General features: G+C 34.1%; 4 protein-coding genes across 5 annotated transcripts in view; 3 read left to right on the top strand and 1 right to left on the bottom strand.

Moving 5' to 3' along the window:
* Positions 1 to 5,325, bottom strand: part of LOC109051066 (patatin-like phospholipase domain-containing protein 2) — an 8,954-nt gene extending 3,629 nt beyond the window's left edge. The window contains exons 1-5 of the mRNA XM_042753046.1: positions 4,830 to 5,325; positions 3,261 to 3,493; positions 2,995 to 3,060; positions 534 to 746; positions 372 to 432 (exon numbers count right to left, since the gene is read on the bottom strand). Coding sequence (XP_042608980.1) covers positions 372 to 432; positions 534 to 746; positions 2,995 to 3,060; positions 3,261 to 3,493; positions 4,830 to 5,016 — 760 coding nt within the window. The 5' untranslated portion in view covers positions 5,017 to 5,325. The remainder of the gene's footprint in view (positions 1 to 371; positions 433 to 533; positions 747 to 2,994; positions 3,061 to 3,260; positions 3,494 to 4,829) is intronic.
* A 4,317-nt stretch (positions 5,326 to 9,642) lies between these two features.
* Positions 9,643 to 22,533, top strand: LOC109051242 (p53-induced death domain-containing protein 1-like). The gene is given in 14 exon segments (XM_042752801.1): positions 9,643 to 10,411; positions 10,508 to 10,921; positions 11,172 to 11,173; positions 11,258 to 11,407; positions 11,500 to 11,673; positions 12,652 to 12,799; positions 14,444 to 14,579; positions 15,755 to 15,896; positions 16,525 to 16,648; positions 16,766 to 16,881; positions 16,978 to 17,079; positions 19,767 to 19,945; positions 21,785 to 21,838; positions 21,840 to 22,533. Coding segments are annotated over 14 exon segments (2,580 nt in total). The 5' UTR covers positions 9,643 to 9,921; the 3' UTR covers positions 22,189 to 22,533.
* Positions 22,534 to 23,102: 569 nt separating this feature from the next.
* LOC109051547 (mitochondrial glutamate carrier 1-like) lies at positions 23,103 to 41,666 on the top strand. Its single transcript, XM_042753034.1, has 11 exons — positions 23,103 to 23,453; positions 32,707 to 32,835; positions 32,941 to 33,066; positions 33,142 to 33,197; positions 33,279 to 33,369; positions 34,262 to 34,319; positions 36,604 to 36,664; positions 38,212 to 38,359; positions 38,451 to 38,605; positions 40,121 to 40,196; positions 40,304 to 41,666. The coding sequence occupies exons 2-11, from the start codon at positions 32,816 to 32,818 to the stop codon at positions 40,455 to 40,457; spliced, it is 945 nt and encodes a 314-aa protein (XP_042608968.1). The 5' UTR covers positions 23,103 to 23,453; positions 32,707 to 32,815; the 3' UTR covers positions 40,458 to 41,666.
* A 14,055-nt stretch (positions 41,667 to 55,721) lies between these two features.
* syt7a (synaptotagmin VIIa) overlaps positions 55,722 to 69,969 on the top strand; it is a 145,096-nt gene continuing 130,848 nt past the window's right edge. For both annotated transcript variants that reach the window (XM_042753315.1, XM_042753314.1), the window contains exon 1: positions 55,722 to 55,847. In XM_042753315.1, coding sequence (XP_042609249.1) covers positions 55,814 to 55,847 — 34 coding nt within the window. In that variant the 5' untranslated portion in view covers positions 55,722 to 55,813. The remainder of the gene's footprint in view (positions 55,848 to 69,969) is intronic.

Below are 69,969 nucleotides of genomic sequence, written 5' to 3'. Positions count from 1 at the left end.
ATATTTTTAAAATTATGCGTATAAATTAAATTTATAAGTATTTAATTGAAAATATCTAAAAATACACACGTCTTTAATAAAATCTTTAATATCAGTATTGGTCACTAGAGGTCTCTCTAACACCAGTGAAACTCTTCAGCATCAGCCCAACTATCTGCTTCACTACAGCAGTGATAAAAAATCATCTTCAGCAGCACAGCTGTGAGCCAGCAGACGGATAATAAACACCATTCCATAAACATCCCTTAATAACTGCAATACCTGCCCATATCCGGGAGTAAAGGAAACGTTTTGGTTTAGTGAAATATGCTGACATAAAAAAAAAAAAACAAACACAAATCTGATCACTGAAACATTTACGAATGACTCACCGTTCTTCTTCAGGAAGTGTAAAGCATCTCTGTATCCCTGCTTGCACATGTTCTTCATCACCTGAGGAGAAGAAGAGCAGCCAGTCTGGTTATTTTCAGGTTGTTTGAACAGGGGCAGTGTTAACTGAGGTGTGTGTGTGTGTGTGTGTGTGTGTGTGTTACCAGCGGGTCAGGTGGGAACAGCGCTCTGGACACTCTGTAGAGGTTGGCCAGTGTGAACTGAATGGAGGTGTTGGTGAAGCGCAGCTCGTGAATGTTGGTGGAGCTGATGTCTCGCGGGCAGATGTCGCTTTCTCCTGAGAACGGAGACACCGTGATGGTGTTCTTCAGCTCGTACTGAGGCAAATTATCACTGATGCCACCGTCCACGTACCGCTGAGAGACAACACACAGAGACAGTCTGATTTTCATCTTTATACTTTTAAACAAATTATTTCATTAATGCTATTTTCCTCAATGTGTTTCTTGAGACTCACTTAGTTTTTTTTTTAATATTACTTGTTCACTCTAGGTGCCTAGCAAACTATATACTGTATAGAAACATATTTATAAAATGCTATGCACATATTTTGCAGATTGCAGCTGACTAATCTATTTAACAAATTTTTTTTTTTAATTTTTAAAAATTTATTTAACAATAAATTAAGTAGATAATTAAATGCTATTAATTTAATTTGTGGATTTTTGCTAATATTACTTGTTTATTATTGTTTATTCGTTTTTAAATACTTTGCTTAGTTTAATCTGTAATTTAATTGCTGTGTAGCTGATTAAACAAAACAATCTATTTAACAAAAATGAATCAATTAAGAAGATAATTAAACAGTAATATTTTCATTTAATGTGTATTTTTGTTAATATTACTTTCCTTACAATTCTCATTTCTGCAATGCAAGAAAAAAAAATTATACATTATTTAAATTGAAAAAATTTTTTTTAAATTAAAATAATGTAATTATTTTCTTGATAATTAACCACATTTCCCTCAAATTCTCATTACTGCAATGTGAGAAAAAAATATTGATGCCTTATTTAAATTGTAAAGTATTTAATTTTATTGAATATAAAGTCGTGACATTATTTTTACTTATAATTAACCACATTTCCCCACAAATTCTCATCAACATACATTATGATAAATAATGCCACAATGCCAAAAAAATCTAATGGTTCTAAAAAATAGGCTTAATTTTCCAAAAGCATTTTTTTTTTCATTATTATTATTATTTATAAATGAATAGAAAGTGGAAAAACTAAACACTAAGAAAAAGAGAAAGTGCTGCTCAAAAATACACAAACAATACAAAAGTCAAGGAAAATCCCAAGAACTAGAGCAAAGATCAGAAACCTGGCAGCGGTCACTGAACCCACTAGTGGGTAATCACATTAAAAACAACAAAAAAACCCTTTCTCCTGGCACAACATCTGAATCCACATCAAAACAACATCTTTCTCTACAAAAGCATCAATGAATACAGAAGCTCCGCATTTCCCAACAACACGCAACTTTTAAAAAACAGAACAGAAGAATGCTTGCGCAAGCTTTCACAGCATTTTTGCAACCTCCTGGAGTTGCGCTCTAATTTAGTGCTGTTTACTCACTCTTACTGAGCGAGTGAGTTAAACAAACACTAACGGAACACTTCACAATGCTTCCATTAGTTCACGTACTATTAAACAACATGAATGAACAACGAACCATACAAACACAACTTCAGATTTTAATAATGCATTAGTAAATGTTGGAATAAACATGAACTAAGATTAATAAATGTAAGTGTTGTTCGTTCTTAGATCATGTTAACTACAGTATGAACCTTATTGTAAAGTGTTATCATTCAAACTCCTAACAATGAATAATAATCTCATCCTACATCACACAATATTTTAAAAATTAATTAAATCTGGATTCTACATACACTACTGTATCAAAATTTGGCTTCTCTTCTGCTCAAGAAGGCTGCAACAAATACAACAAAAACAGCAATATATATATATATATATATATATATATATATATATATATATATATATATATATATATATATAATAACTGTTTTCTATTGGACACATATTACAAAATATAATTTATTCCTTTGATCAAAGCTGAATTTTCAGCATCATTACTCCATGCTTCAGTCATTCTGAATCATTCTGAAATACATTTATGATTATTATCGGTGTTAATGATAACTGCTTTATATTTTTCTGGAAACCACGATACTTCATTTTTCTTTGGCTGAATATATATTTCACAGCATTTATTTGAAATAGAATTTTTTTGTAATATTATAAATGTCTTTACTGCCAATTTAATGCATCCTTGCTGAATTACAGTATTCATTTCTTTTTAAAAATCTTACGCTTCTATCATAATATAAATAAATAATTCAGAGTCTGTGCTGGTGCTTCAAAAAGATTAACATATATAATATCAAATGCAAATTTTATTTTAATGAGTGATTTAAATTGCGGCATTTTTGTTTAGTCGACCAGCAGCACCAAATTTGGTGAGATCTGTAACAAGCACATGACTTGACAAGAATGAAAGTGTGTACAGAAGGACAGTTATATTGCAGCTGTAAATGAATTATGAGTAATTATATCGTGACTGGATACTTACCACTCCCTGCAGGGTTGGAGGTATCAGGCCACAGTACACGGGGATGTAAGCACTGCATACACACGCCTGTACACACACACACACAAGGGATTTGGTCATGAAACCATAACACCATGTGATCTAAATCATGTGCATTTACTGTAAATATCATGAATTGGGTATTAGAAGGTCATGTGAGGTGATTCTCACTAAATCTACTGCATTTTTATAATGCATTTATAGCTTTAATGAATATGTGTGTGTTGTGTTGGAGTGTAAGTACGCACTTGCACGAGTTCCTCATTGCTGTTGAAGTGTGTCACCAGCACGTTTTCTCCGTCTGTCACGCGGGTCAGAGAGATGCCCAGGCGGCCGGTGGCCCGGCTGTGGCTGTCGGGCGGCAGCACGCGGTGCATCACAGTCCGCATGATCTTCACCAGGTTGAAGGAGGGGTGCATGGGGCCTAGGAAGCGCTTTCGGGCTTCTTTAGCCACGTCAATGATGCCGGCACCCGCCTCTCCTGTCACAGGACCAGAAAGAGAGCAGTTAGTGATCGCACACTGGCAATAAACAACAGGTGGATGTTGTGCCACTGCACACTAGAAGTGTAATCTTTGACATAGATCCTAAATATAGATGGACACAGACAAGAAACTGATGATAATACCATGGTGTTGAGGGACTAGTGTATTCATATGCACATGGTACGCTTAAAAAATACCTTGCTATCAGTGTTATTTTACTTTAACTGAGATATTATTATAGCTTTTACTGTTATATTTTTTGTTTTCATTTTAATTTTCTTTAAAGTTTTAGCCATTTTGTTGTGACTCATTATTAGTTTTTTTCATTTAGTTTTTGTTTGGTGAGTCATTCGGGGGGTTTTTTTTTTTTTTTTTTAATGGGTCTATATAGTTTTCATTCATTTTTTATATATTTTTTGGTTATTTTAAATAAAAATTAAATGTTGTCTTTGCAACTAGCTGAAATAAAATTAATTTATAGTATATTTTAAGCATAATTTTTAGATTTGATTTTATTTCACATAAAGTTTATTTTATTTAGTAATGAAAAGACAGTTTTATACCTCGTTTTTAGCATGGTAAATATCCATAAACATGCCATTATACATTGCAAAAAAAATTCTGTTGTTGTTGTTTTAATTAAAACAAAGATTTTTGGAGTATGATTTACAAGACAATACAATGTGAGTCTTTCTACTTCAATATTTCATGCTTAATTCAATGTGTTACTTGATGTCTCCCTGTAATTATTTGTCAAATTAACCAGCCATTTCTGTGTGAAAACTGTGTTTCCATTGTACCACAAAACACTGTGTAGGTACTATGGTAGAGAGATATTATAACACGGTGATACTATGGTATTTTAAAATACATCATGGCACTGAAATTCATGTACCATGATATTTAAATGGCAAGGCAATCTTCCAAAAACACTATATTACCATGGTGTCTTAATTCACTGGGGTATATTTATAGAAATAGCCAACAAAACATTGTATGGGTCAAAATTATAAATTTTTCTTTTATGCCAAAAATCATTATGATATTAAATAAAGATAATGTTCCATGAAGATACTTTGTAAATTTCCTACTGTAAATGAATCAAAACTTCACTTTTGATTAGTAATATGCATTGCTAAGAATTCATTTGGACAACTTTAAAGGAGATTTTCTCAATATTTAGATTTTTTTGGCACCCTCTGATTCCAGATTTTCAAATAGTTGTATCTCAGCCACATGTTGCCCTATCCTAACAAACCATACATCAATGTAAATCTTATTTATTCAGCTTTCAGGTGATGAAATCTGAATAACAAGTGTATCTGAGTTTACCCAGACAGGCGCCGCTGACCAGCGCGGAGGCCGTGAGCGCGCCCGCGGACGCGCCGTAAATGTGACGCGCGTTCTCCACCAGAAACGGCGCGTGCTCCTGCAGACAGCTGGCCACTCCGATGTGATAAATACCCAGAAAACCACAGCCTGCGAAAGAGATATTCCACGGAGAGTCGAGGGGAAACATGTCGATTTCTTCTTGAAAGTCTTTAGATAGCGTCAATAGATCCTTCTGGATATACAGTTACTTTCGTTTACTTTCGCCTTTCACGCACCTGATGCATTTGCGGAAGATACACACAAAGAACTTCTAACGTTTATAACGACCGGAACACTAACGTCATGCGATTTAAAGGTTTCTAATGTGATGAACAATCACTGGCGCAAGCATCTTGAAGCTCTGTTTTCTCCGCTAGATGGTTAAGTAACTTTACGTACGGTGACCGGTGTTTTGACTTGTGGTGCTCGTCTCCGTCACAGACGTCAATGGGGGCGGGGCTTGTTGACATTGGGCGTGGCTGAGGAGATATTCGCCAATCAGAGGCTGTGCTCATGGACCCCATCCACTTCAGCTGTCAGTGAAGTCACGCGCGCTTATCAGCTGTGTTTTGTTATTGAACTTTTTTTTTGTTTCATTATGACGTACTTCTGTGAAGCTTGTAATGACAAGGTCATTTAGATTTTTAAATATCAAAATATTTTAAATATATAATATGTGAGCATGGACCACAAACCCAGTCATAAGGTTCAAACTTTTTAAACTGAGGTTTGTACATCATCTGAAAGCTGAAGTAAGCTTTCCATTGATATATTGTTTGTTATGATAAAACAATATTTGGCTGAGATACAGCTATTTGAAAATTTGGAATCTGTGAGTGCAAAAAAAATAAGAAATTGAGAAAATCACCTTTAAAGTTGTCCAAATGAAGTACTTAGCAATGCATACTACTAATCAAAAATGAAGTTTTGATATATTTATGCTAGGAAATTTACAAAATATCTTCATGGGGAACATGATCTTTACTTACTATCCTAATGATTTTTGGCATTAAAGAAAAATCAATAATTTTGACCCATGCAATGTATTGTTCGCTATTTCTATAAATATAGGCTATCCGTGCTACTTATGACTGGTTTTGTGGTCCAGGGTCACATATAACATTTAAATATCTATATTTTTGCATGATTGTTAGAATTTTGCTATTAAATACTGGATAATAAATTAAGTACAGATATGTATTTTTTTCTTTCAATGGAATTTAATATATCAAAAATGTATCAATGTCAATAAACAGCAGGTTTCCTGCAGTTTGACCACTAGTCCCTATACTGTATGTTATTTGAATTGTTTTCCACCTTTGTACAGTGTTTTACAACATATCTTACCAGGGATCCTCCCAAATGACATGGTTTTAAAAATATGTCCTCTCTGGGGACTGTAGAGGACAGAATACTCTGCAGTGTACTGTTTTGTTTGCAATGTTCTTCTGGTTTATTTAAGTGCAGTTGTGTCAAGATTGATTGTGTGCATGCACTCATGGGACACGGGAACAAGTTTTGAGTTTTGGGATGTTGAAGAGTTCAGAGTTCACAGGGCCAACCCTACAAATGAACAAAATAATGTTTTCATCCCATGCAAGAGGTGGAACCACCACAATCCCACAAATCGATTTTCTGGGCATCTTTCCTTAAATTCTTTCCATGCCTGTCAGTGCACGCTCCAGTTTGTACAAAAACACATTTGTCAAGGTTATGTATGAAAGCTGTTTATAAAGTTATGTAACAAATGATTTACAAATATTTACAAACTGAATGTCAGTGATATAATTTATTTTAGGTTGCACTGTGAACTTTTGCTATTAAAAACGACTTAATTAATTCATGCATGTTGTGAGTATATGTCTATAAGTGACATGAACAGCATTAAAACTTAATATATTTCATTAATTATGTCCTGTGACTGGTCACCATTTATTTTTGGTTTCTCACAATTTATTATTTTATTTTTGCCTCCACTTCTTCAGTTTTTCAAAAATTTTTTTTTTTTTTTGCCTCCACTTCTTCAATTTAAATGGTCCTGCTGTGTGAAAAATACATTTCTCTTAAAAATATGAACATATGTTATTCCAGTAACATTAGTAGCATTTATTTTTCTCAAAATATAAAAGAAAACCTTAAAATGATAGCATAACAACTTACATTGTAACATTACATTATTTAACCATCATGGAACGTTTTTCTGAAAGGTTTTAGCTGGACATTTGTCCAGGACCGGATCATCAGTGGTGCCCCGTGCACAGACCTGTTTAAAGGCCCCTGAAACCACAGATTTGGGCCCCCCTCACTTGAAATGACGGTCCGGGGAAGCAGTATTTGAGATGAGCCCTCCTTCTGGTCTGGTGCCCGGTAATACAGCCCTGCATTTCTCTATCATTTCTTAAAATGTTACTACTTGTTCCAGAATGTTCAGAAAATATTCAAAAGTACTGTTCTCATGACATTCGCAAAATGATTCTTTTTAAAAAAGCCTGGACATTTAGAATGTCCAGAGAACATTCAGAAATAGTATTTTAGCAAAACGTTCTTAGAACATATTTTTCTTTGCTGGAAGTCTCTCAATTAATATGAGATAACAGATACTGCATGCATGTATAATAAATGTATTAGAACTGGATAATTTTTGCTCAAAAGAGTAAAATAAAATACTACATGATTCACTGAAGAAGGCTTGCTGCCGAAACGTCTGATTGTTGATTGCTCTGTTTCAAAATTTAAATACATTTCAAGTCATTAAGAAGATACAGCGTGTGCGGATCCCTTACTTTGAAAATATATAGCTATATATAGCTACAGTATATATATAGCTACATGTATGTTTGTAATTATGAAATATTTCATTTATAATTGTACATCACTGCTGAAATTATCTGCATGGAAACATATTTTCAGTCTGGAGATGTAGAGTCTTGGGTTTGTTGCTGTGGATATTTTTAGATCTCATTGAATGGACTATTCTGTTCGCTCTGTTCCTAAAAATCTATGTTGTGAAATGACAACATCAACCATATCCTTTAACCCACATTTGGACAGCACTAAACAGAATCTTGAGGAAAACATTTTCCTGGACACTTCTGAGAGGTCATTTACTGGGCATTTGTTTTGAAGACCAATCTGGCATATGATTTAGCATAAAACGTATTTTTAAAAAGAATAAATACTTTAATAATAGATTTTATGCCTGCCTTTCACCTTTTTTTCACCAAGTCCTTTTAATAAAAAAACAAAAACACTTATATCTTCAGTCAGGCACACCCAGTTCATGATTTTTCCATCAAAATAAAATTCTTCAAATGCTTAGATGTTCATCTCATCCCTCGCTTTTGCCCTTCTCCTCATGAGAAGGAAATGTATCCTGGATTCTCCCTTTATTCCTAGTGGGATAAACCAATGCCACACTTCAGCAGGTGGTGGAGCAGAACATGTTGAGACATGCATAAAAACACAACAACAGCAGAGGAAGAAACTCATGAAATGATGCTTCATTTGATTCTCTCATCCACAACCAGACCCCTAGATAAGATAGATGACATGTGTACTTCTTTGCAGTCACTGTGTCTTTAAGAAATCTCCTCCCTCCTTTTGCTCAAAGTTCAGTGTATCTATGGTGTCAACACGAAACATGTGTGTGAAACACGGACGTAAACTTATTATATTTAACACATGTAAACGCATCAAATAAACATGACACTTTGCTTCTGTAAATGATAGTTTTATAGAATGCTCGAGACCGGATATTGTCAGACTCCAGCATCAAACTCCAGCATTGTAAGTGTTTATCACCGAGTTAAGTGATCATTCAGTCAGTTTGTTACTTGTTAACATGATATATAACTTATTGTTTTCAGTGAAGTCTTTTCCCAGCGCTCGTAAACGTTGTTACACACTTGAAAGCAGCTGTGATTTGGTGTCAACCACAGCAGAATGAATGAGTATGGTGCCTTTACAGTGATTTACCCTGGTATCTGTCTGTAGTTACCTCTAAAACAGCGTAGATGATGCAGTTATTGTTACTAAATACAATAAGTTGGTATTACCCACCACTAGTCATTAAGTGATAAATTAAAATTTGACAAAAAACTAAAATTAGTAAAGGCAGTAAAATAAACCACATACTAACACACCTGTATATACTGTATCTAGTATATATATTACTGCCACTTAAATATATTTAATTTAAATATATTATTTATATATGTATGTATACACTGAAATTAAATATGCAATAATATGCTGTCATTTAATTATGCGCACACACAATAATATACAGTAAACATGCATAAGTAGATAACATTTAAATGGAATTTTCTTTGGAAGTATTAGATGTTAGAAATATAATTTTATATTATATATTTATATAAATATATTTAATTATAGTTAAATATATAATATATATAATTTCTCTCTCTCTCTCTCTATATATATAATATTAAATAAGAATGATATATATATATATATATATATATATATATATATATATATATATATATAATATTAAATAAGAATTGAATATAAATATATATATATATATATATATATATATATATATATAATATTAAATAAGAATTAAATATATATATATATATATATATATATATATATATATATATATATATATAAAATATTATATAAGAATTAATATAAATATATATATAAATATAATATTAAATAAGAATTAAAATATATATATATATATATATATATATATATATATATTTATTTATTTATTTTTAATTCTTATTTAATATTATATTTGTGATGCTCATGTGCTGATCTTCAGTTTTACTCGCTGTGCAGTTCATTGTTACGCTTTTATTGATTGTGAGCTTTTCCAATTAACACCTTTCTTTCTCTCTGAAGGATGTTTTGTGTCTCCAGTGCAGAGGCTTGTCTGAACACGGCCGCCCAGTCTAGAGATATGACCCTACTGTGGTGATGGAAAGATGAAGACGGAGGTGCCAGATTCATCTCTCCTTCATTTTTTCTCACTGTATGTTGTTTGTCGGAGGAGCTGAAGAAAAGAAAAAAGTAATAGATGGAGAGAGAGGAGAATAAACAGGCTGGGGAGAAAGTGTGGCTAGCCACATCTGATAGAGAAAGAGAAGAAGAAGGACGTATTGATGTTTTTTCAGCTGAAAGAGGAGCGATGATGGGGACGGAAGTGGGTCTGGTTTTACCAGCTTTCTCACAGTTGGAGGAAAGTCCACCATTAGGACTCTCTCTTTCCTCTGACCATACGGACACCTGGGCTCCGTCCATCTGCTTGTCCTCTTCCTCCTCTCTGCCCTGTCTCTCTCCTCCTCTTCCTCCGTCGGTGAGGCTGGATGGCGTGCTGGCAGAGGAGTGGCTGGTTCTGGACGTGTATCAGGGCGGAGGAGAGGTTCTCCCTGTGTTCTGGGAGTGTGTTCAGGAGCGGATGAGAGGCCTGCAGTACCTCACACTGGGATCAGAGGACGAGGGGGCGCTAGAGAGAGCACTGAGTGTCCTGCCCCGACTCACACAACTGCGCTCTCTGACCATCAGAGGTACACACACTAACTAATGAATAATAATAATAATATTAATCTGTCTAACCTTTTTCATCAGTTTACATTGTCTCTCTATTTTGTTTCTGTCTAAAGGACACTGTTTCCATGACCCTCAGGGTGACCCTCTCCCCGGGCTGCTCTCCTCTCTGCCTGACTCTGTCTCCTCTCTGTCTCTCCTGGTTCACCTTGATCTCTCCTTCAACCGTCTCTCCTCTCTTCCTCCCGGTCTCCTGTCTCTCTTTCATCTCTCTGAGCTGCTGCTGTGTCATAATCGTCTGACGGATCTGCCGGAGGGTCTGGGAGCGCTGGAATCCCTGCGGCGGGTGAGTCTGCTGGGGAACAGGCTGGTGGATCTGCCCCGGGGTGTGGGCCTCCTCTGCAGGCTGGAGGAGCTGGACGTGTCCTTCAACCAGCTGGAGAGACTTCCAGATGAACTCAGCCAACTACAGGACTTACAAAAACTAGAGCTGTCAAATAACAGGCTCAGATCGCTGCTAGAGACTCTGGGTGAGGAACACACACACACACACACCACTATAATAAAATACACCATTATTTTAATAATATATGAACAATTATAAAGAAAAAAAAATATTTGAAAATTTATTTTAATATAATTTAATTTAATAGTAATATAATTTTAAATTATAAAATAGATTTTTTATTTATTTATGTATTTTTAACTTTATAATTCTAATTAATACAATATAATTATAATTTAGTTAATAACTATACATTAATAAAATGCAATTTTTAGTGGTTGATTGATACATAATTAAATAATAATTACTGTATTTTCCTGTAATAGTTATAATAATATTTTTTCCTGTGTCACTCTTTTAGCCGGTAGAGGTGTGTATTCCATATCACAAAGCACGGAAAGGTGATGCTGCAGTTCGCAGGTTTGATGGTCGGTTTTGGACGACACTACCCACCCTGACCAGAAGGGGAAGTGAGAAACACAGCTGCAGGCCAGTGGGATGCCCAGCGCGGGTGAGCCAATCAGATCCCTCTCTGCCCAAAACCTGTAAGACATCTTGAGAGCATTAATGCACACATGTATATTATTATCTGTGTGTTTGCAGTTGGCCTGCTCCAGTGTGTCACAGTTCTCATGGTTTGTGGCCATCTCGCGTCCTTTCCTGGACAGTTGCTCTGTGTCTCCAGACTGGGCGCTGCTGGTGTCTCAATCTGACCCGGGGATTAAACTTACTTTCCCTCCAGAGTGCACAACAGAGACACGTACGGTCACAATGCAGGTCTGTACAGGAATGTACTACGCCGCTTTGGATAAAAACGTCTGCTAAATGACTAAATGTAAATGTAATCTATACTAATATATAATCTATAGATTAGCTTTTAATAATGAAAAAGTTAATTTTGATAATAAGATTTCTTTTCACGTTTTGATAGTGATAAAATATGATAATAACTTTTATGTTATGGCCAAAAAACTTTTCCAATAAAAATAATAAAAACTTATTTAGTAAAATTAATCTAAATGTTGAAATGTACAGTAGAATGAATGAATAACTGTTTAATATTTTTAAAACCTATATTGTTATAAAGTGATTTTTTTTAGTGTCATTGATATACCATTATAGTTTTTTATATTTTATTTTATTTCAGCTAATGTTTTTTTTTAGCACTGTCAAATGATTAATCACGATTAGTCACATCCAAAATAAGTTTGTTTACATAATATATGCACGTGTACTGTGTATATTTATTATGTATATATAAACACACACACATACCGTATATATTTTTAACATATTTACATGTATATACATTTATATATTTATATTCTTATATTTTATATTATGTATAAATATATTTGATATATAAAGAACATATTTTTCTTAAATATATACATGCATGTGTTTGTATTTATATACAGTATACATAATAAATATACACAGTATACACATACATATTATATAAACAAAAACTTTTATTTTGGATGCGATTAATCACAATTAATAATTTGACAGCACTAGTTTTTTAAACTCAAGTAATACAGTTTTTATGGTTTTGGTTTTAGTTAAATATAATAACCCTGGTTTGAAGTACAAAAATGACCCCTACCTCTAATAATGAACTTCTGATCAGACTATAATAAAAAAACAAAACCGATATAGCCGATATTAGCTGATACTGTTACAATCACAAATCGTTCAATGTTCTATGTTTATGTATTCTATTCTATTTCTATTCTAATTCTGTTTTTACCTTAGGTCCTGCAGGTGGCGCTGTCTGAAGTGCAGGAACCGACCGGAGACCCTCATGCCAGTGCCAGCCCAATGTTATGCCTCTCTCAAACTCCCAGCATGCACTTCCTTCAGCCAATCAGAGTGCAGATTCCTCTTCCACCTGGAGTGACTGGTATTGCATCACATTCACTCTTCACCTCTTTCCAGCAAACGGTTTAATTATTAAACCGAGCAGATCGTAGGCTTATTAGAGTCTCGTTCATGCCTGAAAGATTCAAGTTCACAGACATTAATGCTGTTCAAAACAAATGAGGAATGTGTACAATGATGTCTTCATCTTCAACACTCTTGGTTTAGCATTTAAAAAACCCAAGAAACTTATTTTTGTCAGATGTTGAACTTTGTTATTTTTATGTAATGCAGGGATTCCCAAACTTTTTTATCAGCTGAACCCCTTAGATGTACAGTTTTTGTTTAAATTACCCCAAGATTTTAAGTTAATTTTTTAATATTTTAACAGCACGTTTGCATGTTCTCTGATGTTGATTTATGGTCACATGAAGTGAAAGTAAATAGAAAAAATATCAAATCTTTTTTATTTTGATTTTGTCGCAGGATTAAAGTGGACTCAAACCTCTTTTTAATCATAACAGTGTTTCAGTTCACATTGTATTCGCACTAGGATTTTAAGAAACCAAACTGAATAATAATCATAATATTATTAGTAATAATAATTATGTTTAACTCTTATTATAAAAATGAATATTTGATCATAATTGTAATCATTTCAATTGTACACTGCAAAGCTTTTATTTTGGCAAAATACTAGTGTACTGCATATTGCACAGTATATACTTTTTACTGCCATTTTTAAAATTAAAAAAAAAAATTGTATGTGAAACTGTATATTTTTTAAATACTTTAAATAATGTAATGTAGCAATTTAAAATCATCATACATCATATGCTTAATTTAGCAAACGGTGTCCAATTTAAAAAACGCAGTTGATATTGTTTGACATAATTTATTGTCTAAGAGCCTGATTACACCTGGTCATGCATTTTCACTGATCGGATATCTATCTGATATGTTAAAAGAATTCTGTTTACTCTTAGCCACATACATGTGTCTCCGCAAAACGGATAGAAATCTGATGTTCAATTCCCCTGCTATATGCAAATTTAGGTTCCCATCAACTAAAGCAACAGATATGCACTGCATTTTATTCATCATCAGCTAATTTAAAGATCAAAGACCGCAATAGGAGAGAGATCAGCATCAGCACTGGAAAGAACCTCAGATACTCATCAGCTACTCATCGGTGGCATTGCAAGCTGCATTAGTGCTGTCATATCTGACTATAACACATCATATGGCCTATAACACGCTCTATCGTGTTTATCATTTTAACATTTTGGGAGAAGTCAAATTTACATATGTGGTTTCAACAACCAGATGCATTTACACTTGTTCAGTTTTGTCCTGATGTGGTTTGAGCGATCGGATCAGTCTGGAAAGCGTTTCTGAGGGCATTTACACCTGGTCTTTTCACGATCGGATAGCTAAACAGGCCCTAAAAATAAAAGGTCAAGTCATGGGATACAGTGTCATTTGCTGTTATATTGCACAGTTTTCAAAACTAGAATGATTAGTATGTAGTGTGCTATTTGCTGCCTCTGTAATGTAACAAACAAAACAGTGTGTATTGCAGATGCATGTTTTAGGTTTGTGTGTGTGTGTGTGTGTGTGTGTGTGTGTGTGTGTGTGTGTGTGTGTGTGTGTGTGTGTGTGTGTGTGTGTGTGTGTGTGTGTTTAGGACACATGGTGGACATGTCCCGTTTGCACCTAATGCACGGTGACCCCACGGCCCACACCTGGACTGACATCACTGCTCAGGTGTCGCTTTACGTCACGCACATCTACGCCGTTTTCTCCATCACAAACTTCTCATGGTGAGCACCTATAAACACACATAAACATAAAGTGAACCCATACAGTCTGTCATGTATAAGTGCTGTTAATTGATTAAAAAAATTAACTAATGAATCACATTTTATCTGAAATTAATCGTGATTAATCCCACCTAACATTAAAGTTTGTAAATATATTGCTTATATTGCAATAATTTCACATTCTTCAAATTAATGTAGAAACATCAAAGACAGTATAATTTCAATAATTTGTTTAATGCCATCTATTTTTATGACTGAAGGTGAGTATCACTGCTATTACTTTAAGAGCTGCCACTGCTGAATGTGACTCGGATCTGACGCGCATCGTATATCGTATTTTCTCACACCTCTTTCGGTGCATCCTCCGGAGGTCGCCTTTGTAGGCTGCATATGTCATCAAGGATGTCTTATATATATACACACACACACACACACACACACACACACACACATATATATATATATATATATATATATATATATATATATATATATATATATATATATATATATACACACACACACCGCACACACACACACTGTCAAACCATATATTATATATATATTATTCTATAATTTTTTATATTTTTTTACTAGTGGGTGCAGGACACTATACAGTAGTTCATTTATGTAAGTGAGGATAGCAACATAAAGTGAACTGTGTCATATTATACCCCAAAATTCTTCATACAGTGGACTATCAGTAAAATTGATAAAAATTTGGGACCAAAAATTATTCAGACACTTTGACCTGACCATATTTTGCTTAAGTGTTTTTTCTTTAATTGCTAATGCAACCTTTTTACACCACAGACTGAACAAAATTAAGCATTGCTTGGTAAGTGGTTGATCTAAATTGGTATTATCTAATAGTGTTATTAAATTTAACAGCTGACAGCTATTCAACCAAATTCGTTTGTGAGACAGTCTAACAGAAGGATGGCATTATCAAGATGAATTTGTTCTGACACAGTTTAACTCTGAGATCTTGTCATATTTTATTACCATTTTCTAAAATATAGCGAATATACTGTGATAATGTGAGAAATTTTGAAGGTGTCTGAATAAAATTTTGGTTTGACTGTATATATATATATATATATATATATATATATATATATATATGTGTGTGTGTGTGTGTGTGTGTGTGTGTGTGTGTGTGTGTGTGTGTTCAGGTACTGGTTGTGGTACAGGTGTGTTAGTGGGGTCGTCAGGAAGATGTATCACCGCTTGAAACAGTTCCGGGTTCGATTTCTGGCACTACAGAGAAAAAACGACCCAGAGCAAGTTCTGCTGCAGTGCCTGCCATTGGACAGGGTGAGAGTACTTTATGAAAAAGTCATGTTAGGGCTTCCATGCTATTTTGTATTTAAGGTGCTCTGGGGGAAGCATACTAAGTCAAAAGTCTCTGTGCTTACAAGGTGTTTAAACTAGTGCTGGGCAACGATTAATCACATCCAAAATAAAAGTTTTTGTGTACATAATATGTGTGTGTGTACTGCGTATATTTATTATGTATATATAAATACGCACACATGCATGTTTACATTTAAGAAAAATATATTGTATATATATTAAATAAGTTTGTATATAATATAAATGAAATTAATATAAATAAATACATGTAAATATTTTCTAAATATATACTGAAAGCATTCTATATATATATATATATATATATATATATATATATATATATATATATATATATATATATATATATATATATATATATAAATGTGTTGTTATATAAACATTGTAAATATATACAGTACACACAAACTTTTATTTTGGATGCGATTAATCTAGTTTAAACTCTTACAGGAAGTCAACCTATGAACTTGTTCATAGTTATAGGCTATGTACATTAAATTAGGATACATATTTTTTTCCTTTAAAATTACATACTATTCCTTTATCAGTCACGGTTCTTGTCTCTTTTTAGGCTGAAAGCAGGTTGGTGTCTCTGTCGGAGCAGTATGAAGGTCCTCAGCCGTCTGAGTTGTGTGTCCTGCTTAAGGGAGAGCAGTTTTTTGCCGGTTTTGAGAGAGGCATTGACATCAATGCAGGTGGACACACACACACACATAAAACAGAAAACACTACAGCCTACTATCAAACATACTAAAATCACAATAATAGCTCAAGTTTATTTAGGGGATTGTAATTGGAATGTGTTTCCTCAGACCGTCCCGACTGTAAAGATGGCAGACTCTCATTCACCTTTTACTCTCACCTGAAGCACATTAAAGAGGTGCACGTATGCCCGACCCACCCACAGCAGGGCACAGTGAGAGGACAGGTGAGACCGGACTTGGGGTCATTCAGGGGTCATAGTTGTTGGATCAGCCCAGCATTTCAAGTCAAAAGTAATGTAATAAGATGTGTGTCCTTCTAGGTGTCATTTTACCGCGGTGAAGTGCCCAGTGATGAGGAAGCGGCGAGTAAAAGAAAAGGTCATGACAACCAGTGGATGGCGACGCTTCCTCTCCGGATTTCTGTGAGCGATCTAGAAGATCTACTGTACAACATTATGACTATGTCCCAAAGCACACAATGCTATATTGTGTTTTATAAGATATCTCTCTTAAGTTTTGATCCAAAATGTAATACCCAGTGAAAATAAATACTTATTTATTTATATTTAATAATAAAATATTTGGCACTGATAGCCTTGTGGCGCAACTATATACATATAGCTCAACTGCGTTTAAGAGCTGCGGGTGACGCGGTTATTTTAAAGGGATAGTACACCCAAAAATTAAAATTCTGTCATTAATTACTCTCTCTCATGTCGTTTCAAACCCGTAAGACCTTCGTTCATCTTCTGAACACAAATTAAGATATTTTTGATGAAATCTGAGAGTTCTCTGACCCTCCATAGACAGCAATGTAATTAACACGATCAACACACAGAAACCTAGTAAGGACATCTGTAAAATACAGGTGCTGGTCATATAATTAGAATATCATCAAAAAGTTGCTTTATTTCACTAATTCCATTCAAAAAGTGAAAATTTTATATTATATTCATTCATAACACACAGACTGATATATTTCAAATGTTTATTTCTTTTCATTTTGATGATTATAACTGAAAACTAAGGAAAATCCCAAATTCAGTATCTCAGAAAATTAGAATATTGTGAAAAGGTTCAATATTGAAGACAGCTGGTGCCACACTCTAATCAGTTAATTAACTCAAAACACATGCAAAGGCCTTTAAATGGTCTCTCAGTCTAGTTCTGTAGGCTACACAATCATGGGGAAGACTGCTGACTTGACAGTTCTCCAAAAGACGACCATTGACACCTTACACAAGGAGGGCAGGACACAAAAGGTCATTGCAAAAGAGGCTGGCTGTTCACAGAGCTCTGTGTCCAAGCACATTAATAGAGAGGCAAAGGGAAGGAAAAGATGTGGTAGAAAAAAGTGTACAAGCAATAGGGATAACTGCATCCTGGAGAGGATTGTGAAACAAAACCCACTGAAAAATGTGGGGGAGATTCACAAAGAGTGGACTGCAGCTGGAGTCAGTGCTTCAAGAACCACTACGCACAGACGTATGCAAGACATGGGCCACTCTTGAACAACAGACAGCGTCAGAAGCATCTCGCTTCAAAAAGGACTGGACTGCTGCTGAGTAGTCCAAAGTTATGTTCTCTGATGAATGTAAATTTTGCATTTCCTTTGGAAATCAGGGTCCCAGAGTCAGGAGGAAGAGAGGAGAGGCACACAATTCACGTTTCTTGAGGTCCAGTCTAAAGTTTCCACAGTCAGTGATGGTTTGGGGTGCCATGTCATCCGCTGGTGTTGGTCCACTGTGTTTTCTGAGGTCCAAAGTCAACGCAGCCATATACTAGGAAGTTTTAGAGCACTTCATGCTTCCTGCTGCTGACCAACTTTATGGAGATGGCAGATTTCATTTTCCAACAGGACTTGGCACCTTCACACAGTGCCAAAGCTACCAGTACCTGGTTTAAGGACCATGGTATCCCTGTTCTTAATTGGCCAGCAAACTCGCCTGACCTTAACCCCATAGAAAATCTATGAGGTATTGTGAAGAGGAAGATGCGATATGCCAGACCCAAGAATGCAGAAGAGCTGAAGGCCACTATCAGATCAACCTGGGCTCTCATAACACCTGAGCAGTGCCACAGACTGATCGTCTCCATGCCACGCTGCATTGCTGCAGTAATTCAGGCAAAAGGAGCCCCAACTAAGTATTGAGTTATGTACATGCTCATACTTTTCATGTACATACTTTTCAGTTGGCCAAGATTTCTAAAAATCCTTTCTTTGTATTGGTCTTAAGTTATATTCTAATTTTCTGAGATACTGAATTTGGGATTTTCCTTAGTTGTCAGTTATAATCATCAAAATGAAAAGAAATAAACATTTGAAATATATCAGTCTGTGTGTAATGAATGAATATCATATACAAGTTTCACTATTTGAATGGAATTAATGAAATAAATCAACTTTTTGATGATATTCTAATTATATGACCAGCACCTGTAGTCCATGTGACTAGTCCATTTTGTCAATTCAGTAGTCCATTTTTGTGTGCAAAGAAAACATAATAACATAATTTATTCAGCAATTCTTCTCCCTGAGTTAATAGAGAGTACCCCAGAACGTAATCGACGTAATCAGCATTGTTTACGTTCAGTAGACAGTGCGTGCATGCTGAACGTAAACAATGCTCATTTTTTATATTATATTATTAAATTAATTTTTTATACATAACAGTATAATTCATATAATATTATTATAATATAGATGTTTATTTTGAAATATTATATAAGCATAAGAAAGTGTATTTGTATTGTTATGTTATTGTTACTTTAATATACTTTATTAAGCACTGTATGTTTACAATTAAAGAAAATTGTTCCAATTAAAATGCACAATTTAAAGTGTTTATTAGCAGCCTGCTAATGTATTAGAATCATCCTTGAGCGATTGTCAAGATTCTTGTGTACAGGCTGTGTGTGCTGTAAGTGATTATTATCTAATGTTTAAAATCAGACACTTATTACAGTAGGTTCTCTTTTGGTTAGGATGCTGCCTGTGTATCCTATGATATACAATAAAAATAAAAAATATTTCAAGTTTGAATCACATATTTCGGTCTATAATGTACCCTGACAGATGAATGAGTATTGTTTTATTATGTACACACAGAACGCAGACTGTGATGGGAGCATCTCCGGCGAGCTGAACCTGGGTGACCCTGAGAGCGGCTACCTGACACTGACCAACCTGCTGCCCATCTCCTTACGCATCAACCAAGAGTGGCAGAACATCGGCATCAACCTGGGCATCAGCTACGACCAGCTGGAACGCATCCGGAACCAACACAGGTGGGCATCAGATCAGAGCCAGCAGAGGGCGCTGTGAATCAGGACCAAACGTTCAGGCTTTATTACAGGACTGATTTACTCCAGATTTTACAACGCATGTGATCTCCAGATCCACTTAACAATTTCTGTGGCATTCAGTGATGCAGTCATTTCAGTAATAACAGGTTAGACATAAATTGTACTACCAAATAGGTTGTTTTTCACATTTATTGCAGGATTTATCATTAAGCCAGAGCAGTATGTCCTCATTAATATTCATGAGATTTTAATATCTTAAGTTCAGTTTTCCCATCACAGACGTGTTTGCGCTGGTGTATAATCACTCATAATGATGAGAGAGAGAGAGAAGCAGTGTGAAAATGAGTGCTGGAGGAAAGGAATGAAGACAGCAGTGGTTTTATGAGGGGAATGTGAGTGTTTTGTGTTGATGGCTCAGCCATCTGGGACACTGCAGGAGACGGTACACACTCACACTCATGCATGCACGCTCAGTCTGTTCTGTAGTCTGTTCGGCTTTTTGTCTTTAATGTCTCTCAATTCAAGTGACATACTTTATTATAGAACAATAAGCAAAATAAAGCAAAAGCATTAAATAAAAGTACAAAGCAATGCCAGTCACAAAATAAGGCACAAAATGCATTTATTTCAAGGCGTATGTCATGACATTTCTTCTCATTTTTCATTTCAAGGCATATTTAATGCCATATTTTATGTCAGTATTCATTATAAATGAATACTTTTATTCCTTATTTATTTACATGCCTTATTAACTTTTTAAAAGTTTTTATTTATTTATTTATTTAAGACACTCCTAATTCTCATTACTCTAATACTGCCAGAAGATTCTCTTTTACGACTCCCATTATTTTTTAATGGGAATAGTAGTAATAATAATAAAATAATAATAATAATAATAATAATTATGTGTGTGTGTGTGTGAAGTTTTAACATATATATTATTTTGTGTGTATATGTTTAGTATTTTTGAGATGCCATTACTTTTTATTAATATTTAGTTTTGTCATATTTTCCATTTTCTTTTTCATTTTAGTTAAGTTTTAATTGTTCTGTTTTTGTTGTTAATTATATATATATTATATATATATATATATATATATATATATTATATATATATATATATATATATATAATTAACAACAAAAACAGAACAATTAAAACTTAACTAAAATGAAAAAGAAAATGGAAAATATGACAAAACTAAATATTAATAAAAATTATATATATATATATATATATATATAATTTTTTCTTGAAACATTGAAAATTAGAAACTTTCTGAAATAAAATAAGATTTTTAATACTTTATTTCATTTCTGTTATCATTTTTTATTTGAAGTAACAAAAACCTTTTTATTTTTTTTTATTTTTTTTTATGATAATGACCTTGATGCAGGGTTGTTGTTGTTGTTGTGTTTTTTTCAGATTACGTCAATAATCAAAGTCAATAATTTAGGAGTTAAAAGTAATAAGAAATCAATGCAAAAAATCTGTTATTTAGACTCGTGTTTAATTTTAGTTTTACTTATTTATTGTAAAATTACATATATTTAATTATTTATTATAAATAAGAATAGAAATTATTATAATATTCTATTATTTATAAATTACTTTTGTTATATAATCACAATTGATCATATCATTTATAATCATATTATCTTTAATTATATAGTATATTTAATTTAGTAAATTATGTCTGCTTTATACTTTAATTGACAAAATTCGTACATGTTAGATCATTTTAGCAACAGTAATAGTAGCAGAAGTAGTTACAGTTATAGTAATAAAAATGAAATCTCCTTGTGTTTGTTGTTTTCTCAGGGACTTTGGGGCCCAGGTTTTGGCGATGCTGTTTCATTGGGCGAGAGGGCAGCAGGGGGCGGGGCCCTGGGGGCAGACTCTTGCAGCGGCTGATGAAAGCGCTGGTGGACAGTGGTAGGCGGGACTTGGCTGAGGAAGTAGAGGACATAGTGACTCTGGGGAAGAGGAAGTATGAAGAATCACTAAAGAGAGTGGGACTAGAGACAGCAGCCAGCTCTGCAGACCCTCAGCTGACACATTCACATTGTGCTGCCAACATCATGACATATAAACTCCCAGCACCAGCACTGGACTCGTCTCACAGGATGGTCACTGGGTCTCAGAGCAGCTGTCTGAATGACGTCTGTCTCTCTCTCCTGCACCTCTGCAGCTCACAGTGTCCAGCAGATGTATTTTATTTGTAGTGAGACACGATGCTGCAAATTTACACTGTGACAAATGAGCCATCCGTACTTGTTACATGTTCTTAAGTGTTTAACCAAGAAACAATCAAAAATATTTTTTATGTATGTGGGTGAATCCCACGCAGCCTCTCAAAAAAGGTCATATTTCACCCTAAAATCAAAAAAAAATGTGATTAATTTAACATTAACTTATATTTAAGAAATAGTTATACATTTTTTCATAAAGAAAATGAAGCTATTTTGGGACAAGCACATTTTATCCCCCCTTTCTTATTACTGAAATGCTTCCAGGTGTTTCTTTCTTTTTATTTTAATCTTTTATTAAAGGCTGTGTGTGTGTGTATATGTACCTAAGCATTTCCTATATTTTTATATATATATATATATATATATATATATATATACACACACATATATTTAATTATTAAATGTAAATATATTACACATTAAATTATTGTATTGGGCTTATATAACAACAATACTGTGGTACTTTTAAATTAAAATGATAAATTAAAGGCAGTATATCAAATACCACCATAATGTACACGTGAAATTTTAGAAATAAGAATAAAATCAATTCACATTAAAATATTAAAATGTTCAAAAATTAAAATAATAAATCATAGGAAGTGTGTATATGTATTTTATTATTATACATTTTTGTGATCATGAGAATACTGTTTCGCTATATGTAAATGAGAATTTGGGGGTAAAAAGTGCTTATTTATCATGAAATCAATACAAAATCTAAATCTAAATTAGTATTGCAATATGACCAGGACATGTTCTGGACATTATGAACATCTACACAATCTAAACTACATGATTAAATTATTAAATCGGTGATATTCATTCTCCTGTTTTTCTATTTTACCCCAAAAACAATAATCGTGGTCTAAAGGGCACGCCAACATCATCCCTTTCTGATGTAGTATCCTTCCGTGTGTGTAGATCAAGGTCAGCGTTGCGTCACGCCGATGACGTAAGCACGCATTTTTATTTATTTATTTATTTTTCCCTCAGAAAGGAATCCTGAGGGCGCCGTTACCGTCACGCGCCAGCAGGCGGCGGACCAAACCCTCGTTGCCTCCCGTCCTCTCCTCCTCCTCCCGTCGTGTCGTGCTTTTACTCCCTCCTTTTCCTCCAAACACACGAACGCGAGTAACACCGGCAGCTTTAACTATTGTCACACTGTCACCGGAGCAGGAACGTCACATGAAGCCATAATAATCCGGAATAACGGGAAAACAAAACAGCAGGATCCGGTATGTAGCGTTACGCTTTTCAACCAGCGCTTATTTCTTTGACGAAACATTTGTATCTTATTAATAATCACATTCGTTTTGCATAAGGAAACCGTTCAAATAGAATTCCGTTACTTTTGATTTGATCGATCACCGCAGTATGATGTCAGAAGAAGAAACAGAAATAACGGTTCATAATGTGATGCGGCGGAGCGTTTACCCGTTAACTGTTATGTGGCAAACATCGCTGCGTGACGCAAGAAGGCGTTTAAAATGCAACGGGACAGATCAAACCGGCAAACGGTAACGGTAGAACTAAAACGAGAAGGCGTTTCTTTGAGTGCTTCGCTCATTCTAACGGACGCGTTCCGCGCGCGAACATCTGTTTTTCATCACACAGCGGCGCGCGCCCGGTTTTTGCACTATTTGTCCGTTAGTCGGGTTTATTAACCGGTGGAATCCAGCCACGGAGGCATTAAAGACGGTGTTTAATCTGCGGAGGATCCTCAGAAACACCAGGCTCTTGAGTCTCGTGTATCTGAACAGGATTCTCTGCAGCAGAATTATGTCATCAGCGACCTCGTTCACATCTGCTGCAAATATTTCCTCTTTCTTCTGTATATTTTGGCATTTATTTTCCGGCGATGAAGTAATTTCGTCCTTGGACTAAAAGCAAACGACCTTTACAAAAATGTGCTGCAGAATTGTGGTATTTTGGACACTAAGATACCATATAAATGTCATATTATGTAACACTGGACCACAAAATCCCTCATCATACATTTTCTGAAACTGAGATTTATATAATCATCTGAATGCTGAATAAATAAGTTTTCAATTGATGTATGTTTGTAAGGATAGGACAATATTTGGCTGAGATACAACTATTTGAAAATCTGGAAAGAAATTAAGTCCTTATAGCAATGCATATTACTAATCAAAAATTAAGTTTTGATATATTTACGGTAGGAAATTTACACAATGGAACATGATCTTTATTTAATATCCTAATGACTTTGGGCATAAAAAAGAAAAATTGATCATTTTGACCCATACAATGTATTGTTGGCTATTGCTACAAATATGAATGTCAGTAGCCTAACATGGTGTATTAGCATTATTGTACTATACCTTGTTTTTTATGCTGATACTTTTGTGTTCCTTACTCTGGAGTACCATGTAATACCATGGTATTGGATTATTACATTAATAATTCACCATGGGATTTATATTGTGCTTCAAAGAGCGCTGTGGTACTGCCACTGAACCATGCACGTTCTTTGTGGGTTGCTTCATCTGGCTTGAAATCGTTGCGATATCGGCTGTGTCTCATATGGACTAATCTCTAGCTTTATGATGTCTTTCAAACACAATCTGGTCTCAGGTGAACTTTAGTTTAAGTTAAACATCTGCTGATGGGGCAAAGGTGGAAGATAACTAGTTAAGAAGAGCAGAACACCTTGCAGATAACAGGTTCTTGTAAGCTGTTCTTCAGTCAGAGCCGAATGAATATTCTGAATGAAAATAATTCAATTATTTTTAGTTTCTATTGTTCCTGATTCCATTTAAATACTACACTGTGCTCACACACACCCTTCTTAAACCGTTACTGGCTTAGTAGTGAGCACCGTGAGAGAAAGAGAGAGTGAAACAGCATACAGTCTGAACACACACACACACACACACACACTGGTGAGAGTTCTGTACATCAGCTAACCGATTAACCAGCAGACAGCTAGAGCTGTCTGAGATATTCATCTCTCTCGTCGTATCCCCCCTTACACTCAGTAAATCTGTCTGCTCTACAGTCAGTCACTCATCACTGTCGGCTCATTTCTGCACACATTGATTCACCGCTCAAACTCTGAGACTGCAAATCTACTAGACGCTGAGCTAGTCTCTCCCTCTCTCTGCTTTTTAAAAAATTAGTTGATTAAAAAAAAAAATGATTAAAAAAAAAAAAGAAAAAAAAAAAAAAAAAAGAAAAAAAAAAAAAAAAAAAAAAAAAAAGATATATAGTAATATATATATATAGATATATATATATATAATTTTCAAAAGAGCTAGTCTCTCCCTCTCTCTGCTTTTTAAAATTTAGTTCTTGATAAATATAGATATAAATATTATATTGTATAATCAAATAAGAAATAATATAAATTGAATAATAAAATTGTATAGTCTCTCTCTCTGCTTTTTAAAATTTAGTTCTTGATAAAAAAAAATATCTTTATAAATATAGATCGTTAGCTGGTTGGATATAAATAAATATAAATTATACATATATTGTATTATCAAATAAGAAATAATATAAATTGGATAATAAAATAATAATTCTAAAAAATCAAAAAAAAAATTAATTAATAAAAAAAAAATATTTTGTGATTAAATAAAAAATAAATAAATAATTCACTCACTAAAAAAAAAAAAAAAAAATAAATAAATGTGTGAAATATAAATATTTTATTTATTATTTTATTATATTTATTTATTAATATATTTTATTGTATACATATAGTACAATTTTATTATTTTATACAAATAAAATTGTACTGTATAATAAAACTCTAATAAAAATGATTTCACTTATGTATGTGTGTGTGTGTGTGTGTGTGTGTGTGTGTGTATATATATATATATATATATATATATATATATAAAAAAACTATAATATAAAACTAAATTAATTAAATATTTATATTTCATATATATATATATATATATATATATATATATATATATATAAATATTATTATTAATTAATTATTCATAATATTACCATTAACCTTTTTTTCCCTTATGAAACATGCACTTTAGTGAATTAATTCATTTCGACTGTTAATTTCTATAAACCTGACTCGATTAACTGATCTTTCGATTCATCACTTTCTTGTCCTTGCAGGAACCATACATGGAATAAAATGTAATAAAATATATATAAAATGCATAAAAATACATTATGATTTCCACAGGAATATGAAGCAGCACAACTGTTTTCAACATTGATAATAAAATGAAATATTTCTTCAGCAGCAAAATAAGCATATTAGAATGATTTAAATAAACACGATCAACAAAACTGTTAACAACACAATTAACGGCAATATCCCAAATATTATTATTATTATTATTAACAATATAATGTAAAACCTCCTGAGATCAGACTGAAAGCATGACAACAGGCCTGAGGCAGAGAGGAGAGGACCACACAGATGTGGGGAGCCGGTACAACATCTGTTATCAGAGTCAGATGAGCGACGGTGCGGTTTGGTCAAAGCTGCACAGAGATGATTCAGGAGCAGACAACTGCAGCTTAAGGAATAATTCATCATTATTCAGCAAGGATGCATTCAACTGATCATGTATCATCATTTCCGCAGAAATATTAGTCTGTACAACTCAACAGCAACAAGAAATGTTTTTCAGTATATGAGAATGATTTCTGAAGGATCATGTGACACTGAAGACTGCAGTAATGATGCTGAAACTTGATTTTAAATTGTAATAATATTTCACATTATTACTGTTTTCACAGTATTTTTTTGATCAAATAGCAGCAGACTTCTTTTTAAAATTACCTGAAACTTTTGAAGAGTAGTCTATACAATTCTTTTTTTGTGTGTGTGTGTACTTTTTCCCTTTTTTAGAGCTTGAAACTATAACTTAGTATCATTTTTATTCTGTGGACAAGAAATGTTCTTCTAAACACCTACTTTCCTCTCCTCCTCCTCTCCCTCCATCTTTCCCTCCCTCCCTCTTCTCTCTCCTCCCACCCAGCTGTCTCTCATTACTCTCTCTTTCTTTACACTCCTACATCCTCGTTGATTCTCTGCATCCCTCCATTAGGCAGAAATGCAATAAGTTGCATGTATTTTATAGTTAACCTCTGCATTTGTGTTTTCACTTAAAAGTAAAAGTACATAGTAAAATACCATTTTTTTTTTTTTTGGAAATGGACCTATGGTACGGCACCCCGCACATGACATTCAAGAAAAAATAACTAATTTACTGATTTACTAATTCGTTTCCTCGATGTACTAAAACGTGCGCACAATTTACTAATTTGTTCCCTTGATTTATAAATCGTGTGCACAATTTACTAATCTACTAAAGCTACGGTGGCCCATACAGAAGTAAGTCTGAGACAGCGAAGATAGCCAGCAATGAGGTTTCTTTACAAAGGTAAATTAATGAATTACATTTACTTAATTATTCAATAAATTGATATTTTATTGCAAATATTATTGTTACTTGTTCATCATTGTGTCAGTGTTTTATTCGTAAGAACAACACAGAGACAAAAAGCGCTCTGTTTGTCCTTTAAGGGCTACTGTACAAACATGGTAGCTACTTCCATGTAAGGGGACCCGCGGTGCATGTAGATATAAATAGCTCATTCTAATTTAATAAAAACATTACAGCTCATTATTTAAGCTCTTTATACACCGTTGAAAACATAGTTATATATATCATATTGCATTTCTATCAATAGAGCCTCCTAAATATTACACACTGCACCTTTAAAACAGTGAAATATTATTACAATTTAAAATAACTGTTTTTATTTGAATGTTTTAAAATGTAATATATTCCTGTGATCAAAGCTGTATTTTCAGCATCATTACTCCAGCCTTCAGTTTCACATGATCTTCAGAAATCATTTTAATATGCTGATTTGCCGCTCAAGAAACATTTCTGATTATTATCCGTGTTAAAGACAGTTGTGCTGCTCAATACTTATCATATATATATATTGAAATTTTATTTCAATTACTGCTTTTTACAATAACATAATATTTATTAATATTTTGAATGAGCATTTATTTTTATATTTTCAGATTTCATTTTAATTTTACCTTAAGTTTTAGTAATTTTGTTACATGCTTTTTTAATTTTATTAGTTTTTTTAATTTATTTTTACTATTTTATTTCTGTTTATTACTATTTTTAGTTTTGGTTATTTTAGTACTTAAGCTTATTGTTTATTTCAGCTGCAACATTTTACATTTTTAAAAGTAGTTTTTAAGTTTTTCTTTATTTGATATTTATATTTTATTTTATTTTATTTCAGCCTCATTTCAATTATTATGTTATATTACTTATTAATATATTGAATTAGCTTTTATTTTCAACTGTTTTCTATTTTTATTGTAATTTTATCTTAAGTTTTAGTAATTTAGTAATTGTGATTTTTATTATTTTGTATTATTTCTATTTAATTTTATTTCAGTTTATTATAGTAATCTTAGTTCTTTAACTTATACTTATTTACATCAGTCATTTCAGTTATTTTTGTAAAAAAAATGTTAACATTTGTATCTCATATTCATATTTTATTTTATTTCTGTTTTATTTTAATTATAAGAAAACATTCAGAAATCATTCTAATATTCTGATTTGCTGCTCAAGAAACATTTTCTATTCCTGTCAATGTTGGAAACAATTGTGCTGCTTAATATTTTTGTGATTTTTTTTCTAGATCCTTTGAGGTTTAGAAGTTTCAATTGAAATAGATATTCTTGTAAAATATTTTAAATGTTTTTACTGTCACTTTTGATCAATTTAATGCATTCTAACTGAATAAAAGCTTTGAACAGTTGCGTGTGTAAGACAGAATAAGTGATGAATGTCTAATATTGACTGTTAGTCAGCACAGGCGTGTGTATGAACATATTAGCGCTGTACGTTCATTAGTCACAGTGAATAACATTCACACACACACACAAACCATGGGCCTGATATCAAATCTCTGGCTCTCATTCATACAAGTTCTCAAAGCCATTTTCAGTCTGTTTCCATGGAAACTATCTTAATTGTGTTGTGTAGAAATACTGCTGAGGAGCCTGAAGATCAGAGCGGCATTGGGAGGCTGGAGTTGTTGTGGATAGTTGATATCATGCTGTTCTCTCAGATGATCTCTGGGGTTTAAATGGGGTCAGAGTGCTTGCACAAGCATATTTTCTGGTGCATGCTGGGTGCTCATAGACATTATTTTCTCCTCAGTGGCATTAAACGTCTTTAAAGCGTGAAGCTGTACTTACAGTAGGAGCAGGATAACTGCTGTTTGGTTGGTCAGTTTGGGTCAGTTATGCTGTTTAGTCTGCTGCGACTGATTGATTTGATTCAGACAGTCAGGCATCGGGTCTTCAGTCTTGTCCGATTGTCACAAGACCAAACCACTGCTAACAAAAAAACATCATTCTCAGCTTCTTCCGTTCCTCTCTTGACTGAACCTGAAACTTTCATCGGTCAGATATTTATCGTGCATCCCTAATTTATATACTAATATGGCATTTATTTATATTTTGAATTAGATTTTTTAAATTTTAATATTTTTTTTAATTTTTTTTCATCATTTGTTTTTTTACATTTGTTGTTTAGTTTTAATTTATTTCAAGTCATTATTTTTAGTTTTAGTCATTTTAGTACTTCAGCATAAACATATTTATTTCAGTTAGTTGCCAAGTCAACATTTCACATTTTTGTTTTTTAATCTAATATTTATATTGTATTTTATTTCAATTACTGATTAAATAAAGTATTCTATTATTTATAAGTATTTTGAATGAGCTCTTAAAATTAATTTTCATTTTAGTTTTATCTTACATTTTAGTCATTTTGTTGCATACTTTTTCATTTTATTAGTTGTTTTTTAATATTTTTATTATTTATTATTTAACTTTATTTTATTCAAGTTTATTATTTTTAGTTTTAGTAATTCTGATACTTAAGCTTAAACGTCTTTATTTCAGTTAGTTTCCAAGAAGTTTCTTAAAAGTTTTTTTAAGTTTATTATTTTATTTCCAAATTATTTTTAATAATATTTTTAATTTCCTAATAATTTTTATTACTTTTTTAGTAATTTTGTTATTGACATTTTTATTAGGTTTTTATCATTTCTATCTAGCTTAGCTATTCAGCTTATACTTATTTACTTCAGTTAGTTGCCACGTTTTGTAAAAGGTTTTTTTTTATTCACATTTTATTTTATTTCTGCTTCATTTCAATTACTGATTATTAAAAGTTTTAGCTTCAGTTGTAGTTTTACTTATCAATAAATAGAACTGAAATGCGGACAGCTCCTCAGATCATTTGCTCAGTGAATTTGATGAGAAATGTCTGAGGTCATATTGAGATCTTTGACTTTTGATTGAGACTTTGGCAAATCTGAGCACAATTCGAGACACTGGGATCTCTTCTGAGACACGTGTGAGATTATGGAGTCTTTTTCTCATCTGAGAAGCAGGAGATCTCCGCAGAAGTCTCCAGAAGTGTTTTTTTTCCAGTCCAAAAGAAAAGCTTTTTTAAGATTTCTTCTTTTATCATTTATCATTGCTTGACCTTCACGAGTTACATATCTGTGTTATAGTGCCGTTCACTGATAGTAGGAACACTGTGCCAGTCAAAACAGACCTGATATTCTCTTGGATGAAGAGAAAGATGCTGAGAGTAGGATGGAAAAATAATAGTCCTGCTGAAAGGACCAGAAGGTTTCGGGCTGTTCCAGACTGCTTTGTGTTGGTTATATCTGATCTTACAAGCTATAGACTATCTCACGAGTGTGAAGAAAAAGAGGAAACCAGACAGTGAAAATGCAGAATTGAAGGTAGAAGAGTCCAGTCCAGTCAGCAGAAATGAGGAAACGCGTCAGTGAAGAGCAGGAGGAAGAGAGGGAGGGGGCAGAGTGAGAGAGACGGGCTGATTGGCTGAATGGAGGGGAGGAACGAGGGAGAAAGAGTGACTGTCTTCAGGTCGTTCAAATTCCACATACTGTATGATTAGCAGGAAACACACACAAACAGCTCCATGAAGATTTCATGACCATCAGAGCTGCTGACAAACACTTATTCTGTACACTCTCAGTTGTGAATATGGAGAACTGGATTGGTATGGTAATATGTTTAAAGGGTCAAAAAAGAACATTTATACATTTATGTTTATTTTTAAACATTATTGTGTATTTGGTGTAATGCAGTGTTTTTTATGCAGTTTAAGATAAAAAAAACCCACATTATTTTCCACATACTGTACATTATTGTTTCTCCTCTGTGCCCCCACCTTTCTGAAACACATTGATTTTTACAAAGCTCATCATTCTGAAAAGTGAGGTGTTCTCTGATTGGCCAGCTATCCAGTGCGTTGTGATTGGCCGAATACCTCAAGCGTGACAAAACTAATAAAACCCATTACAAACGAGGCATTTGTTGCATCCAGTGGGGACATAATTACTGATTATAATGACTTATACTCTCTTTTTATGTGTTGCGTATCGCGCCTCATAAACATAAATCCATGTCTGCATTTGTGATCTGAGAAATGACAAACAACAAGTCCTTGCAAAGTTGGAACTGCCTCACTTTATAGAAACAGCCTCTGAGCACAGACCCACTGTAGGCTACTCTCCTAGGTTCAGGATGTAATGCCCCAAATAGAAAAGAAAACTTGAAATTGCATCATATGACCCCTTTAATGGAGATCATGGCATAATTCTTGTAGCTTTAATTCTACACATTAGGGAAAGATTCAACAACAATTAAAAAAACATGTCAGTGACTGCAACAGTTTGATTATAACTTAAAGTGAGTGCGGCCACCAAAGAGATTTTAAAAGTGCTTTCCATCAGGACCAGTGTCAACAAAACATACACAATGTCATTATTTATCACTTTAATGTACATTTGCATACCATTCTCTATATATAACTTACACTTATCTCTGTAAGTTGTCAAAGCATTTAAATTTTTTTATTTTAGGGTTTTCATTTAATGTAATATGTTTGTTTAATGTTATTACATTTACATATAGTCATTTAGCAGATGCTTTTATCCAAAGTGACTTACAAATGAGGACAATAGTAGCAATCAAAACTAATAAAAGAGCAATGATAAACGCAGTACATGTAGCAAGGTATTTTATATATATATATATATATATATATATATATATATATACAGACAGACAGACACACACACACACACACACACACGTTTAAACACACACATACACAAAGAAAAAAACAAGTAGACAGAATAAAAAAATAGCTACAGTTATTTGTTTTAATAAAAAGAAGCCAAATAGATAAAGTAGAATTAAAATAGAATCGAAAGTGCTAGAGTTAGAGGGTCAAATAAAGATGGAACAGATGTGTTTTTAGTTGTTTCTTGAAGGTGTTTTCTGGAGTCAAACAGTGAGAGATGACACCTGTATCAGAAACACACTCATATCCTCTCAATCTCTGTGCGTGTGTGTGTGTGTGTGTGTGTGTGTGTGTCTTCCAGAGATCTGCCAGAGGAAATCCCGAATACAAAAACACTCGGAGAAATCTGCAAAGACGTGCCCTCTGACGCCTTAAACACACACACTGAAGAAGTACAGGGAGCCAGATAAATGGCTGACAAACAGATCAGGTGAGTTTGAAACGTCAAGTATCACTACTCCCAGAACACTAGCAACCACCTAAAACCCAATGATACTTCAACTGATGTGCTGTCTCCTCTCATGCTTCACTCCAGTTTGCCTGCCAAGCTAATAAACGGCGGTGTGGCGGGACTAATCGGCGTTACCTGCGTGTTTCCCATCGATCTGGCCAAAACCCGCCTTCAGAACCAGCAGAATGGATCGCGGCTCTATACCAGCATGTGAGCGTTCAAACAGACGGTTCGAATCATATAGAAGATTCAGTTCAGTAGATTCACTTGTACTGTGCTCTGCAGGTCAGACTGCCTTATTAAGACCATCCGCTCAGAAGGATACTTCGGCATGTACAGAGGTACGTTTATGTGGTGAATTGTCAACAAAGAGCTTGTTTGTGTATGATGTCATTGATAATATATGTTTGTCTGTCTCTCAGGTGCGGCGGTGAACTTAACTCTCGTCACTCCTGAAAAAGCCATCAAGCTGGCGGCAAATGATTTCTTCAGATTTCACCTCTCTAAGGACGGGTGAGACATAAACACACACACACAGTAAATGCACATATCAATATAAACATGATGACTAGCTCTATGAGCTGACTGTGCCCATTCACACACACACAAACACATCATCTGGCCCGACACACTGCTTGGGCTCATTCCCAGCCTTTAACATGTCAACAAACATTTTTAATTTTAAGGTTTTCATTCAGTATTTAAATTTTATATATATATATATATATATATACATACATATATATAAAATACTTTATAATGAATTGTATTATATTTATAATTTTATATACATTTTCATCTATTATTCAAATTATATATATATATATATATATATATATATATATTATATATATATATATATATATATAAATACTTTATAATGAATTGTATTATATTTATAATTGTATATACATTTTCATCTAGTATTCAAATTATATATATATATATTTAAGAAAAAATATATAATAAATAATTGTTTTATATATATGTTATTATTTAAATATTTAAATTAAATACATTATTATAAATGATAATTAACCTTAATGAATCAAAAAGATATTTTGTTATAGTTTATTTTACTTTATATTATAGTTTATAATTATATTGAATTGTATTTATAACACCATGGTACTACTATCTGATACAGTCACAGTACTGACATACCGACACTATCAAACACCTCAATCAATTCAGCACACAGTATTACATTACCTGACCCACATTAATATTAAATAAGGGTGGAAGCACACAGAATATACCCACAATGCCTTGCTCGGCGGCATCTCTATGGCGACCGAAAACGGCACCGGTGAATTATTGACCTCCGAGTCAGAGTGTGAATTATTAACAACCCTCGGTGTGTGTGTGCTGATAATGAGAGCGGCTTCATCTCTTGTTCCCTCAGGCAGAAACTCACTCTACTGCGAGAGATGCTAGCCGGCTGTGGGGCAGGAACGTGTCAGGTACAAACACACACACACATGCATTAATTAGCCTCCGTTAATAGATGTTCCACTATTATTTTCTTCAAGTCTGCACACAGACGATTCAGCAGCAGACAGATCATTGTGTTTGTAATGGCCTACGAGACAAAACACAGATGCATTAAGGGTACAAACACGCTCCCATTACACATTCCCATCAGACACGCGTCAGCTCATCTGCTACTAACAGCCTTTGATGAGCACGTCACCTGAAGCAGCTGCTCATTCACAACCAGCTCTGTGCTTGTCATGACGTTCGGTTCCTTAATGTGTGTATTTTTACACAATGCGAGACTAAAGTACCCCTTCTATACCGAAAGCATCTGCAGAAACGGCCACAGGTTCCTCAGATCAGTCAGACGGGTTTCCATTCACATATTTGCAAGGATATTTTGGGATGTTGCATTAAAAAATGGTAGATGAAAAGCCAAAGATATGAATAAAATGTCCAAAATGTGCATAAAAACTTTCATGCTTGCTTGAAGCGGTTTTATTATTTCAGATTTTGAATTAGCTTCAGATTTCATTTTAGTTATCTTTTATTCAATTTAATCTTGTTATGTGCTCGTCAATTTTATTAGTTTTATTTATATATTTCTATTTAGCTTTCATTTATTTTCATTTCAGTTTTAGTAATTGCAGTACTTAATTTTAAACATATTTCAGGTAATTGCCAAAGCAACATTTTTTCTTTTATAATGTTCATTTAATATATTTATACATGAGCTTTATTTCAATACATATATACATACATTAAAAAGTAATATTTAAAAATGAATGTAGTTGTTGGCGCCGAAACTACACAGAGCTACAATCACGAATCACTCAGCAGCACGGCAGGCAGTAGCTAAGACAATTTGTTTCACACCAGTCCACAAAAGTCTTTAAAAGCTCCCTATTTTCACTCTCATCATGATCCTTTATACAGCCAACAATTGCGGAGTCCTCAGAAAATTTCTGGATATGACAGTTTTTGGAGTTATACTGGAAATCTGATGTATAAAAGGTAAATAAAAACGGAGCTAAAACAGTTCCTTGAGGAACACCAGTGCTTGTGACACACAGTTCTGCATCATTACATACTGTGGTCTATTTGAGAGGTAGTCAGTTAACCAGCTGACCATACTCTGATGTAATCCAGCATTTTCTAACTTATTCTTGAGTAACACAGACTGAATAGTGTTACCTAACGTCTTTAGATGACTTGTATAAAAAGATTTGTATAAAAGATAAATAAGATGAAAAGTACACAAATAATACAATACACTATATGTAAAATTAAAAACTTAAATCATACAAAAATACATAAATTTAAATCTACGATTAAAACGCAGTGACCGCAGAATATATTTTAACATCCAAAATACTTTAACATTTAGTTGAGGTAACATTATGTAGCACTCAGAAGATGTGTAAATATATATTAATTATTGATCATACAATCAATAGCACATGATATTTATAAATAAAACCAGACAGAGGGAGAAAATAAAGTGGCTGGAGTAGCACATCAACTACATGTGCTAAACGTTGTGTTGCGTTTCACTATTGACAGCTTTCTTTACTGCCTTACGCATCGTAGTGATCCAGTCATGTGACATCTCAGAGGTGATCAGCTTCCTGTCAATAGACAGCTTTCCAGCATGTGGGATTAAATGATGGGATTATAGCAGACTCTGGATAAAGATTGACATGCTGTTTCCAACCAGCGATATCTCACTCCAGTTATCCCATCAGCCAGCGTCGAGGACTTCCTGTCCACCCACAAACCCCTTCAGATTTGATTAAACGTGTAATTGGGTCTCCAGTGACAGCGGCGCTAGCGCACGTAAACACGTCCCCCGTGTCGCTTGTGTTGCTTCAAGTTTATGATAATCTAAACTTCACATAGATATATGAACCCTGTTCACATTATGGCAGTAAAATGTGTTGCAGATATGTGTTTGAACCTTAGCGTGTAGGAGGATGTGCTAATTATATGTTTTTGTATGTGGTTGTTCCTTTTTGAGAGTACAGGCTTTCAGACGAGGCTCCAATAGGTTTATTCATGGCAAGTTAAAGGAGGTGTGTTAACATCAGTGTAGAATTACTAAAAGATTGTCTTTACTACAAGTTTAACCATTTGAAACCAGCTTTAGGTGTCAAACTGTGACTTCTAACTCCTCGTGTTTGATTTAAATACGTGTGTGGCCCTTTAAGTGTGCTTGTTCTTGTTTTCATTGGTTCTGAGGTTTCCTCTAACCTTGTTTGTGTTGTGTTGCAGGTCATCGTTACAACACCAATGGAGATGCTGAAGATTCAGCTGCAAGATGCCGGAAGAATCGGTGAGAATTTAGACTAAAGAAAGAGGAAGGAATGAAGGGAGGTGAAGTGAAATCAAGACACAGAATTGAGAAGAGAGATGAAGCACTGCCACCTTGTGGTCACATTTTTGTACATTAGTGTCAGATTTTACATAATTTTGTCATTTTTACACATTGGGCAGAACTTTGGCTATTTATTTGTGTTCTGCTAAATTAATACTTTAGTGAATGCACATGTTAGTGAATGTTTCAGTGAAGTGAGTGAATAACCAGCACTCTCTTCCACCCTCAGTACCACAGCTGAGGTGATATGGCTGCCCAGTGCTCCGGGTGTGTGTTCACTACTGTGTGTGTGCACTTGGATGGGTTAAATGCAGAGAACAAATACCAAGTATGAGTCACCATACTTGGCCACATGTCACTTCACTTCACTTCATATATTATTCAGTATAGCTGAATATTATTTATTCAATGTATTGAATATTATATAAAGTTTATATATATTTTTCTAAAAACTGAATATTTTATATTTTTCAGTATTAGTTTTTTTCCATATATTTTTAAATATTGATTTTTTAAAATACTGAATACTTTTCAATATTATTTTTTCTTTTTAAAGTACTGAATATTAAGTCATAGTAAGCAGTATCAAATATTATTTTAAGAATGGAATATTATATATATATATATATATATATATATATATATATAATAAAAAGTTCTTAATTTTTAAAAAAATATAGAATATTGAATATTTTATTTTTAAAAATATATTTTTTTAAATAATTCATATTAAGTTATTATCAGCGGTTCTGTTTTTTTTTAATGCAGACTATTTCATATATTGATATTATATCAATTATTTTCAGTTATTCATTATTTCCACCTATTTTTACATACTGGATGTTGAATATTTAATTTTTTAATTTCAATTTTATTTTTCCTTTTTTAAAATACTGAATATTAAAAGTCATTGTCAGCAGTACTGAATCTTTTTAAAAATATATATAATATAATTATGATATAATATATTTAATGATGTAAAAATAATATAACATTTTATTAAAAAATATAAAATGCACTCAGTATTTAAAATATTGATTATTATGTATTTTCCTCCCTTTTTTAAAATATTGAATTAGTTATTTCCATTTGTATACTGAATATTAAGTTATTGTTAGTTGTACAAGCAAAAAAATAAAATAAATACAAATCTTAAAATTTTTATCCGACATAAGGAACATTTTAAAACAACCTTTTGGTAACTACCAGAGCTTTTTCACAAGTTTAAATCTGCTATATATATTCTTACAAAAAAAAAAAAAAAAGTTTGCAAGACTGCTCAAGTGTTATCCATTAGGCTCATATCACATTTTAACTTCTAAAACTTAAGAGTTATATATATATATATAAATTCTGGTTTATGTTTGGCTAACTGAGCTAGGAGGTTCAAAAGACATTCTGGGTTACACGGTAAACCTCAACAGATTGTAGACTGACAGTGACTATGAAATTCCTTGATAAAATTTATGCAGGATACTGTAATGTGTGTGTGTGTGTGTGTGCAGCGGCGCAGAGGAAGCTCATGCCTCAGTCTGTGACCCCTGGGGGCCCCGTGGAGGTGAAGTCCCCCACAGCTATGCAACTCACCAGACAGTTACTGAAGGAAAAGGGCATCGCGGGTCTTTACAAGGGCCTGGGAGCCACGCTGCTCAGGTTGGGGAACAAACATGCAAACATATCACACAATCAGTCATCAGATCACAGACTCTCAGACTCTATCAGCTCTGTGTTTCCTTCCCTTCAGGGATGTCCCGTTTTCTATCATTTATTTCCCTCTGTTTGCTAATCTGAATGATCTGGGGAAGAGAGGAGTCGACGGTCCCGCTCCCTTCTACGTCTCCTTCATATCGGGCTGCATGGCGGGCAGCACAGCCGCCGTCGCCGTCAACCCTGTAGATGGTGAGCTTCTCTTCACTACAACGTCTTAATCATGACGTTCTGAAAACCATTGCTGCTTTTCTGATGCTCTGTTCCAAAACCTAGTGAGCCGCTTACGTAGCAAGCATTTAAATACTTCAGACACAAATGATGTACCACAGAATTTGTTTTGGCCTAATTTTGCACTGAGCTCAATAGAAAAATATGCTCTAAAGAGCAGGGGCAAGAGAAACGACAAATACATTTTTAGTCAATCCTAAAAACATGAATAAAAATAGTTCTAATCTAATTAAAGTAATAATGAATGTAAATATAATCTAATTAAACATTTTCAACATTTGTTTGTTTGTTTTTTTCAGTGAAAAAACTGATTAAGTATTGAATACTTTTTGTTTTTTAAAACTAATTATAATTTTTTCATTGTATTCAATAATGTATTGATTTTTTTTCAGTGTTAAGTTTTGTCTGTTAATAAAAATACCAAATATTAAATATTGAACATTTCATATCAGTTTTGTATAATTTTATTGCTGAATATTAAAGTTTTTTTAAATTGCTGAATATTAAATATGGCATATTTTTTCAATATATATATATTTTTTTCAGTTTGTAAAATACTGAAAATATTGTATATTTTTATATTCATTTTATCTGTTTTTAAAAATACTTTAACATTAGTTTTGTCTATTTTTATTATTGAATATTAAAGACTTTTTAATATGTCTTTTCTATTTTTGAATTGCTGAATATTGATTATTGCATATTTAAAAAAAAAAAAATCTTTTTTAAAATACTGAATATTAATTATTGCATATTTTTTCAATATTTTTTTTCTCTTCAGTTTTTAAAATACTGAATATTAAATATTGCATGTGTTTTATATTGCTTTTGTCTTTTTAAAAAAAATACTATATATTAAATATTGAATAGTAGATTTGTACATTTTTATTATTGAATATTAAAGAGTTTTCAATGTTTTTCTTTACTGGTTTTGAAATGCTGATTTATTTTCTTCAATTTTTAAAATACTGAATAATAAATGTTCATATTAGTTTTTATCTTTTTTATGACTGAACATTAAATACTATGCATTCTTTAGTGTTTGTTTTGTTTATTATTTATAACTATATATTTATTTTTTTCAGTATATATTTTTAATATTTGTAAAATACTAAATATAATATTTAGCATTTTTCAAAAAAAAATTTAATGTATGAAAATGTATGAAATATTGATTATTTTTGTCAATATTTATTTATTTATTTTTTTATATTGAATATTAAATGATACACAAGGCGAGCTTTGTTAAAAATAAAGTCGAGTCTCAGTTGTTATGAGTTGCTGCTTACCTCGACTGTTCCAAACCAGTCACGTTTCATCTGTCAGCATGCTAAGTAGGCAGTATGCAGTGAAGCAGCTCGCTAGCTTTTGGAACGGAGTCCGTATGTGAGTAAAAACTCTTGTGCAATGCAAAAAGCAACATCTGTGCGGTTTCATAACTGACTGTTGAACCGTGTGTGTGTGTGTGTGTTTCAGTGATAAAGACCAGGCTACAGTCGCTAACACGAGGGAGCCAAGAGGACACTTACAGCGGGGTGACCGACTGCATCAGGTGATTTGCTTTTAATTGGCCAGTGAGGTCATCAGGTGACCTTATTTAACTAATACCATTGATTTGGGTACAAAACGTGTGAATTTCCATTTTCCATCTGATCACAGGAAGATTCTTCGCAACGAAGGTCCCGCTGCTTTCCTGAAGGGGGCGTACTGTCGAGCTCTCGTCATCGCGCCGCTCTTCGGCATCGCTCAGGTGGTTTACTTCCTCGGCGTGGGCGAACTCATCTTGAGCTACCTGCCCAAACGAAACAACTAACCACCAATCCCATCATGCACTGCACCAGTCGGTTCCCCTCCCCCCTCACAGGTCGCCATTATCGAAAGATCAAAGCGTGACGTGGACCAGTCTGACTGATTTTAATCGTTTGTTGTTGTGCCGTTTTTGTTCAAAGCGCCGTGTATCTTGATCTGAATGTGGTGCTTTTAATACTGAGCGTAAAGTGAGATTGCGTTTGCCAAGCTGCCTGTTTTTTTTTTTTTTCGTCCGGTCTCATGCTGAGACAAAATGATGTTCTTTTACGAGCGTTTAATTGTTGAGCCATCGTCCGATCACTGATATTTAAAGCGTAAAATCAACACTATGAATCATAGAGCTCTTGTTAATTATGTACTGAAATATCAACCCAACATGAAGCTCTTTCTAATTGTCAATTTCCTGGAACAAGAGGACATGTCATGTTGATTAGTATGCCGTTTATATTAGCTGCTTCCGTCTTTCTTACGACCAAATCTGAATGCTTTTCCGCTGGGCTCAGAATGAGCTTGAGGAAAAGAGTGACCTGAGAGCAGCATATCTGTGTGCCCTATCAAGGCTTTATTCAGCACGTGTTTCAAAATGACAAGTCGGCTCTGGAGCTTAATTCAATTTAATTTCTCAGAAAAGCTGAGAGAGACATATCTGTGAATGGAAAATGTGAATTAGACTTGAAAGCATCTCTCAAATTGACTGAATCAAAATGTAAATGCCTCCAGCCAGCCATTAAAACTTCTGGAGAGTTCCCAGACTTCAGGAGATAATCATTATAGATTATGGGATTCGTTTTGCATGGCCACAGCACAAAGAAAATTAATGTAAATGACCAATTCGACTCCAGTCGCTACTGTTTCGCTACTTAGCATTAGCATTAAATGTGGTCTTAAACCTCATTTAAACCACATTTGTAGGTGGTTTGAAGTTTAATTAATACATTTTGGTTATGGTAAGTCGTTTTTTCCTCATTTAGGACGGGACACGTTTGTAACATCATACAAAGTGTGCAGTAATTTTGCAGATCTTGAAAATGCAAGCAGTTCTTACCAGTGTTGTTATTGCTTACTAATAACAACTAATATAAACATTTTTGTTATAAAGTAAAGCTGAAATATAATAAAACAGAAAAATTGAACTAAATGAAAATGAGAAATTATTGGAATTATTAAAAAAGTGACAATAGCACATACTAAAATTGCCAAAAATTAAACTAAAATGAAAATGGATTTTTTTTTATAAAAACAAAAGTTAATTCAAAATATTAATAGAAACTCTAATAGTATATACTGCAAATAAAATGAAAATAAGAAATGTTGCTTTGGGAACTAACTGAAATAGGTTTAAGTACTAAAATGACTAACTGGCAGAAAAATAAATTAAAACTTTTTCAGATTATTTAAAAAAAAAAAAGAAGCAAATAACAAAATTATATATATATATATATATATATATATATATATATATATATATAATAGTATATAAATAATTCTAAAATATCACTGGTTCTCTCTTACTTTATAAAAATAAAAGCTAATTTAAAATATCAATAAAAACTATATTAGTATATAAATAATACTAAAATACCACTGGTTCTCACTTGCTTGCGTACAAACTCAAATCAATTGGGTCTGGGCGAACATCATGTGACCTAATTAATATTCATGAGAAAAAGCTAATGCATTTTATATTGTGTCCCACCTACTGCAAACCCAATTTAACCAGTTACAGATTTCCCGCTACAAACAAAATTGCTATAATATTATTATGAAAATTCTCGCAACCCTTAATGCAGTTTCTAGGTTCATATCTGTCGGTTGAGATCTAAGAAAGTATACTTATATACTAAATCGATAGGAAAAATGCCAAAGTAATGTGCATATATCGATTGTAACCTTGCGAACTATGATGGGCGGAGCTCGTGAATATTAATGCACATTGGTTGTTTTCCCACGATGCACCGTCACCATGCAGTGCATCATGGGAGATTTTATTAATCATTCCAAGTTGTCCGAGAAGCCGAAAAGCACAGACTTTGGATGGAAGTCATATTTATTGATAATCCTGATGATGTAGATGTAAACACACTCATAGTATATCTCACTATATATTTCTATGGATACTTTTAGCAGTGTCTGATTGTTTGTGTGATCATTGTTGATTACTGTGGACTGTACATATGCAGATGATGTGTTTTTGGTTTTGTATACGATGGCTTATTTGCACACCTCCCCGTTCCTTCTCTTTATGTTTTTGGCATCTGGACGAGTGAATATGCCAGTTTACGCCGTTTGAGCCGGACGTGTAATGTATCAGTGTTGGAATCGTGAGCTTGTTGTTCACGCTAGTGTGCACTACCAAAGGAACCGAACAAACCCCAACACTTTCAGTTCTCGTTTACTCCCAAATCTCGATGCGCAGCCTATTGTGGGCCGTCAAAAAGACAATGTTTTGGCTCACAATAGTGCTGTCAGGACGCGCTGCCTATGTGTGCAATGAAGAGCATATATATGACTCAGGCTGACAAACAATCGAGTCTGTTTCATACTGCCAAATGATTCCTGACCAAATACCTCTGACTCCTTTCCCAGTTCATGCTTCAGTACACTGGTTTGCTAAACTCGTCTGGTTAATAGCTGAATATACACTAGCATCCAAAAGACTGGGGTCACAAAGATTTCTTTAATACTTTTATTCAGCAAGGATGCATTCAATTGATCAAAATTGACAGTAAAGTCATTTATAATGTTACTAAATATTTCTGTTTCAAATAAATGCTGTTCTTGTGGACAATCAAAGAATCAAAGTATGTTGAATCCCAGAACACTGTATCAAAGAATCCTGATTCCCAGAACACTGTATCAAAGAATCCTGATTCCCAGAATACTGAATCAAAGAATCAAAGAATCCTGAATCCCAGAATACTGAATCAAAGAATCAAAGAATATTGAATCTCAAAATACTGAATCAAAGAATCAAAGAATATTGAATCTCAGAATACTGAATCAAAGAATCCTGAATCCCAGAATACTGAATCAAAGAATCAAAGAATCCTGAATCCCAGAATACTGAATCAAAGAATTAAAGAATATTGAATCCCTAATTTTGTAATGGTGCAACAACAACAAAAATTCTAATAAATTATGTTCTTTTGAAATTTCAAAGAATTTTGAAACAGAATAAAAGAATCTTGAAAAAAAATTATCACTGATTTCACAAAAATCTTAAGCAGTTAACTGTTATCAACATTGATAATAATTGTTGTAAATTTTCAGAAACAAACATCAGTTTCTACAAAAATTTGAAGCAGCACAACTGTTTTCAACATTAATAATCATCAGAAATTTATTTGAGAAACAAATCAGCATATCCGAATGATTTCTAAAGATCATGTGACACTGAAGACTGGAGTAATGATGCTGAAAATACAGCTTTGCATCACAGGAATAAATTAGATTTTAAATTACATTAAAACGGAAAACAGTTTTTAAATTGTAATAATATATCACAGTTATTACTGTATTTTTGATCAAATAAATGCCTAGATTTTAAAAATATTAAAAAATCTTACAGACCCCAAACGTTTAAACAGCAGTGTACTGTAAAATGTCACTAATGAATATGACACTTACGTTAAATAATCATCATCCAGAGGTTCAGAGGGTTTATGGTGCTGTCTATAACAAGTAAACATCTCTGGTCTCATGACGATTTGAAACTGTTCAGATGCTCTTATTTATTGTTTCAAGGTCATAGGTCAGCGTGTGTATAACCCTTCTGACCGGTTACCTCACATATCGTTAACTGTCTAAATGAATGCAAATGGTATTAAAATGGAAGTATGTCTCATGCCTAAATATGATTCTGACCTTAATGACCTTGTTTTGCCTTGTATTTGTTTTGCCAGCGTGTTTTTGCTTACATTTTTTCCTAAACATTCCAAAAGATCTGTGATTCCTTTTATTATTTTCTGTTGTTTTGTGATGATTTAGTCTTATTCAGATTGTTTTTGGTTTCCAAATCGTATTTGTTTGAATCTTACCTCTGATTTGCATCGTGCTTTTTCAGCTGTGAACTCATTGTGTTTGTGAACGTTGGTGTATTGTGTGTGTGTGTGTGTGTGTGAGGGGTCAATGGTGCGCACAGGTGTAAATGAGTAGGTTGTGCATTTCTTCTCTGTGGTTTATGCAACACTAAAGTGTGTATTTCACTCTCTCCCTCCTGTGGCAAAAAACACCAAAAACAGCTTTGATGATTTTACGGTCCAAGCACAAAAACAGATCTGGCACAAGCGCAATATTCACCCGCCCCTCTGATATCGTACAATAGTTAATATACTAGACTACACATATTATAAGCAACGTATCGCCTGTTTGTTTCGACAAACCAGAGAATGTATCTTTGACTTGTATAATCTGATGTAAATTGATAGTATTCAATCTTTAGTAGTAAATTAGATGTTAGATATTTGTGATTTCTCTCAATATATATAGAAGGACCAGCACATATTTATGCAATAACTAAGAAATAATTAAAATAAACATGGCTGAGTCTCATGAAAATATGTCATGGTCATATTATTTCACCCCTTAAATTTTTTTAATGATTTTATATATATATATATATACATATATATATATATATATATATATATATATATATATATATATAGGTATATATATACGTATATATATATCTATATATATATACATATATATATATATATATATATATATCTATATATATATATATATATATATATATATATATATATATATGTATATATATATATATATATATATATATATATATGTATGTATAATATATATATATATATATGTATATATATATATATGTATATATGTATATATATATATGTATGTATATATATATATATATATATATATACATGTATATATATATATATATATATATATAAAATTACACCAATTTTAGGAACTTTGCTATTTTTTCATTTTATATTATTTTTATGACATTAATGTTTTGGTTCATTTTCATGTAAAATTTCAAAAATAACCTAAAATATGTTTATTATTATTATTTTCTTGGAACCTTTAATATTTGTTGCTTTGTAACATTATTTTCATGACAGTTACTGTAATAGAATATATAGTATACAATACAGTATACATTTTATGTTTATTGTCATGTTTGTATTAATATATATATATATATATATATATATATATATATATATATATATATATATATATATATATATATATATGTTTTACATAAAGACAATTAAGACTTTTTAGGAACATTTAATATTTTTTGCATTATTTTTATGACAGTTACAGTACAGTATTTTTTTGATTTATTGTCATGAAAATAATGTTAAAAAAGGTTAAAAAAAAATTTTTACATAGATTTTTGTTTTACATAATACAAAATAAGTTTTTTTTTATGACAGTTTCATTTTAATTTTCATGTTTTTTTTTCTTTATTGTCATGAAAATAATGTAAAATAATAATAATGATTTACCTACGAATTAATAAATTTGATGTATTTTTTGGGGATGAAATATGGCTGAAACATGTTCTTTCTTGACATTTTTCCTGAGTTTCACCCGTATTCTCCATGTGGTTCAATCATGCTGCTGCTGCACTGTAGAGTTACAGACAGAAGCTCCTTCCTCCACGATGCCTTTACTTTCCTCCTCCGAGAGGAACAGTGCAATAACGCACTTTACCTGCCGTACATACACAAATACACAAAATGCACAGCGAGGCCCTTCTGGAAGTCAACGTCAGTCTGTATGTGCAGACGCTGTGAGTTTGTGTGTGTGTTGATATACAGTACAAACAGCCACATGTGTGAGACTGAAAGATGCCATTTGTTTTAATTGTTTGGTGCAGAAACCGAAGACACGCTGATCATGTTGAAATCCTTGTCACAGATTGTTGTTCAATAAAATGAATTTGTTCATAACGGTACCTTGTGCCTGTAATGGTTCCGTCTGCACGATGCAATCACTTTTTATAGAGGTATAAAAGCTGAAAAGTTATTATCACTGTGCAATTTAAGGACTAATGGCTGTCTTACCAATATGATCTTACATTTGAGTCCATTTGAACTTATGTTCATAGGCATATAAATGCTGCATCAATGTAAAACGTTTTATGCTTTAAGAAATAAACTTGATAAATGTGCATCCATTCACAAGAGACATTTCAGTAATGTCAGTACTCCATAAAAATCATTAATTTCACCAAAAAGGAGGAAAATTTAAAATATTAAATGTTTATGACTGTTAAAAGTTTGTTTCAGTCGACATTTTTTAGTTTAAGTGTCTTTAAAGGCTATAAACTTTTTTTTTCAATGTCGTTCAGTCCGTGCAGTACTCAAAGCGGCCGCTGGGTGTCGCTGCGGTGCTAATAGAAATAATTTACCCAGTGTTGCCATCTTAGCAATTTTGTTGCTAAATTTAGCAACTTTTCAGACTATCCAAGCAACTTTTTCTTCCAAAAGCACCTAGCAACAAATTAAGCAATTTTTAAAATGTATTTGGCAGCTTTTAATAAGTGACTCCACATTTTCCATCCAAATTACTCAAAGAGGAAACCAAAGATGCCTAGCAGTACACACATCACATGTATCGAGTTAGCTGCTATTTGCAATTGTTCAATTTAATAATAATAATTTAAGAATTGTTCCTTTATGATACACTTTGTTAGTAGCTTGTACCTGCGATTGTTGATCAATAAGTACACTTTAAGAAAAATGTAAAAGACACAAGTAACCCGAAAACACAATGCGTAATTTAAAATGCAGGTAAAAAACCAACAAGGAAAATTATTTCGTATTAACAAAAGTAGATTGTGCCTTATTTTTACAGACTTTTCTTAGAGTGTAACATACTAACTAACTACTAATACACTGCATAACACTATAACAAAATCTGCTAAAGCTTAATCGTATGAGAATTTTTAGTTAAAAACCCACTACTAAAAAAATAAATAACAAAGCATGTAATCATTGAAAACATGTGTGTTCAATTGATTGTGTAATTTATTACAAACTTTAAAAGATATTACTGTAAATACTTCTACAAACAAATATTAATTAACATGTAAAATACATTTTTTCGCTGAGATTACATTCATCTTTATACAATGTATTACGTGCATATTAGTTTTACAAATGTGTATTAATCACGTAATGCATCATTTTTTGGTATAATCACACTGTGTTAATTGATAATGTTCAATGAAATGCATTTGGCAACTACAGTTATTTTATGATGCGAAATTAATATTCCTAACTATCGCAATCATTCTACAAACAAAATTCGCTTTAGTACAGATCAATTGCAGTTTAAAAATACAGTTAATTCAAACAAATCTTAATTATATGCATATTATTCTACAAACAAATCTTAATTAACATATATAAAAAAAAAATTTTTGCTGAGATTTGATGATGTGACAATTTTGATTCATCTTTGATGATGCAATGACGTCATCGCGCAATGACATCACAACGTCATTTAGCTACTTCAGCAACAAATCGACCTTCCTTTAGTAACTTTCTCCAGTGAAAATTAGTTGGCACCACTGGTGGAAACGCCACAGTGATGAAATATGAATAACGTGATTCTGTGAGACCCCAAACAACAACAGGACTGAGGGTCAATCATCCAAAACAGTTTGTTTCTCTCCTAATCTAATAGCAGTGACTGAAAAAACTGCTTTAATACGATTTACATTTCCCTCTTCGTTTTCCAGGGGAAACAGACGGGGAATTTAATCGGACACACACAAACCCAATATACAATCTCTCTCTGTGTGTGTGTGTGTGTGTGTGTTCATGAAATTCAGTGTACTTTGAGGCTTTAGGTTTCCTATCGACCGCCGTGACTGACGCGTCATTGTTTACTACGGATCTCATTCACTGCTCAGCGGGTCACTATATGCGTGACCCCAGCTATGAGTCACTGCGCATTAAATAGTTACTAGAAGTGCATTCTGGGAGAATACAAGAAAGAGAACAGCACTGCTAAGCTTAGATTGATGTTTTAGGGTGAGCTGCTTTGATACCAGAAGTATGAAATAATAATAATAATAATATTACACAACCCGCGAGTGCAAACTCTTAAAGGGACAGTTCAGCTAAAAATAACTTTCTGTCATTACTTTATGTTGTACTACACTCGTGTGCAGTTTTTCAGTGCGAAAAGCAAAAAGTTTCATGATAATGTGACAGAATACAGCTTCGAACCACATGAAGGTAAGGAGACCGTACTGGTTTCATTACAATTTTAATATTCCTTTAAACGTCAAGAAGGTGAGAGACTCAGCTTATATTAAACGTATATTCTCTGAACATCTACCCTGATTCTATTATTAGTGTGTCTCCCACTCAAACACACACAGGGAGAGAGAGAGAGAGAGAGAGAGAGAGAGAGCAGTTAGCATAAGTGAAGTCTGAAGAGAATAAGAGATGGACAGAAGGAAGACCATTGAAGTGAATGGGGGATGTGGAAGAGAGAGTAAGAGAGAGAAAGGCTGGTAATGTGTATATAGGCCACTAAATCAATGGGAATCAGGTTTTCTGAGAGGAGAAGACAGGGATATTTATAGAGAAAGAGAGAGAGAGAAAGCAGATGCATCTGTACTGATTGAACAGATCACTAGAAAACCCAATACACACACACACACGTTTTTATTTTTTGGGCCCTTACTAACAATTTATTAAATATAGAGGCTACTATTATTATTATTATTATAATTTAAATTGGTTTAATATATATATATACAGTAGCATAGTATAGTAGGGGACTGATTAATTAAATTTAATTTGATTAAATTAAACAGAATATATATAAATAGAATATATAGTATACATCAGTATATATCAAGTATGTGGTAGTGATTGTCTTTATCATGTAACTGTTATTGTCAACTAAAACTAATTAAAAAACACATTAAATAAAGCTGAAAATAAAATAGATGTTACATGAAAAACTTAAACTAGAAATGTTGCGTTGGCTACTAAATGAAATAAATGTGTTTAAGTACTGGTGTTGCTAAAACTAAAACTGAAATAAAATCAAATTAAAACTGTATAGAAATATAATAAAAATGACTAAAGCACATAAGGAAATTACTAAAACAAACCAAAATTTAAATTAACTTTGAAAATATAAAAACCCAAAATCAAATAATTAAATATATAAATATATAGTATTAATATAACCCTGCAGCAAACTCTTGCTTATGTGATTTTGCTCTAATGAAATAATTATATATATATATATATATATATATATATATATATATATATATATAAATAAAAATATACTGTGTATATATTTATGTATATATAAATACAAACACATGAATGTACTGTATATATTCATGAAAAATATGTTAATGTTTATGTTAAATACATTTATATATAATATAAAATATAAGATTAAAAATATATGCATGTAAATATTTTCAAAATATATACTGCGTCTGTATTTATATTTACATAATAAATATACACAGTACACACACATATATTATGTAAACAAAAACTTTTATTTTGGATGCGATTAATCACGATTAATTGTTTGACAGCACTGATATATATATATATATACACACAGTCAAACCAAAAATTATTCAGACACCAGATATTATTATTATTATTATTATTATTATTATTATTATTTTTACTAGTGGGTGCAGGACACTATAGTTCATTCATGTAAGTAAGGATAGAAAATAAAGTAAACTGTGACATATTATACCCAAAAATTCTCAATACAGTGGACTATCAGTAAAACTGATTTTGAACAAAAAAGTTATTTGACATGATCAAGAAGAATTTGTTCTGACACAGTTTAACTCTTAAGATCTTATCATATCTTATTACCATTTTCTAAACTATAGCGAATAAACTGTGATAATGTGAGGCATTTTGAAGGTGTCTGTATAATTTTTAGTTTGACTACATATATTATTAACTAATCCTTTTCGTCCGATGTGAGACATAGAGTTTAATACTACATGCATCATATTGGACGAAGTCAAGATGATAAGTTAAGTGTGTAGATAGATAGATAGATAGATAGATAGATAGATAGATAGATAGATAGATAGACAGACAGATAGATAGATAGATAGATAGATAGATAGATAGATAGATAGATAGATAGATAGCAGAATATCATAGAGGATTTGGGTCAGCAAAGAACCACTTAAAAAACCACCCAGAACCCCTTAAAAACAGCATAGCAATGCCCCTAGCATCAAGACGGTGACTTTTGCAACAGCGCCTCACATGTTTTCTTCAGTATCTGGTTTCTTGTGTTATTGCATGATGGTTCTTTGGTGAATAAAGTGATAAGGAGTAAAGAGACTCCTGACACCTTACAGCAGCAGCAGAGATTACAGTAATGAGCCTCATGCATCACGCTCACACTCATTAATGGCTCCGCACGCATCACATACTGTACATGTGAAATTCTGCCATTTATTCAGTAAGACTATGCAAAATAAACTCAACTCAAATATCACAGCACAGACGCCTCTGTCAGTGTGTGCAATAAACCATTAATCTTCATATACTGCTGATTCTGACTTAAACATGTTACGTTTTTAATTGACCTCATGTAAATGCTGACTCTTGCATGAGATGAGCAGAATGAATTATGGGTAATAACTGGGACGAGGTTTAGTATGTCCTTTCTTTTTGGATCAACACACAAGATTGCTAGAAGATGATGATTTCACATTATGAATACACATCTGACTTAAATTTGTTAGTCGTGTTTCGGTTGAACAATCTCAAGTTTACAAAATGCAAATTTAAAAACAACTCATTAAAGGAATAGTTCACATAACAATGAAATTTGTCTGAATATGTCTTTACCCTCAGGTCATCAAAGATGTAGATGAGTTTGTTTCTTGATCAGATTTGGAGAAATGTACTGTAGCATTACATCACTTGCTCACCAATGGATGTGAATGGGTGCCGTCAGAATGAGAAAAACATCACAATAATCCACAAGTAATCCACACCACTCCCGTCCATCAGTTAACAGTTCACAGCATTGTGAAGAGAAAAGCTGTGTTAGTAAGAAGCAAATTAATCATTAAAGAAGAACCCTTTTTATAACAAATTTTCCATTAATAACCTTTAACATTTTAAGAACTAAAAAAATTTAATAAATTTTTCTTTAAATAACCTTGAAAGAAGGTTCTTCAGATTATAAAAAGGTAAGAAAGAGATGGTTCTTTAAAGAACCTTTGACTGAATGGTTCTTTGTGGAACCAAAAATGGTTCTTTCTTAGGCATCGCTGTGAAGAACCTTTTAAGCACCTCTGTTGTTAAGAGTGTATTTGTTTAGAACTGTTTTTACTTGAAAAAGCACTATTATGGATACAAAACTCACATTATAGCTGGAAGCAAAGGTTTAAAGTTAAAACATTTTATTACAAACAAGCAGCTTTTTTGCTTCTCAAGATGTTAACTGATGGACTGGACTGGTGTGGATTACTTGTGGATTATTGTGTCGTTTTTATCAGCTGTTTGACTCTCATTCTGACGGCACCCATTCACTATAAAGTATCCATTGGTAAGCAAGTGACATAATTTGAAAAAACAAACTAACAAAACAGCACTTGAACTTTTTAAAATCACTTTGGTTTTTGAAATAAGAAAAAGAAGCAAGAGTTTTTCAGCAGGTTTTTTCATGCCTACACGCGCAGATGACAAGGTCACTGTAAGAGCAGCACATGCCATCCGGACACACTTCATTGAGCATCAAGTCATCCTTACGGCAGCTTATTAAAGACGTAACAGACGACCGTAAAGGTTATATAAGAGCATCATTATCTGTGCTCTGTTCACTGTGGGTCCCGAGGGGAAATCTGCTGGATTTATTCCTTGGCCCGTGCAGTTAAATAAATCAAATTTGTGTTTAATGTTTCCTAACCGAAGCTTGTGGGTCACACGTGAGCCAAACAAAACCGGTTTAATCTGTCTTTCTTACTTTAGAGTCAACCGCTCACCTCAATCACTGACCTTTGCTCTGTCACTCCGGTACATTATCAGTCTCAACAATCACCAAACTGCTCTCTAAATTAACTCAACCGGTAGGGGGGCAGTTCTCAAAACCATTACGTTAAAAAAACTGAACTAAATCAGCATTAAAGATGAATGAGTCCCTGCAGGAAGTGTTGCTCCTGTGAAAGGAAGCCGTCAGGCGTGCGCTGTGTGTCAGTGAGGCCTGTGGTGCAGGTCTGAAATTGACTAGAAATTCATTTCTATGGCCACCAATGATGTTCTCAGAAGGTCACCCGCCGAGAAGAGAGAGAGAGGGAAATCAGTGCCATCTCTATTTCAAAAGTCACTCGTTTAGAAGGACAGGACTTTTAGTACAAGTCCATTAGTACTCTACTGGGTGCCATTATTTCAAGGTTAAAGTCAACACATTTGAGATTAACCGCTCGTGTAGATTTAGCAGTATTGACATTTACGAAACCGACAGTTGAGCAACATTCAGAATAAACTGGAAACATGCACAGTGATACATGTACAACCGGAGCTGGGTGTAACACATTACATGTGAGTCATGTAATCAGATTACTTTCTTTCCAAGTAACTAGTAAAGAAACACATTACTATTAAATTTACAAGAAAATATCGGAGTTACTTTGTTTTTCCATTTATTTACTGAGAGCTTTAAAGGGATAGTTCACCCAAAAATGAAAATTCTGTCATTAATTACTCATCCTCATGTCTTTCCAAACCTGCAAGACCATTGTTTATCTTCAGAACACATATTAAGATATTTCTGATGAAATTTGAGAGCTTTCTGATCCTGCAAAGACTTTTGGTGAGAAAGGGCCTTTAGAGTTGCAAAAAATATAACTTTTTTGTTTTTTTGTTATTGTTTTTTAATGGAGTAATGCAATATTATAATCAAATTATTTGAAATCTCTGGTAAATGATTTTGAGTAAGGTATATAATATGCAATGTGTTCAATAGAAATAAAAAACATAAATGTAGGTTGCATGATGTGTAACTCCTGTTAAATTTATTTTATGTATAACTTTTTAATTATTTATACTATATATATATTATTATATTATTATTATTATTCACATTAAATTGATCAAAAGAGACAGTGAAGACATTTATTATATCAAAAATATAAATTTTTTTAAAACATATATCATGGGTTCCACAAAAATATTTATGGCACCATTTTTTACCATTGATAATAATAATAAATGTTTCTTGAGCAGCAAATCAGCATATTAGAATGATTTCTGAAGGATCATGCGACACTGAAGACGAGTAATTATGTTGAAAATCACAAGAATAAATGACATTTGAAATATACTCTAATAGAAAAAAAAGTTAAATTGTAACAGCATTTTACAATATTACTGTGTGTTTTTTTTACACATCATATGGACTGCATTTATGCTGCTTTTTGTCATTTTTGCACATCAGCGGTATCCGTCCCTATGCACTTTCATCGTAAGAAAAACAGCTCTCTAGACATTATGCTAAACGTCTCCTTTTCAGTTCGACAGAGGAAAGAACAATAAATGTTTGGAAGCAAAATGTGACCCTGGACCACAAAACCAGTCATAAAGGTCAATTTTTAAAAAAAATTGAGATTTATACATCATATGAAAGCTGAATAAATAAACTCTCCAATGATGTATGGTTTGTTAGGATAGGACTGAATATTTGGCTGAGAGACAACTATTTAAATATCTGGAAAATGAGGGTGCCTTTAAAGTTGTCCAAATAAAGTACTTATCAATGCATATTACTAATCAAAAATTAAGTTGATATATTTACAGTAGAAAATTTACGAAATATCTTCATGGAACATGATTTTTACTTAATATCCTAATGATTTTTGGCTAAAATAGAAATCGAACATTTGACCCATACAATGTATTGTTGGCTATTGTTACAAATATACCCGTGCTGCTTATGACTTTTAGTTTTGTGCTCCAGGGTCACATTTCTTTAACTGTAGGTGAATTCTGCTTGTAATGGCACAATCTAACCGCTAGAAGTCACCACTTCGACACGCAACTCCTCGGCTGTCTGAGAGGCGTGATTGGCGTGCGCAATGAGTGAACGCACAGCGCGTTACTGCGGGACAGGGCTGATATACAGTCTCTCTTCTCTCTTTCTGTTCATCTTCACGGGCCCGTCGAGGCCTGTGCGTGCGAACCGGGTGATAGGCGTTTAGGGTGGAAGCCTTTGGGAACACAGACTCTTCTCCATCGGGATGGAGACCGACCTGCGGAGCCTCATCTGCGCCAGCGGCGCACAAATTGGATGTTATGCAACAACGGGTTAATAAAACAGAGCTTCAGTTAGTGTTTCACTGACTACTATGGTACCAGGTGCATGTTCAACACTCAAAGGATAGAAACAAGGTTGCATTACGCGTTTAACCAAACACGCAAGCGCAAGACACAAAACCATTCACCGATTTGACATTCAACTAACCAGTATTTTGTTACAAGTAGACTTATTTACTTTTAAATGTTAAGTAATTAATCTAAAAAATAAAAAGCTACTATTTCAGCTCCACTAGCCTATTTATTAGACACTACAGAATTATAAATTAATTGCTTTTTTAACTTGTAAAAATGACTACTTTTTAAGTACTAGCATCTAAAAATGTTACAGGTAATAATCTGAGTCTAGTCTAATGAACAGGTAGCCTTATTTTTGGCATAAAGAGCCGTTTGTAGCTTGAATGTGCGAGGCTTACAGTGTCATTTGCTAGCTATTTTTCCTGTACAAAACTATTTTCACCCAGAAATGTCTTGTGAGTTTCACAAACTATTACAAAGCAACAACAAGTAGGCTAACACCGAATTAAAACGTAGGCTACTCCATTATTCTTTGTTTTACTTACAACTGTACAGTGACAGAAAAACGCAGATTATAGTTGGTTATAAGGAATAAATGTCAAAGCAAGCTGACACAGACGTGTTCAAACCATTTTGCCTGCACGCGCTATTCCCACAGCAATAAAACATTCTGTCAAAGCGTTGATGGATGTTATATATGTGCATGCATATAGACACAATAACAGCTCCGGAGCATCCTCTACCCCAGCCCACCCCACCCGCGGGGCAATGTCTCAAAGCACGTCACCGTGAGTGTGTGTGTGTGTGAGGAAGGAGAGAGAGAGAGAAAGTAGATGTGTGCAGACAACCTGCCTGCGCGTAAATCTGGGAGGACTCTCCGCTGAGCAGCGACACAATAAACACTCACGGAACCGCAAGAGTTTCCCCCGGCGGAGTAACAGCACTTAAATCACGTCACGCCATCCAGTCGGGAGTCCATCATCAATCTGCAGCCATGTATCTGAACAGGGAGGAGGAGTACAGCAAAGGTAAGTGCTTTTATTTCTGTTGCCATTAAACTTGTAGGAGTATCTTACTCTCACCTTGGACGCACGCCTCTGGCTATGGGTCGCACAGGTGTGGTTGCACAATGGAGTTTGGGGGGTGGCACGAGCGCACCTGTCACGGGGTCATCACTTCTTTGCCCCCTTGTTTTACATCATTGTCCGAACGCGCGCAAACAAAAGAGACAGGCGCGCGCTAATGACTGTTTGATATTGTCACGCGCTCTCGGGGCATTTGCATTGACTGCGATTACTGTGGCGCGCTGGATTTGATGTATAACTTTGATTTGAGGTCCCGTGAAGGTCTGTCGTTGCGTAATGATACGCGAATGCGTTCTTATCGAAGGCTCAGTCGGGGCTACTTGTTGTGTGCTTCGTCCTTGATGGAGCTCCACGCGAAGAGACTTGAGGAAGGACAAATGACTAAAACACAAGGTCAAAGCATCTCGAAGCGCGCTAGACGGTGCCTCGTCGCCGTTATCCGCACCATTGCACGCGAACCTTGGCGTCGTGGTGAATCTTTATGATGATTCCGTGGGCGTTTCGCTGGGGTACGGTGGGTTGTTATTTGTGTCAGCTCTCCCACGTGTTTCCGAAGCGTGATTCCCCGTGAATTCGCAGGGTGTCCACTACAATTTTCCCCGGTGTCCCTCGCACGGTAAATTAATTTGCTTCGGGGCTCCGAAACGGAGGTGACTGGAATTAAGAGTGGAGGCGCGTTTGGGCAACGCCAGCAACACCTGCTGCTACCGAGAGCCAGAAAACAAAAGACGGTGTTTGAAATGCGGTAATGGCCGTGAGGAGATGATAACCGTGGCGTGAATGCAACTGTGTGGGACTGGAAAGGAAAGGTGGTCACGGATAAGCCCTCAAATATCAGGCTAATATGAGACACATAGGACAAACCTGACACAGAAATGGGATCTGGGTTTAAAAAAGCAAGGTGTTTATTTAGATTTTTCTCACTCAGATTGACTCTCAACACAATGTGAATGTAGCCTACATTTACAAAGTGTTCGTAATAAAACGAACCATGCTTGAACGTTGTGAACTGGTTCTCTGAAATAACCAAACAGGGGTCACACAAGGAAATGTTCCATGTTTGCTTGGAACGGGAGGTTATCATAACTGTTATGACATTCTAATTAAGGCATTATTTACTAATTAAGACATCATTTAGTCCATTTATGTACAATTCCCATGAGAAGGTGTAGTAGCTAAGCAGTAGGTGTGCTTTTTTTCCACATCCCGAAAAGGTTCACGTGCCCACTAGTGGCTGGGACTTTGACTCAGCGATTCGAATCTTTTGAACACATTAAAGATTTGTCCGCTGATTCATTCAGTGAGTTTTTTCACACGACGGTGACAACCGAGTCTTAAGTCGAACGGAAAAGTCCTTTGAAGCTTTTGTCTGGAAATCTTCTCAATTAACAGAGTTTAAGCATCACAAGGAATTTTAAAATACTTCATTCGTTTATTTTGTTCAGTGTCACGTCTCATTTTATTCAGTATGTTTACAAATGAGATGTCATTTAGTCCATTTATGAACAAATCCCATTAGAAACTTTCTATTTTCTCATCCGGAGAACTTTAGCAAAACATGCATGTAACCCACTATGGCTGACACCATGCATCTCAGCGATTCGAATCTTTTGAATCTATTAACGATTCGCATATTCATTCAGTGTCCTTTACGCCTTCAGGTGGCGACAACTGAATCTTTTGACAAGCGTTGTTGTGTTTTATTAAAGCTTGCCTTTAAATGTACTCTAGAAACTCAATAAACAGTGATAAGCATCATAAGGATTTATTAATGCATAATTCCTTCATTTGCTTCAATTTGTCAACTTTACAACTTAAACGTATTGTTCGAATCTAACGATTCGTTCACTTAAAAGATCTCCCTCTCACTCAGTCGGGATTTAACTTAAATCAGGTAATCTAAAGCCTGTATATGTTGAGGGAGAGTGTTTGTTGATGGTTTAATTGATTGGGGTGTGACTGATTGAGTTAATTGATGAAGTAGGCAGATGTTGTGTAGCCCTGTACTTTCAATTTTTCCCGCGCTTTAAGGTTGACGCGGGAAGCGTGTGGTCGAGTTTTTGTCTCAGATGCTGTTTTATTATTACAGTCGTGTTTCTCTATGTCGTTAATTTTATGAGGTAATTGATAAAGAGATGCTTTTGCAAATGGTATCACATGAGTGATCACAACTGTGGGTTTGTGACCCACTAATTGTGTTCGATTAAAAACGCCAAAACGTTTAATGAGATAACTTGTTTTGAGGAACGAATATCGAATCACGAACAGACTGTAGAGATGTTAAACACAATCTGGAGCCTCACCCCCTCTCCTACTGTTTCTATGAGACATATTTAACTTTCATGCTTGTTACTCTTCCTTTAATTACTCGTTTTTATAAAATACAGATGACAAGGAAATTGTGACTTTAGTATGAGCTTCAAACCAAGCAAAACCTTTATATGAAGTGCCATTGCTTCTGTGTACATCCACAGGGCTTTATCTACACAGTTTAAGAAATGGTGAAGCTTCAGGTCCATTACTGATTATTGCATCTCTCTCTCTCTGTTTCATTGATAGATGGAGTTACTCACTAGAATGGACCAAATATTAAAGATTGGGGGACCAAATGTAAAAGTTCAAGAACTGGTTTTCATTTATCAAGTCCAATCCTTGCCCCTCATGCTAGATAGGTTTGTGTCTGTGTGATTGTATTGAGTGAAGAAATGGACAGATTGCAGATGATAAGTGAGGGAATGGACCAAACGGTGAAAAAAAAGTGTGTGTGTAAATATGGATGTGTCACCGAGGCACAGAAGATGACAGGAGACGTATAATGTGCCGAAATGATTGACAGTTCATGTATTATTCATGCAGTCCTGTTGATCTTAAAGAGTGAGAGAGATGGAGAGACACAGACAAACGGAGAAAGAAATTTAAAAAGACAAATTGCCTGCGCCTCCGTAGACTGTGCTGTATTTAAATCTTGAGCGACTGCAGTGTCAAACCAACAGGACTTTCTAATTAAATTGCCGCAATACACAATTGTATTTCGGTACTAAATACCATAGATATATAACTGGATGCGCCGATAGAATACGTTTGGGCCGATACAGATTTTAACAAACACTTATTGGCCGATTCCGATACCGATATTTGTCACTTTCTCTCTTATTTGAAATTTTGGCATCAGAATAGATAGTATTTTGATCATGTTTTAAATCAGCAAAGTTCAAAAACACCTTCATTAAATTATACTAGTAGTTTTATTGCTGCATCATCAAATAATTTCTAATGAACATGGATTGGATCCATTTAACATTCAGTAGGCCTACATAAATACAACAGAACAAAGATACATATTAAATAAACAGTGCTTTTTAGGTAGGTTTAACAGTTTTCAGGTACAGAAATAAAGTAAACAAATGTAAAATAACAATTCACTGTATAAATTAAATAAATATTAATCCTTCTTTATTGTAACAGACTTTATTATGATTAATCTTCTAATTTGTTTTTGTATGCATTTAATATTTTTTATAAGTTTAAATATGTATGACATCTCCTTTACTAAGGTGGGACTCTTATTTTGATGGGTTTTCTAGTCTATGGAGCTTTATGGGTAATGAAAGCACACAGTTCTTCGGATTTAAAGTTTATCAGTTTATTAAGCAACACCCGAAAAAGCATGAAATCTGTATATATTTGTTTATTGTTAGACATTATACAGCTCAGTGCCTTCACGCAGTTAATTAATAAACCATCGGTTTGATATTTCGGCTTTTTTCCTTATATAGCCGATATGTCGATGGTTGTAAATTGAGGAAAAATCGGCCGATAAATATCGGCGGCCGATACATCGCTGCATCCCTATCTATTACAAAGATCAATGATTGTGAATCTTTGTTGAATGACTCTGAAGCCCATTTTGATTTTACAATTGCTCCTTATTTATTAGTGTATTAGGGTATTTTAATTCATCCTAGTGACTTTTAGTTTTAGCCTTTTGGTTTTGGTTGTTTAGATTTGTTCAGTAGTTTGCATTAATGAGTTTGCGTTCCGATTCAATTCAATGGCAGACTGACCTGAATGCTGCCATCTTTGCTTTATGAGCACACATTTTTGGAGCCAATCATCTCAGCCACTAAATGTCATGGAAGAGACATCAAAAGATTAATTTGATACTATTGAGAATCCCTCCAAAAGATCTGATATTGGTGAAACATCTACGATAGTATAATATAATGACTCTTTTGCAGTTTAATGTTGCTTGCGTTGCAAGTCTTGAATGCCTATCAATGGAGAAATAAATTTTTTTACCACTTTTTGGACCACACTGAATTGCTCAATACCAAAGAGTCTTATTATCATACAAATGAGTAAAACCAGCATCTACAAATCTATAAAGGCAAATAGTTTCAATCTATTGTTTCCAATAGTTTTTTGTCACATTTTGTGGGACTGCTGAGCTTAGCTTTTTTGTCTTGCCATAGAAAACAGACAACAATACACTGCTTAATGATTTACGAGTTATATGATAATTGTATTATAATGTCCTTTAACAGTGTTGGGCAACCAGTTGTGCATCAAAGCAATACATTCCCAAAAGCCTACTGCCAGTTAGCGTCATTTTAATTGTATATGCTCATCAGTCATTTTTACACATTCAGAAATTGCTATTTGCATACTTATTTAACAGTTTTCGCTGGACTGAACGAACTACTTGCCCCCCTTTGTTTCAGTTAGAAAATTTTAGTTCAAGAACATGTTTTTTTCATTCACTACAGAATGCCTTGTCTAAGACTTAAAGCAACTGTACGGATGTTTTTTTTTTTTTATCTATGACTTTCTAAAAAATTCTGACTTTTATTAAGGTGAATGGCTTCTGTTTCTTTCCCATGTTCTTCCTCCCCATATGTCTGTTTTGGGAGTATATATGTTTGGGTATGAAATCCCACAAGAAGGGAGGATTGTTTTACGGGGGAGCAACAAATGTTCGTGTACAGCTATCCATTATAACTACAACAGTAGCCCCATTTACATGCACACTTTTTTGGCATTCCAACTGAGATCTTTCCGATTGACAGATTCTGGTTGACTGTATACACATGGGATGTTATCTAAACCGATCTGGTGTTTACATGTGCTGACACTTTCAGTCTGAATAATATTGTGAGATGTGCACATGGCTTGTCTACTGGTTTAGGGGCCATTCACATATCGCGTCTTTTACACGCTCAAGTTCATTATTTTAAATGTAGATACACAGCAAATAGAGAGTGACGCAGTCACGACGAGCCCGTTTTTTTCAGGCACGAATGCGCTGCAGAGAGATGAAAATATCTCAACTTTTCCGAATGCTGCAAGTGGACCGCTGGTCATGTGACAAGAACCAACCAATCACCCTTTCTGTAACAACATTGAACGCTCAGTCAAAATGGAGGAACAGCTGATCTTAGCTGTACAGGGCTAAATAAATTTAGTATAAATTTAGTAGTAGAGCTGCTGCAAGTGACATTTTTAGTGCTGGAAATCCATTTATCTTTTGCTGAAACTTCCGAGTCATCATGGAGAGCGCAGGACACAGTTTCTTAGCAATGGCAGAGAGCTTTGGAAAGAAGGAGACAGTGGCGTGCCTAGCGTTTTCCACGCGTTTTTAGGTGCCACATGTGAGCGTTCCCTAAGAAGCATCAATTTTCTACCCCTCCCTCCTGGGAAGACCAGAACAATCCAGTTGTTCAATTATGTTCTGTTTTTTAAAAATACTAATCAATATGCTTGTCTCCGTCGCACGTTGCACAGAAGGGCGTACACTCGGAAGTAACTGGATCAGCTCGTTTACATGGTAAAATTTTTCGTTTGATCGGTTCATGAAAAGGTTTATTCCACCCCTTTCAATCCAACTGATATTTCAGTTGGTTTGAGCATTGTTATTCAGATTGAGGTGTTTACATGGAGCATTTTCATTTAGATTGGACCTTTAAACTTGTTATAATCGGAATACAATGCTCCATGTAAACTGGGCTAGTAATGACAGTGAATTACACTCAACTTTAGTACACAAAACTACTATATACATTTGCTTTAAATTCACTCTGATTCATTCAGTGAAGGAGTGTGTTTGTTTAGTAGGTCCAGCCAATGCAATCTGTGCTCATTCTGCAGTATAAAGCTGTTTGCTTGTGTTACAATCAGTTTTTGAAGGCAAGATTAGGTCACCAAAGTGGTCACACACTACAAAAGGATGATTTGTTCACTTAAAAGATTTGTTCATAAACACGGAGTCAATCACGATTGAAACACCCCAAGATAGTGATAATTAGCTCTCAACACCATCCAAAGAGTTACAAAGCCATTGTTCCCCCTTAGATATATTTCTTACAGCTTCAAGAGTTTCTAAAAGCCAGGTCGAAGACGGCCGCTGAACCCTTAGAGAGTCGCTCCTGTGACCCATCGTTTCTTTAAAATATTACTCACAGTACCTGAGCTCGGACAACAAGGGAGAGTAATTGGAAACCAGTAGAGAGCTATTATACAGAGGATAAGTGAGAGGAAAGAGCATTGATTTAAGCTCTGCTGGATCTTACCCTGCTCTTATGAGAAACAGGAAATTGATTGTGAGTTTGAGCCTCTTCATCATAATGAATATTAGATGCCAAAATTGTCAGCTAATGAATATGTTGGCATGTATCAAAGGTAAATGCGACTGCTCACTCACAATTCTTTAGAAATAATCTGTTGCGTTCTCTGTCACAGGCTGGTCACGCGATTGATTTTATTGGCAAATGGGAGTGTGGATGTGACCTTGAATGAAGTGCGAAGGCCCCATGGTTCATTTTCATGCTTCTTACGGTGCATTCTTCAGCAGTAAAATTCAATTATAGTCATGAATGGAGAGAAGCATGTGACCTTACGAGTGAGCATGTTATATTTCAGAGTGCCAGGTTTCTATTTTTCTGTTCTTTTCAACATTCGCCATCACAGTTGGTTCATTGAAGGACACTGAGTCTTGAAGTTTTTAAACAGAGAAGTTTAAGTGCAGGTTTAATGCAGTAATTGTTCATAATTTGGCCCCTTTAAAATGCCGGAAAGCGTCGCTATCTGATCCGGCAGTCTGATGAGCGATTAAAGGTCCGGCTGTCTCATTGATTAATGCTAATTTCAACTCGGGGGTCGGACTGAATCAAAACAGTAGCCCAAATGCCCCAATGCACAATGACAAATATTTTTCATGGCGACTGTGTGAAATCATATCTCCTAAGGCAATATTTATTGTTTCACAAATCAGTGGCTCTAGTGGCCATTAATGTAATTTGCTAGGATCTGGATTACAATGTAAGAGTCATCAAAGTGATTCGCAAGAAACAGAAAGGAGAGACAGAGAAAGGAGGAGAAGGAGAGGTCTGACTCTGCAGAAAAACATTTTTGCATCTACCTCCACCCTACATCTCCGTCAACAGCATTTGCAGTTGCTTACCACAGAATGTAATTGGTAATCGTGCTTTAGTTTGGTTTCATGTTTACAGAAAGCACTTAAACAATGGAAATAAACATTAATACTTGCATTATACATGTTAACATGAGAATTATATGGGAGAATAATATGCTAATCTTGTCTCAAAGTCATATGCAAGATGTATTACAATCCACGTTATGATGCTTTAAACCCTGTAATTTTCGAATGATACCGTCATGCAAGATTACTGAAAGCAAATTGCACTCACAGGAATTATGTTACCAGAAATCATCTGCCTAGAACAGCAATTCAACTGATAAAAGGATGATTTAGACAATGGATTACATATATTTATGCACTTTTAAATGCTTCTAACAAAAATATGAACTTAATGTTAGATCCTCAAAGTGCTTGATCCGTGTAGTTCAATTTCAGGACTTTTACTGTAACCATGACTTGTTTTTTAAACTGAGGAGCGAGTTGAAATTATTTTCTGTGGTAATCGATATAACCACAAATGCTGTCTAGATAGGCTCTAAAAGCAGCACTTGCCAAGCTAAATAAGTCTAAACAACATGAAAGCTAGACGCAATTTGTTTGGTTGTGAATAACTTCATTTCCGACTGAAAACATAACTTGCTTAATCTTTTGTGGAAGATAAAAAGATTATGGTTGCATTCCAAATGTTGTACAATGCACTTACACTACTTACAATACTCTGCCATACACTAGAAATGTTCAAATTGGACACCTCCAGTTGACGGAAATGTTACATGCACATTACTTTTACCATTTATACTACAGAATGTCGTAGAGTATAGAGTATGCAAAATAGGATATACATGTCTCTGACCAATCAGTGATGACTTTATTCACACCCAAACAAATGGCATGCAGCTTTTATGTGGTAGTGCTATGAATACAAAAGTGGAGTGTCTGTCCACCAATCATATTTAGTTAGACTTTATTTATGGTTAACCTATTTTATGGATGGATACATGGCATTTTATCTTAGGTCATTTTATGTTTTATTGGTCACTTAAACACAGAATACAATGTACATATACTGTTATTCACCCTCCACCGGGAGTTTGATTGACAGGCGAGCTGACCAATCATAATGCCGAATCTGACATTTTTGTCTGACAAACAAACCAGACAGGAAAGTAGATTAACGTCGGTGGACTTGAATTTGAAATTGTTTTTTCATGGTTGAAACAAGATAATTTCTGATGTTTATTCATGTTTATTTTGTGCTTTAACTAGTAAATATGAAAAGATGATTGGATCTGATGAAAAGCAAGCTGTCATGACACATTAAAGAGCCACAAAATGTACAAAAAGTAGATGTATTTTTCACTGCGTGAGAACCGATGTGCAACACTTATGAAGGGGGGCGGATCTTTGCGAAGGGTCAATTGTGTCAGTCGGAGATATAATTTTAAAAAGCTACATTTACATTTACGCATTTGGCAAAAGCTTTTATCCAAAGCAACGTACACTGCATTCAAATTAAGTATACCAATTTCTACAATCCCTTGAAATCGAACCTATGACCTTGGTGTTTCTAAGGTCATGCTGTAATATTTAAGTTACTGATTGCTGAAGTAGTGGTTTGGATTGCTCCTTAAAATCTGTTCTGTATATTTTGAAGTTTATTGCCAGCGTCGGGCCAGTCTTGCCATCCTGGGTGTGTCCCGCTTGTGTTTGGATGAGATGCAGTTGGCAGGATTGAGACAGAACGACTCCTGTGAGTCCACACTAATGCGCGAGTCTGTTTGGATGGGTGGAATTTAAATGGATAGCTGGGAGAGAGAGGAAAATGTGTGTGTGTAATCATACTCCATTTTCATTAGCTAGAAAACCACCCCAGTAAAATGACATGAAGAATAGGCATTAAAAAGTGATTGTCTGTTTCATAATGCTAGCAGCTCCTTGTTTACATGACCCATGTTGTTCAGTGTAAAGAGCTGGTGGTGGGGTCTCTCTCTCTCTATCTCTCTCAAACACACACACACATACACTACTACAGGAGCTAATTACAGGCATTGTGTCTAAGGGCACCTGAAATAGAGTCCATGTGCTCCTCAAATAGCCTCGTGTTCAGCTCTATGGCATCGGATGAGACGGCGGAGGAGATTTTAGGTCATACTCTTGTCAGCAGACAGTACCGAAGCATGCAAAATGTCAAGTCAGATTTCAAGTCAAATTTATTTGTATAGCGCTTTTCACAATGCATATTGTTTCAAAGCAGCTTTACAGGAAATCATGATGTCGATGTTTATCTTAATATTTTTTTAATGCCAATAGTCGAGTTGGGACATAATATAGTTACATTTTGCGATCAAGCCGTTGAGATATGCTATATATTATATACTGTTTGTCGCACTATGTGATTTTACTGCATGTATCCAGATAAAGTTGGACACATTTGTATACACAACTTTATATATAGTGCTGGACGATAATATAGTTGTAATATAATGTCAGTTGAGAGTTGCTATATAGTATATCATCTTATGCGAGTACCTGTATCTAGGCAGATAAAGTTGGATATATTTATATTCCATTCAATTCTATTTCGATTCGCAAGCTCTCGATTCGATTCGATTCGATTCTTGGTTCGATTCTTGATTTTTTTGATTGAATTCAGTGAATATAGTTTTAATACAAATGCTATGTGTGTAGTAAACAAAACACTGCATCGCGCCATCTGCCATTCATTCAATAATTGCGTAAATCATGGCGCCTTTACGCGTGATGTCAAATACTTCCACAGATTTGTAATATCACTTTAGCATTTCACATGAGCATTGCAAATCACGCATATTGTTTTTTTCTTGGTTCTTGTCAACAGTATCTCCGCCATGATGAGCACTGAAGGAGTGACATGCTTTCTGTTGTAACATTGTACAATGTAAACAAGAGGGTGACATCTAGTGGAGAAGACTAATGATAAGATTCATGTTAATCAGATCTTGCGTTAAATATTTACTGAAATAAATACCGGAAAAGATCGATTTGTGGCTTTTGAGAATAAATTTGATTTTGTTGATGAAATCGACGTAATTAAAAAAAAAAAACGATTATTCGAAAAACTTTTTTTTTTGCCCAGCCCTACAGTACTATATTGTATATATTGCTTTACAGCAGTATACTGGATGTAGACTATGTGGATAAAGTTAGTTCTACTATATATCCAGTTATATTTTTAGAGCTGTGTGATAATATAGTTTACAGTGGATCAGAAAAACAGTGGACAACCGAACGTGTCTAGTCCTGTTAAGTCCTCTGGTCTTCACTTGGCTGTTATAATGTAGATGTAGTTTCTCCTGTGCAGAGTTATGGTGATGACCCTCTTGATTTCACTCCAGCTCTAAAAGCAGGGTTTTGGCTCAAATCCTCCATCTGACAAGAGAGAGTGTATTAATTCAGTCTAAAAGAGGGATCGCAGCACTCCAGCTGAGTGGACTTGAGTTTGGTCCAGACACACTTGTCATTCAGAGAAGGATGGAAGAAGCTTCAGCAGTCGTATAGTCTGTTCTGGGGTCCGTTTCCCAAAAGAATTGTTAGCTAACTATGGTCATTAGTTACATTGAACTCTATTGGTAATGACAGAACTTGCGACCATAGTTGCTTTTGGGAAATGCACCCCTTTTCTCTTCTGCTGTTTTTCCTTTTCTCTTCTTGTTTCTTTTATTTCTCAGATAGCCTCTGCTTTTTTCAGATTTTTTCTCTACTTGTCTCATCTTCACTTCTTCTTTTCTTATCTCTTCTCAGTTCATCTCACCCCAACTATTGTTTGCTTATTTCTTCTTCCTCACAATTCATTTTCTTGTCTTGTCTCCTCATGGCATTTTCTCTTCTTTTCTCATCTTCTCTCAATTCTACCTCTTCTCTTCTCTTCTACTCTTTTCTACTCTCTTCTCTTCTCATTTTAACATCTCATCTCACATCACATTGCCTCATCTCACCTCTTGTTTCCTTTTCTTTTCAACAAATTTTATTCTCTCTTGTCTGATTTCGTCTTGACTTGTCTCTTCTTTTCTCTTCTCTTTCCCTGTTTTCTTCTCTTTGCTTTTTATTTCTTCTCTTCTCTTCATGCTTTGTCTCAGTTGGTCTAACTTGACTTTTTTTGCTAATTTCTTTTCTACTACTCCTCTGAATTTCTCATTATGTCTCATCCCTTGTCTCGTCATGTTAATTTTGCCTCATCTCCCCTTGTTTTTTGTCTCTTTTATCCTTGTCTTACCCCACCACTCATTTTCTCTTCCCGTTCTTCTCTCAGGACTGTCTCCGGACTCTCAGAGAATTTGAAGTTTTTGAAGCACGATTAATATGTAAAAATGTGCATGACAGAATGATGGAGAGATGAACCCCTGGAGTGATTCTTCTGTCAAGGTCATGTAGAGGAGCGCGTGGGTCTGAGCGAGAGCAGACAGTCAGGTTGAGCAGCTTTGTAAACTCAGAGGTGAGAGCAGGTTTACTGATGATGAGAGAAGCACAGGGAGTAGTCTCAGCCTCAGATGTCACGCCCACGGACCGTTGGCTAAATGTCTGATGCATACTGCACACAAAAGTGGAAACACTTCAGGAGTTTCGAAGTCATCGTAGGATTGGTTGAATTATACAGGATTTCCGGTAGATGTGCATGTCACGTTCTTTAACGTTCAACCTGGAAACCCTCACAAAAGAAGAAATCCGTTGTGTTTACAACTGTGATGACGAGCACTTATCAGGATCAACTAAACGGTGGATTTTCAAAGGTTTTGCAAAGAATCTTTAAAATACGTCCAAGAGTTTTACACACCTGTCTGTTATTGTGGCGACATTTCTACGCCCTGGAACGTGATGATGAACGAAACGAACTGTGAATGGTTGTTTGACATGTCGGTCAAACAGCCTCATGGGCGGGCCTTGGCCAGTGAAAGCTGCCATGAATTCCAGACCTTCAGCCGTCAGTATGAAGGTCTGGCTACGCGAGACTACACAGGGAGTAACTGAGACATGAAAGGCTTTTGTCATATAGCTACACAACCCTCTACATTGCGAGTAAATCACTTGCATATGCGACTAAATCTTTACTCTGGTATACTAAATGATAATATTAGCCACTGGCTAATAAATTCTCAGATTTTACTAGACTTGTGTGTGAGTTGGAGGCTAAGCGTAAGTTAAGCACAGATATATTTTCATTGTCGAAAACTCTGACTGAGCGCTTTAGAGTTTCACTCTCTGTCAAGCGATCTGTGATATTTCTCAGTTCATCTCAATGGATGCGCAGCGCACCTTTATTTGACTTACCGTAAACTCTAGTGTGAAGGCGCACGACTCGCCGTCACTTTCCATTTTTCTCACACGCAAAGAGAGAGACAGTGCGAGAGTGTCTTGCATACCATGCAGAATTGACACGATATATGTAAACAATATTTTTTTGTTGGTTTTTTTTTCCTGTCAAAATACTTAATCTTTTAAGAAAACTGCCGGGTTCTCTGGTAGTGGGTGAAACTAATGCGCTAAGATAATCTCATTGGCTGGCGCTCAGATATTATCGTCCCAGTTTTGATTTCAGCAAATCAGTTTGAGCAAATGCACACAACCTGATTAATATTCATGAATCCAGCAGCTCGTTAATCCTTACTGCGTTTTATATTGTTCTTATTGGTAGAATTCATAGTATTATTATCTTACCAGTATTATTGTTAATTTTTTTCACCATTTTTTTTTTGTTACAAAAAAAAAAAGATTAAAAAAGCACCTAGTCCTAAATTTAGTTGAAATTACTAATATGCATTAATACATGGTTACCAAGTTTTTAATTACTAAAATTACTTAAATTAGAATTAATAAAGTTCTATCATTAAATGATACTTGATTATCATAATATTAAATTATAATTCTTGACTGACAGATTTTAAGAGTGTACCTTCAGATATTTAAAAAGCTGTGCCATTTTACAAACATTATATATATATATATATATATATATATATATATATATATATATATATATATATATATATATATATATATATAAATATATATATATATATATATATATATATATATATATATATATATAGTACATCAGTCTGGCAAGTAAACTAAAAGTTTTACTAGCCAATGGCGATTCAATTGCCAAGGTGTCCGTAGAGGGTCGCGAGTACATGATGCTGCTTATGTGTCTGTGTGTGTGAAGCCACACGACGTGTATTGTGCATGCATTGTGTTATGCAACCATCCCTTGGTTCAATACGAGCAGCATAAGAGACTCTCTTCTCTCTTTCTCTTGCTTCTCTTTTCCTTACGTCTTTGCTTGCTCCCTTCTCATTCTTTCTGATCACATCATCTAACATATCATCACATCATGACTTCATGAAAAATTGCAAAAAAAATCAATATCAATAAATACATTAAAAATCACTATTTATAAAAAAATTTTGCTTTGATTGTTTGTAGGGTTCCAAAATATATTCAATATGACTATATAATTATAAAAATAAAAATAGTTACAACAACAGCAACAACAAGAATAAAATAATAATAATAATAAAAATCTGGTATTAAAGAAAAATATAAAGATAATTTTCTTGTACAGGAAAACTGTAAAATTACACTTAATATTTATGG

Source organism: Cyprinus carpio, chromosome B25 (assembly GCF_018340385.1).
Source record: "Cyprinus carpio isolate SPL01 chromosome B25, ASM1834038v1, whole genome shotgun sequence".
NCBI lineage: Eukaryota > Metazoa > Chordata > Actinopteri > Cypriniformes > Cyprinidae > Cyprinus > Cyprinus carpio.
The sequence above is the reverse complement of the archived record's forward strand: the minus strand, read 5'-3'. Positions and strand labels throughout refer to the sequence as shown.

What these genes read in the sequence shown, in the direction of transcription:
- LOC109051547 (XM_042753034.1), top strand. Translation starts at nt 32,816, where the DNA reads ATGGCTGACAAACAGATCAG. An exon ending in TTTCACCTCTCTAAGGACGG is followed by an intron (nt 33,370 to 34,261) that starts GTGAGACATAAA and finishes TTGTTCCCTCAG; the next exon opens with GCAGAAACTCACTCTACTGC. An exon ending in GCAAGATGCCGGAAGAATCG is followed by an intron (nt 36,665 to 38,211) that starts GTGAGAATTTAG and finishes GTGTGTGTGCAG; the next exon opens with CGGCGCAGAGGAAGCTCATG.